A 72,089-nucleotide genomic window follows, 5' to 3' on the forward strand; every position below is an offset into this window, starting at 1 on the left:
TTCTTAGGCTTGGTTTCCAAAACTGTGAAGGGGAGGGGAGTAATACCACAGTACTCACCTCCCATCACTGTGAGGAAAGGTTATTTTTGTAAACTTTAACTTGATCATTTTGAACTCTTCACTAGAGTCTCTCACACCTTGCTTCCATTTGACATGAGATGAGCCAAACATCACCTTGTCATGTTTGAATTTTCTTTTGCTTACATTGATGTTTTTATGAGCAAGTTCATTTGAACATGGATAAATTGCCATGTGAAAAATATGGAGTTCTTTTTGGGATGAGAAAGACTTGAATGATATTGTTTTCTTTCACTGGATTTTCCTCATCACCATTAAGGCAGTAAAGCAAGTGTTTAAGTTTTTTTTTAAAAAAATCCCCATTTCAAAATCTAGTAAATGCAAAACAGATAGCTAAAAAGAAAATGTTATCTGGCTCTGAAAACCAGGAAACTTGACGATGGATTACAAGAAGTATGGATGCTGAATTTGACAAGAGAAGGCTTGGTTGGGGGAAGTGGGAGGAGGAAGGAGGAGGTATCTAAGGATACCTCCAAGGATATGAAGAGCAGCAAAGGTAAGAGAGGAAAGAGACTAGTTCTGCTCAGCTCCATAGAGCAAAATGAGCAAGAGAGGAATGCAGAAAGGAAATGGTCAATTATCAAAAAGTGAATTTGAACTTAAGGAAAACCATCATCATTTGAGCTATTTTAAGTGGAATGGATGAATTGGGAAGTTAGTGGGTTCCCTCTCACTGAATCCCTTCAATAGATATACCTCTTGTCAAGTGTACTGCTTAAGAAAGTATACTAGATGCTCACTTAGATTTCTGTTCTTGTTCAGGATGGAACAAAATAACCCTCTGTGATATCCCTCTATTCTGAGATTCTATATCTTCTATACCGTTTCTCCTTAACTTCCCCAAGAGTTCTAGATTTTCTTAGAATCATCACCCAGTATTTATTAAACAAGTATTTATTAAACACCTACTATGTGCTAGGATAGAGTGCTGGGCTTGTAATCAGGAAGACTCATCCTCCTGACTATGTGATCCTGGGCAATCACTTAATTCTGTTGGTCTCAGTTTTCTTGTCTGTAAAATGAGCTAGAAAAGGAAATGGCAAATCACTCTAGCACTTTTGCCAAGAAAACCCCAAATAGGATTTCAAAGAGCTGTGCAGAACTGAAACAATTCAAGAATATTTTTTCAGACATCAGCTCTTTCTTTATCATAAGTTCATCAGAGGAATTACTTCAATATTTTTCTCATAGTTGCTGTTGCTAGCTGTATTTGCCCTCCATCCTCTCCCCTCACTCCCATTTACACTATTCTCTCCTTTCACCTGTCCCTCCTCAAAAGTGTGTTGTATCTGACTGCCCTTTCCCACAATCTTTCTTCTATCACCTCCCACCCCTCCCACATCCCCTTTCTCCCACCCCTTTCCTCTCCAATTTTCTTCTATGGTAAGACAGATTTCTATACCCAATTGAGCCACATCTGATGAGAGTAAGACTCATTCCCTCTCACTTTCCCCCTCTTCCACTCCATTGCAAAAGCTTTCTCTTATCCCTTAATAATACTATATGTTGAGCATGGAGGATGCAAAGAAAAGTAACAAAACCATCCTTGTTCTCAAGGAACTCACAGACTAAGGGAAAACAAATATATAAATAAGATACACAGAACAAACTGGAGATCATTTCAGGTGAAGGAGAACAGGCTTGTTGCAGAAAGTCTGGGGTTAGTTGACACTTGAAGCCAGAGAATACAGTGGAGGAAGGAGTACTGCTATTTAAAGTTTTTGGAGTCTGGAGATGGAATGCTATGCAAGGCAGCTAGTTTTACCACATTTCAGAATATGGAGAGAATAAGGTAAAGGAAGATTGGAAAAGAGGAAAGAGGAAGGGCTTTAAGCAAAAGGGGATTTTATATTTGATCCTAAAGATAACAGGAATTTCTTGAATGAGTGTGTGTGTGTGTGGGGGGGGGAGCATGACAGACCTATGCTTTAAGAAGACCAATTTGACAATTGAGTTGAAAATGGGAATAGAGTGGAGATATAGGCAGTGACTGCATCACAAAGTAATTTTTGTGAAGTAATCAATAAGCACTTACTAAAGGCCTACTATGTGTCTAGCAGGGAATGCAATTTCTTATAAGGTGAGGGGAATATAGTAGTCAAGAGAAACATTAGTCTTCAAGCAATCTTATCATTAAGGCCCATTATGTTTCTAAACCCTATTTGAGAAATTATAGTCTTCCTGGCAAAGATATAGATGCAAAAGGGTTTTCAGTCAAAGAATTAACCATGATATATCTATCTCAGGAATACATAATATTCAAGTAAAAGACAATGACTTTGTTTTAAATAATCTATCCATTCCCACTTTCCCACACATGCAAGTAATACTACTATAATGAAAAGTATCAGTTTAGAAGTACAGAATTGAAATTTAGTCACCAATGCTCAGATTTTTAAATTATTGGATAATCACTAATGCTAAACTTGATATTCTAACCTTATTCCCACACTTCTTTTAAAAAATTGGTACAAACAAGCCATACAGACTGTACTGTGAAAATAGAGGTGAAATTTAAACTAATAGGATTGCCTCTCCCCCCCTCACCTCCAGGAGTTTTGGAAATAGCTCATCTATATTAACTTTCTCACTGTTAAACTTTTAAAGCATATGATCAAAATTTAAAGCTATAAAAAAATCTTCAAAACTCACATTTAAATACCTTTTTAAAGTTTAGAAAATTCATTTACATGTATTATCTTATTTTATATTCACAAAATGTGTCATAATCTTCATTTTAGAGATGAGAAAACAAGCTTAGAGAGGTTAAGTGTCTTGTCTACAGTCATACAGTTTCTGAGGTAATAATTGAACCCAAGTCTTTCTGATTTCATCCTCAGAACTTTGACTTCTCTTTTGAGGACAAAGACTTGATATAAAGGACTGCTTCTGTCATTTTTTGAGAGTTTTTTCCATATTCCCTCTTCTCCCAATTCTCTTCTTTTTTCATCTTTTCTTAGCTCTAATGGGGTGCTTTATTATGGAAGAACTCAGGGTAATATTGAAAGCCAAAGGACACTAGGTGAAGGGGGGGAAAAAGCATTGAATGAAGTTTGGGAGAGGTGTGATGGAGAATGATGGCAAAGAGGTTTGAGTGAGGCTTCAAGACTGTGAAAGTTGATAAAGGATGAGTGCTTCAATAATTCTTGGTCTTATAAAAAGGTTTTATACTGCCTTCCTGAAAAGGCTCCTCTTTAGCCAAATAAGTCATATCAGGCAAGGCAATTAGTTTTTTTTTTAATTTTATTTAAGGCAATGGTGTTAAGTGACTTGCCCGAGGTCACACAGCTAGGCAATTGTTAAGTGTCTGAGGCTGGATTTGAACTCTGGTCCTCCTGACCCCAGGGCTGGTGCTCTCTATCCACTGTACCGCCTAGCTGTCCCAAGGCAATATAGTTAAAAAAAATCACAAAAGAATTTTGGGACGCTTAAAAATTATTTTATACTCCCATTCCTGGGGAAAAGATGTAATACCCTAATTTATATCAGCACTCTCAATACAGAACATACACTTTAAAAGTTTGGCAATGAGCATAAAGCCTTATTTCTTACCTTTTGGGTAAAACTGCAATACCAGGCTCTACTGGACCTAGTTATTGTTCCCTGGATATGGATGACTGAGTAGTAGTCAGTGAATGAATGAATGAATGATTCAGCCAAGAAAAAAAGAGGGTAGGAAAGCAATATTTCTACACCCCAGTCTTCAGAATTGGCAATAAAGGGAGAGGCTTATGACAAGGTTTTTGAAAAATAGAGTTTTATTTAATCATAAGGGTGATTAAAAGGGTTAGAGGCTAAAAGCTCTTATCTACAGAACAGCAGCACTGTACGTTTCCCAAGTAAGACTATCTAAAACATCCCAATTGTGTGATGGTGTGGTTTTTCCCAGACTGGGCTCAGTTTGCAAAAAAAAGTATTATAGGATTTGGATATCCTAGAATTTATACTCAAGGGGCTAAAGCAGGGGTTCTTAACAGAGTCCATGAATGTTTTGTTTATCAACATTTTGATAACCATATTTCCAACATAACTGGTACGTTTTTAATTCTATGAATTTTATACACTTAAACATTCTTCTGGAAAGGAGTCCATATGCTTCACCAGGCTGATAAAGGGGTCCATGACACAAAAAAGGTTACAGATCCTTGGACTAAAAGATTAATATTGTTATAAACCATGAACTAGGAGATGATTTCTTTTCTGCAGCTATAGACTGTACACATGCACAGATGTCATGGCTGAATTAATACAAGAATATGCAGATCAGGGTTGATTTTGAATCATCACATCTGTTATACCAGAACACAATAGCTCCTGCTTGGCTCTGTTCTCCATCAATGCTTTCCTGAAAGTTCCCCACCCCTCAAATTCCCAGTCCTGTATGCCAGATGGCTAGTATTTTTATGATTAATTCATGTGGTAAAGGCATGAGTAAACATACAAGACACAACTTTTCTAGATGGATGGGTCCTTAAAGATCATCTAAATCATTCCTCAAAATTTACCTTTGGGGAAACTTTTTAAATTTTTCATCTAATAACTTGCTTATATGATATAGAATCCCCAAAATAGCCAGCTAATAAGATCCTCCAGGTGTGAAACAGTGTTAACTCAGCAAAAAGCTGAACAAAAACTAACATGCCATCACTGATGTTACAGGTCTGGAATGTTGCCATGTTTGAAGTAAATCTGGAAACATTCCTTTCTTTTGTGATAAAAGTGTAACATCTTAATAAAACATACAAATAAACAATTTATATTCCTAGAGATAAAAGGCATAGAGTTCAATACATATTTTGATACTGATCTTATTAGTCAATCACTAATTCAGTGTCATTATTCACAACTTATGTTCATCTGTAAACAAAGTTAATCATCTCTGAGCCAACCTGGGCTACAGGCATTCTATACACTGTGGCTATTGGGGTACCAATAGTCTGAATAAAGAGAATGAATAGCTCCAGGCACAGATTTAGCAAGAATGAAGAGTTGATTTTTCTTCAGCAAAATCCTATCTTAAAGTGAGACCCATTTCAAAAGGAGACAATGGTCCCCACTAGATCCTCTGGCCTCAATTTGGGACTTCTAAACAAAGTAGAGATGTTACTTAATACTTTGAAAAGTTTTGATAAATAGATACAAACTAAGATCAGAATGATTTAATTTATTCTAGCAATCCCTCAGTTGTGACCTTTATATACATTTATTCTCCTTCCATAAAGCCCCCAAACTTCAATGATCAGTTTCTGCTCCTTCTTGTAATAAAATCCTAGAGAGAATGGGCCTTCCTTTGAGACTGATATTGCATTTTCATCTTGCTAAAGACTCAGAGGCAAGACAATTTTTCCAAGGTCACATTACTAGTCAATGACAGTGCCATCATTAGAACTCAGATCTCCAGACTCCCTAGTTTAAGGCTCTTTCAAACAGTGGTTTCAAAAGATCTCGTTTGTGAGTTGTGCTTAGAAATTGAACATCACCTCATTAATAGAAGAATTAGGAACCAAGGAGAACACGTTTGATCATATTTTTTTGTGCATGCAAACAGGCACCATAGACAGGAATTACAAACCAAGCCAGCTAAGCTAGCATGCTTCAGATAGGAACTCTGGGTTAGAACTATTCACAGCTTTCATTATTGCTTCCTGCTATGAGTGGGATCCATGTAGCGTGAGCTAAGATCCTATACCAACACATGCATACCCCACTCACTAGACTGAGGGGATGAAGACCTAGACCTCAACACTGTTTTGATCAGGTTATTCCAAGATATAATTCTCCTCCTCTTATCTAATTCAGTTATAGGAGTGTGAGGATAGTTGCTCCTCACTCACTCTATCTGCAACTGGAGGGATAGAATCCCCTAGTGCACAGCAGAGAATAAGTTTCTTCTAAACTCTCTTCTACCTCCATGCCCTAAAATGACCCATTTTCTCTGTGATAGCTATAATATATATATATATATATATATATATATATATATTATATATATATATATATATTTCCATAAAAAAGAAATGTGAGATTCCTTATATACTAGGTATACCTAAAGATGGAAGGAAATGCTGAACTACATAATGAATTTGCAAGTGATGATATTTGAAAACTTAAATGTCTCAGAACTTAAAGTTGGTGTTCTTCCAACTTGGAGGGTTACCACAGCAATTACAATCAATCTCTGGGTACACACACACACACACACACACACACACACACACACACACACACACACATGAGATACCCCAGTGCCACAATAAGACATTCAGGCTGATTTTAGCTTCAGAATAAGATGAAGTTATTATATAGCTTCACTGATAGCTTTTCAAGTTAATCCCATTTTCAACACTCTGGTTACATATGTTCCTTCAGATTAAAACTGCTCTTCTGACTTGACATTCCTCTTGTTTAAATATTTAATGGCATTATTTTTCTCACTAGTCCTTAGAGCATTTGCTACTTCTGATTATTGAAAGACATTTAAAAAGAATTATATATATTTAATTTCCATAATGTTAACTTGACAGGTACAGTTAGTAAAGAATGGCCATGTAAATGCTTTAAAATTTTCTAAGAACAGAACAATTCTGAAGAACTAGTGGAAGATAAAAGATATAAAATAATTTTTAGAATAAACTTTGAAACATAAACCCCTGTCAATTTGATCTCTTAAGGCAGGAATCAAAGTTAAATCCAGACCATCATTGTTTTTGAATGGCCCTATAGCTAATAGTTTTTAAATTTTTGAAATAAACTTTTATTGTACTTAAAAATGTAAAAGCCATTCTTAGCTGTGGGCTGTTTTTGCCTAGAGAGTCATGGTTAGCCAACTCCTGTCAGAACAAAGGCAAGCCATTAAGGAATTTAAGAACCTTGATCAGGAGTTCTTACTCATTTGCTCAACGAGCAGCTCTTGCTATTTTGAGTCTGAACTTGAATTACTAAGGGACTTTAGCACTGTAAAATAACATGTGGTATACACTCAATTCAAGAGTCATAGGTTTCTAGTTAGGAAAAAATCCTTTAATATAGTTTAATTGTTTCATAGAACTTGGAAAGTTATAATAAACTGTTTTATCTTCTTGATCTTTCTATACCACCTGCTATACTTACATGCAGACAATTACTTTTAAGATTCACCTTTAAGGTAAGGCTTAAAATAAATTAAAAATGAAATCTAAAGTCAAATATAAATGGTTTTGGATTAGTACCAATGTTCACTTTCACTAAATGTGAATGATAGAGAATCTGACTAACTTTTATGGTGTTTGCCAACAAGTGCTCAACATGGAACATTTGGAAAGCTTTAATAGGACATTCTTCTCCCTATTTACCTAAATAATTTTAAAACATATATGTATATACATATGTATGTATATATATATATATATATATATATATAACTTTTTCAGTTATTATTTATTAGGCACATTAAACAAAAATTAAACAATAAACCTTATAGTAATACTAGAAAAGTGGCCATCTCAAGAATTTAAAATTACCCAAATTGTGAGCAGTAATTTGACATTAATGTAATGTATCCCCTGGAGTTAGCTGTCCAGAGATAATCCTTCTCATTAGGAGGCAGCAAAAGTAATTTACTCCACTTTCTTATTCTTTTTAAGATTGGTAACAAATGAAGTATATTGGTAGATTGTAATTGATATATATATATATATATGTATATATATACATATATATATATATACTTTAGCTATACAAAATTAGCCATATTGTCTAGTAAAACTTCTTATTTACTCATGCTTATGGTTGCAAAGATGCATTTTTTAAGCCTTTTGGAAAGTTGTAAATTATCCAAGTTTAATAAATAAATTGTCAAAAATTTCCAGCTCTTGTTAAGCAAATGGCCATGTAAGTGTCCTATTTTAAGACTAAGACATTAATGGGATCTTGGTTATCTCATATAAAGGTTAGTTTGACAAGAGAATAAACTTAATTCTTTATTTTCTTCTTGATATTTAAGCATTCTCAAGTCATGACCCTTAAACATCTCAAAACTAATTACTACATCTTTATGTATTTGACAAGTTTTCATCTCCATTTTCCTAAGATTAATGTTATATGGTCAAATCAATAAAGGCATTTAGAGTCAATGAGCTGTTTCTCTATTTTACCTTGCTATATTAAGAAAAGCTAATAACACATACTTAGACCCTTCTCTACCCAGAACTTCCAAGATCTGATTCTTGGATTTTAACCTATTCTGGATTTCTCCAATACCATATATATATTGACAGTCCATTAAAAAAAATAGCCACTGTAGTTCTCTTTCCTGCCTTTATTCATTGTTTAATGATTTTTACTATACCATAAGTCTAGAAAGATTTCTCTAATCTCATGGATACAGTCTATGCATGGATTCCATGCAGAAGTAGTCTTATATTTGAAGCTTAGTCTCTAAGGGTAAGACAGATCATTACATGTAAATAAAGGCAGGAGACTTCAGACTGTAATTCAAGCAGCTTCTTACCACTTGTTTTTCATGACCTAGATCAAGGATGGGGATACCTTTTCCTGCCAAGGGCCAGAACTTGAAAATAAGCCTGTTATATTTGGTCAAACATTTAATTAATTCACCCCTAAAAAGCTCCTAGATTTATTGAATTTTGAGTCCCACCTTGGTAGCACCAGACCACATGATTCTGTGGACATTATATGCCCTTTGGGCTGAAGGTTCCCTAATGCTGACCAAGACTTTCATTCTGTTGACTTTGTTCCTTCCAATCATATCTTTGAGAAAGCCCTCCATTATCACATCCTGATCAGTAGTAGCAACCTAAATTAATCCCTGCCAAAATGACAGCTGACTTCTATAAGTCTTCAGAAAAGCAGATTATTCTCACTCCCTGGAGTTTTTAAATATGTAGGGAAAAAATGATCATTCTGAGGAAATAAGCATGAATTTGAGTAGACATCACTAAAGAAAAATGGACTGAAGTAGGAATATTTTCCAGAAAGGGTGCTAACAAAATCAATAAGTTGATAGAACTCACTTTTTTGGTACTATACATAAACTTTAAAGCCAAATTCCCTACTCCTAGAATGTTACTAGGCCAAAATCACTTTCAAGAAGTATTTGGTAGGTTTTTTGGTAGTCTAACTTCTACCCTTCTCCCAATTCCACCAGTTCCATGAATTTTTTTTTAAATAAAAGCATTAAGCTAACAGGATCCAGTCCAGAACCATAAGATAATAAAGCCTATAGACTACTACATCTCCTAGTAACTAAACCATAATGCTTTGTCAAACAGACTAAGTCCAAATAATGTCACTTGAAGTTCTAATACATGAAATGTATTCCCACCTTATAGGAACTAGGCACAAGCCATTGTTAAGCTGCTTGGTTTAATTTTTTAGCACTTGGAAAAAAATTGTACAGTGGCTTGCTGAACACTCACCCTTTGCAAGCCTCCACAGAGGTCACAAAGATTTCACTCACACATACAAAATTAGTTTACAAATTTTTTTGGCAATTTCATCTTAGTAACCCGTTTTCTCCTATTGCCATTGCCCCAACCATTGGAAAAAAAAGTTTACAATAATTTACATAGAAATATTTTCAAAGTGCTTAAGAATAGTGATTGTTCTTCGGGATATTTACAGATGGCCTATACAAGTTATGTACAGGTTGTATACTATATAGCACAAGTTTCATTGCTGGAATATGGCTTTCTGTGGAAAGTGCATATTTGGCCATTGGTGGCAATACTGTCTAAAAAATTCAAGGGTTACAGATATTTGGTAACCACATCCAGAGCTGAACTAAACTGTGGACAAGAATATTTACAAAAAAGTCGAATATAAAAAAAGTCGAGTATACAAGCTTGTTCCACACAGATATGATCACATTCTTCCAGATGGTCAGAAGAAAACTGTTTTTCAGCCACTGGTTTGGTTACCCATCCAAAAAAAAAGTTTAGAACTTAGCATAGACTGAAAGTACTGTCTCTTGTCCAAGTGTTCAAGCTAGGTCATCATCTGTACTTACAACCGATATCTGAAAGGCAAGAATAAAAAAAAAGTTACTTATTGGGTATAATAATAAACCCATATATTACAGACAATATTTAGTTTGTGAAAAATTTGCTCCCTCTATTCTCCCAATGGAAAATAAAGCAGAGAAGGAAAGGTGAAACTAGTGAATACTTAAAAGTAGCCTGGAGCACCTAAGGCAAATTCTAAGCATGACCATGAAATAAAAAGTTAATTATAGTTTCTAATAGAAATGGGGCATCACCTATGTGGTGATTGACTAGTCTCAAAACAGCATATGGTAATTAGTTACGTCATGTTAGACCTCTCCATTAAGACAATTATTATGAAAGATGGATCAAATTGACATTTAATTATGTAAACATATAAATATGCATGTATTTATACACAGATGTAGGTTGAAATACTTAGAAAATGTAACTTGTTTTTGCTTCCCAAGTATACTGAGAAAATACTGTCACATGCACAAGCATTGTGTATGTATGTGTGTGTGTGTGTGTGTGTGTGTGTGCGCGCATGTGTGTATGCATGAAGGGAAGTAGAGGAAGGTGAGCTCACTTTGTGAGCTATATAGTTTGTAAGCACATTTAGGAAACAGTTTCATGTTTACTCACTGCTGGATAAGTGTGTCCAACAGAAGTACTATGTCTTCCAATATCGATCGTGAGATCTTCTTCTGTGGTTTTCAAGTAGACAGGATTGTCAAAATTCATGCTTTTCATGTTCTTATGTTGCCAGTTCCTCCACATAAAGTAACCACCAGCTGCTGCCATGGCCAAGAGCACTAGAAAGTCAGTGACAGTTTAGTAAGTGCACAGTGGGCAAGGAAATATAGATTTATGGGACATCTATGTGCTAAATTATATACACAAATGTATGTGCACATACTATAAATATATATATATGTACATTTTCACACATTTTAATTAATACACTTTATAATGTGAAGCTCATCAAGGAACATGTTCCTTGTGTGTTTATGGGAAATAGAAATATATAGTATACTGTCTTATGGGTTTACAATATGTTTTATGTATTCACATGTTCATGTGTTTAAAGTTACATAAGGCCACAAAGGCAAGTTAACAAGTTATAGAAATTAACAGTTCAGTGGCATTTCTAGTACAAAAGCACTCATTGCAGAATTATTATGAAGGGGTCCAATTTGTCTCCAATCTTTTAGAATACTCAATTTGTACTGCATTTTACACAGGCCATGTTACTTACAGACGGGAAGGATGGCCCAGGCAGCTGAAGTTCCTCCTGCAGAAGTATTTACTTCTGATATTGCTGTAGTCACATTGATTCCTACAAAAGGAAATAATGTCTATGATGCTTCTATATCAATTCAGATGATTTGAGACTTGTGTAGCCACTGAAGGTAATTCAGAAACTAATTTGAGAATTGAGAATTAAAAACAATGAGATAACTGTATCTATCATTATAAAGGAAGTATTAAAGTTTTAATATCCCAAATGTCGGTCAATAAATACTTATTAAAGCACCTCATATGCCAGGACTGTGCTAAGTGCTGGGGATATAAAGAGAGGTAACGGATGATCCTTGATTTCAAGAAGCTTATAACCTAAAGGTATCTAACCTACACTTCAATTTCGACCAACGATTTTCTTTAAAACTCTCAAGAGTCTCAAGGTATTGAATGAACCAGGGACCAGAGGCCAGGGGAATAAAAACAAAAAAAAAGAAATGTAATACATGCCTTGCCTATGGTTTTTAGTTATTATTTATCAAACATTTTAAAAAGAAGTTTTTAATATACATTATATTTATGTAAGCATTTTGCAAAGATTTACAGCCATTAGCTATTGATATGGCTATGACTGGACAATGGTAATTTCTCAGTGTGAAGAAGAATGCTTAAAAATAGATCATTCTTGATTAGTTTATCCTAATATCTTAAAATTAGAATCATTTAGAGTTATTCTTTCCAAAACTTCCAAGAACAGTCTACCAGCTAGTGATTTATGTTGCACTGGAGAGCTTTGCTCTCATTCTGTTTCATAGTTCTTCAAAATCATTATAAATCTGGTTAACTCAGGTCTTAAGATGATTTAATGTTAGACAAACAAATTATTTTTCCACTTTTTGGCATGAAGTTCAGTTTACTTCATCATGAGAAAGTCTAAGCCACACAATAACATCTAGTCATTAACTGTATGACTGTATGAACATACTTCATATTCCACTGGAAGTAACATCCTCTAAACAAAAATCCTCAGAACAACAACAATTTTTGTCTTATAGAAATTTGGCACTTTCCTCCTTGATTTTACTTATTGGTCAAGAGGTATCACTGTGACTAGGTCATAAAGAACTCTGACAAATAAAGATTTAAACAGTGTTTCCAGGCAAACTTGTCAATCTGTGGAATGGCCCAGGCATACACAATAATGCATTACTAGGTCTTCATTCAAGTAGTAAACCTATTGTCTTAATACTGTGCCATTTCTCTAACAATAGTCCACTTGAAATCTAAGCTGATTTGAGAGTTTCAAATCTTAGTTTGAGATAAGGAGATATCAACTGAGATATCAATATGGCTGTTAAGAATTTAGGTGAACAAGACCAATTCTTATTTTTATATAACTTAACCCTTTTGTTTAGAAACTTACAGATTAGAAAATATTTGTATGATTATGATTCACCATTATGGTGAGTTTAAAGAAGTTGGATATTTGAGGTTGGCTTGTGTTTCATAGCTTCACTCCCCTAATGGATCCTAATGAATATTTATATAGGACTTTTACTGTTTACAAAGTATGCAATATATATTCTCACCTGAATCTCATACTAAAAGCATCATTTATGAGTTGGTATGGGTTCTATACAAAGAAAATGTCTCTTAAATAGTTTTTTTTTAAATGAGTGAGTTTGAGTAACGAAAGTCCAGCAAATTCTCTGAAAACCTGATTATGTGAAGCTTTTTGTTGTTTTTTATAGTGCTTTTTTGGGGGGAAGGGGGGAAGAAGACAGTCATGCCAAGTATCCACTTGAGCATGAACACTAAGTTTTAATTTTTAAAGAAGGGAAAACTCACTTCTACATGCTCTTCCATCCCCTTCCAAATTGTATCCATTGGGACAGGAACAGGCATATTTTGGAGAGTGATCATTGATCTGTGGTGCTGGTAGACAAAGGTACTCACAGCCTCCATTCTCAATGTCTTCTTCACACCAGTTTTTACCTATTGGAATACAAAATAATCCTTTAAAGTTGTTAGCTTTAAGAAAATGTAGACTGAGATATAAAAATTAACTGGAACAATCTTAACAGTCATTTAGGGGTGGCTAGGTGGCGCAGTGATAGAGCACCGGCCCTGGAGTCAGGAGTACCTGAGTTCAAATGCAGCCTCAGACACTTAATAATTACCTAGCTATGTGGCATTGGGCAAGCCACTAAACCCCACTGCCTTGCAAAAAAGCAAACAAACAAAAAAGTCATTTAAGTCATGCCCTAACATCATATTAACATATGCTGTTAAATATACTCCCTGAAAAGTGCTTCAGACTTATCAAAAATTTGATTTTTAGGATGACACAAAGGCAATACATCAAGAACAGAGTACACTTGGATGCCAATAAAATTAGAGACAAACTTCTGGTCTATCTACAGTTTCAAATTATCCTAAGATTGGTGTTATGATGATCATTAAAAGACATTACTTATCTAGAAGTTACCTGCTGGTTGTACAAGTTCATGGTATACAATTATATCTTGAGCATCATTGAGGTTGTTAACCAGAGTAGCCAGTTCTGACCCTGTGAATTTGTTGGCACCATAGACTGCTTCATTTTCACCATCTATCCAATAGACACGGTCCTAGAATAGGATTTTTAAAAGTGGTATTATCTGTGGGACATGTTGCATAGAATAATTAAAATTTTAAGAGCTTGAGGATGAGTAGTATTTAATCTATGAACCTTATTCACAATGAGAACTTGACATTTTCATAAGAGTAGAGCTATATTTTCTACATCAAGCTGTGCTAAGTTTGTACTCCTGAAATAGCTATTAATTCAAGAAATGACCAACTCTTGAATTAAAATTAAAATGTGATAGTTATTTAGGATTATGTTCAATTCAATTTTGATAAAGACTAGATAAGATTAATATGGTTTTGAATTAATGTTGACTCTTATGCCAGGGTTTCAGAGGGGAAAAAGAAATAAAAATAAAGAAAAAATAATAGTCTCAAATCCAAGAAATCATACTTTCCAACCCACCACATCATTTAGAATCAGGGTAAAAAACTGAATTAACTTGTGAGTCCACATCTTTGAGCCAAGAGTTGAAATACTTTGAATCCTACCTCAAATATTGTGACAGCAAGAGGATGAGCTAAGAACTCAAGAGACTTGAGGACTATTCTACGATCTTGACCATTCAAATCCACACTGGAGAGCATGTGTAGTTTAGAATCAAGCCAATAGAGACGGCTTTTTACAAGGTCTAGGGTAGGAAAAATGAGTTACACTATTAGCTAATGCATTCAGTGTTAAAATAAGCTTTGAGTACCTGTGGTGTTTAATGTTTCTCATACCAATTATTTAAAGTTCACACAGATATATGATCTCTTCTATGCTTTTTTATAATTTCAAAGACAACAAAAAAAACTATTGTTACATGAAACAGTATTTATAATTGGAAAAGTAGAGTACAACATACTATGACAGCTATGCTACTGTTGCCAGTATTGCTAACTTTCTAAAATGTAGAATGGATGAAGGTACACAAAAGGGTCTTGAGCTTATACAACTATCAACATTGTATCCCTAAAGTGACTATGTAAAAGACTAGCAGTATACCATTAGAATTAGGGCAACTCTTCTCAGGTTTTAATTCTGGTCCAGATTTGACAGAGAACATCCTATCCTTATGAAGAAATATCTGTTTTGGTGTGCTATAACTTAGTATCTTAAATCAAAGAGTTAAACAAAAACCCAAGAGACATACCAAGTGTAATTCCATTAGGCCACTGAATGTCTACAGTCACCAGAGGCAGTCTGTCAAGTCCATTCATTCCTGCTTTTTCTATTTTAGCGGGTTCTCCCCAGTCTGACCAGTAAACAAAGCTGTAAAGAAAATGTTAACCATAAACATCACTGGTTTAGTACACTAAATTTGTGGTTCCAAGCCTATAAAAGCATTAGCTAACAGTTTTGTATATTATAAATTAGATTCATTCTTGAAAAGTTGACTGTTTAATTTCAGTAAATAATTCTCTTCTTTAATATGATTGAAGATGTGCTTATATATTTGAGCACCTAAGATACAATGAAATATAAAATTGTTTTAAAATAGTTTATAAATTGTTAACATTAATTACTTAGATATTACATTGAGCACCATCAGGGTCAATAAAAGAGATATTTGCTATATGTGATTTTCCAAAGCATGTATTCCTTTTAAAAACATTTAAATATTATGAAGATATTCCTTCTCTAATTGCTAGTTTTAAAGGGGAAAATACCCCTGAGAAAGACTTCTTTGTCCCTATTTTTTTTAGGTTTCTGAAAGGTAAATGGGGTTAAGAGGCTTGCCCAAGGCCACACAGCTAGGTAATTATTAAGTGTCTGAGGCTGGATTTGAACTCAGGTACTACTGACTCCAGGGCTGGTGCTCTATCCACTGCACCACCTAGCCACCCCTCCCTATTTCTTTCTGTGAAAAAGCTGACCTATGGAAAGAGGCAAAATAATATACCATGAAGTTGGTTTGCCACTTGTTTCCACAAGGATGGGCATTAACTCTTCAGATTGAAAGTTATACTGGTGGATAATTATATATTATTAATGCTACAAAATGCCAAGTCCTAAAACTTCTATGGGAAATTATCTTAAGAATTTACATTCTACTATTATTATAAGACTTATGCTGATACTTGCAGTTCATATATGAGACAAGGATGGATCATTAATGAGTCACGATAAATCAATCATCTTCCCCATGAGATATGCTCTAGGGATAAATTCAGACTTTCAAAGGCTGAATCATGAAGTATCAGAGGTGGACTTTCAGTTGCTGAGAATAAATAGAAGACGATTAACATCTTTTAATGAAAGGAACCAAAGTAATATGTGTTTCAAGTCATGGTTTTAAAACCAAGTTGTTAATGGGCACCTGAAATAACTATTTACTAAGAATTAATAGCACCAACTCAGATTTGTTATATGTGAGCCAAGAGTCAAGGCACATTTCCAGTCAACATTAGTTTATTAACTGCCAGCTTAGTCAACCTTTAAAGATATTGTAGGTATTTGCTATTAAACTCATGGGGAACCAATTGATCATTGGTCTCACAGATAGGTCCATGAATAGAAGAATCATGAAGATGTTGGCTGTCACCATATTTTACTTTTATATTGTAGCTTCCAAGTAGTAACTTAGTAGAGATGCCTAGAAACTAACCCAGACAGTGGATCCACAGCTATGGAGGCAGGTTCTCGCAAATCAGAATTAAATAGGATCTTCCTCTTGGTTCCATCTAAAGTAGCCACTGAAATAGTCTTGGAAGCCACATCAGTCCAGTAGATATTCTTGTAGACCCAGTCAACAGCAATGGCTGCAGGATTATAGACATTGTCGATCATTTTAACATGTCTACCAACTTTGTCACGAGCATCAATTGGGGCACTGAAACAGAATAGGGTCACATGAGATTTAAGAATTTGACAGGACAGTTATGCCTTCAGATGGTTAAAAGTTTCATACAATACCAGGTAGTATTATTATATCTTTGCCTTAATTTGACTAGATTGTGATATTGTAGTTTGGATTTTGGCATCAGAACATCTGTTGCTAAAAGCTAACATAGTTCATTGATAAACCATCTAAGACTTTCATTAGGAGGAATTTGAATCAAATTTGATGATGCAAAATGACTGAAAAGGAATTGTGGGAAAACTTGACATCATAAATACGAGATTTTATAGCATTGCTGTTGCTGTATATTTTGAGAGTGGTTAGTGAAGGTAAAAAATATAAATTAGCCTAGTATTCTGATACTAATTGGTAGTGGTATGCTGGCAAAAGTTAACACTAACTCTTCAGGGGAAAAAAGTGAATGCTCATAATTTAAAAGTAATTTGCAATATTAACACTTTCTCTATCACATGAAGTTTGGACAATCAACAAAAACATTTACCATTGGTAAGGACAATCAACAAAAACATTTACCAAATTGGTAGCCTTTGCCAATTTCTGAGGCATAAATGCTCAAACCGAAAACTTTGCTTTCAGCTCTCACAAGCCATTTTGAGCTGGTTTCAGCACATTCCTTTGATCTGTCACTTTAAAATTATCTTCCCTGATCCTATTCTTTGTGACCAAAATTGGATCCTAGTTTATAACCAAACATTATACATCATATGAATACTAAAAAAAAATTTAAAACCAACATTTTTACTTGGAGTTGTCTTACCAACAATCCCAACAGCGAAAAAACAACCCAGTTATTCTAATATGGCCAAATGACCCATGGCACAAGTTACCTGAAGATTGCTTTTTGGCTTAGATCAGCCCAAAATAACTTCTGGGCAGCTATGTCAGCATCTAGTGCTATGGTATTTCTTAGTTGCTCTACAAGTTGAATATATTCTTTCCTTTCCAGACCAATTTTTCTGATGTCCCTTCGATTAGTGAAGATTAAGCTTGGTTCCTTTCCTGAAAGCAGAAAATTAGGCTTTAGCCTCACTGTAAGAATCCCTTTTCCACAGGGCAATACTAAGTCAAAATATGACTGAAGACTTTTAAGTACCACCTTTTACTTCAGTCTTCCAGTTCCAAGTATGGTTTACCCATTAATAATGTTTGTCCTTCGTACTTAAAGAAGGCTATGACATCAGGGAGGTGACACGATGACAAGCACTTGAATTAGATTTGAGTGATGGGGATGCTATGCTAAGTTACCAACCTCACTTTCTCCTCCAGAGCCAGCTGGGTCCAGTGGCCGGATATGAATCATGACAACTAGAGATCTTCCTAGATGTGAGGCAATCAGGTTAAGTGACTTGCCCAAGGTCACAAAATTAGCAAGTGTCAAATGTCAAACTAGATTCAAACTCTCATCCTCCTGACTCCAAGGCCAGTGCTTTAACCACAGCCCCACCTTGCTGCCCCTTAGGATGAAATATAAAGCATTTTCAACTAGTCAACAACAAACCTTTAATTCTTCCTTTGATTTGAACTGAATCAAGACTTACATCAAGAAAAGCAAACACAAAAAGATACCTGGAAAAGGAATGTGACTGTTAAGGCTTCTTTGGAAACAGTCCACCATATTTGTATATGATGGGCATATTTTCATGAGTTGCCTTGGACAAAAACCAAGACCAAAATATTCTCCAGTTTACAAATTTATACTTTGCTGGCATAGCTTGGAAAAATCAGCGTCCCCTCTATTCCATGATAAAAATATCATCCTATTTTTAAAATAGATCCTTAGTCTATGACCACCCCCCCCCCCCCATTTGAAACTAACTTTCTGCTTTCAAATAAGATTGCAGTCAAAGGAAAATGTCAGGCTAAGACTTTTATTACGTTAATTGTACCTTTTGTAAGTACTTGCTTACAAAGGTAATCTATATTAAAACACTACTTCGAATTTCATTTACCTACTGCCTTGCACACTCCAGTGGCAAGATCCATTTGATAGCCACGACTACATTCACACTTGTAACCGCCTTTTAAGTTGATACAAATTTGACTGCAGATTCCAGGATTTTGGCATTCATCAATATCTAGGAGGGAAATTTAGAATTAGTCTTGCTGTTCCTACACCTTACTAGTTATACCTTGTCTTTTTCCCTTTCAAGCCCCTTGCAAAGGTAGATTTTTGGAATCTTACCACCACAAGTCTTCCTATCTATTAGTTCAAACCCAGCAGCACAGTCACATTCATAACCTATGATTAGGTCTTTGCAAATATGAGAGCATCCACCATTGTTTACTAAGCATTCATTTACATCTGGAGAGAAAAACAAACAAACAAGAATTCTTGATACCTAGTTATAAAGCAGTTAACCATTCCTCTAGGCAATTATTTAAAAAACCAAATTCTTCCTAAAGATCAGTCTGAATTTCATCAGCCAAGAATTTAAGTGACTGCTTTCAGGTAGTCATTGGAGATTTTAAGCTCCTTAAGGGCAAGGTTTTTTTTAAAAGCAAGTTAACTAGGGGTGTGGCTACAGATAAGATGTTTAAAATTAGAATGTGATAATGCTACAAGTGAAAAACAACCAAAAAATATGGGAATTGGGAAGGAAGTCTTCATTTCTCCCTACAATTTGCCCTTACAATAACATCTTATTTATAGAAATATGTATTTCTTTAATGAAAGGTTGTGTTTTTTAATGAAAGGCACATCATAGGAATTAATGGCAGCCAAGAGGCATTTCTGGCAAAGAGAGAATGGGAGGGGAAAGGAGAAGAAACCAAGAACTTGATCCCTTGCTTTATATAAGATTCATTAAAATCAGTACATAAGATCCATGAAAACCAGCTGTTGGCTAGCATAACCAAGAATATACTAACCTAATTCCTAAATGGTATCTTTACCAGACACTTGGGAAAATAGGATTCAGATCCAAATAGCAGCAATAAAAAGTAAATTGTTATAGGTTCCCCCTGAGATATTACAGGAAGGCTTGTTCCATCAAAGCTAATCAACTTTAAGTTTCTCTGCACTTAGATCTAGATCTTTAAACACTTTCACTTACTGCATTCCTTCAGGGGTTCATCACTCCAATCTTTGCAGTCTTGTTGTTGGTTGCACACTTTACTGATGTCTATGCATTCTCCACTTCTGCACTTGAATTTTCCAGGTCCAGAACATTGATTGGCTATACATGATCCAGAGTACAAACAGAAAAGAACACCCATTAGATAAGTTCCATGTGTCTTTTACCCAACTGTGAGAGAGATCAATAATGCTTACCATTTTTACAATTGATCTCATCTGTGCCATCTATACAGTCTCTGACCCCATTGCACTGTCTGCTGCCATGAATACAACTGCCATCTTCACATTCAAACTGGTCAGGCCGGCATGTTCGAGAAGCTAGGACAAGGAAAAGAAATAAAGTCTCTAGATTAGGCTACTGAAGTGGGTCCCATCAACTCTGATTTTAAGGTGGGCATGTTGAGAGCCAAGATAACAAAGAAACTACTTACGACAGTTTATTTCATCACTTCCATCTTTGCAGTCAGGGTCTCCATCACAGCGCCACTTCTTATGGATACATTCCCCTGAACCACATTGGATCTCACTGGCTGGACACTTTTCATGAGGCACAGGCTGGCGTCCACACTGTTCAAGGGACTCATCAGACTGGTCAGAACAATCAGCATCATCATCACACACCCAGCTGATGGGAATACAGGAAGAAGTACTACACTGGAACTCATGTGCACCACATGTAGGAGGAGCACAGTCCAACTCGTCACTACCATCACTACAATCATCCTGACCATTGCAGACAAAGTTTTTAGAGATGCAACGCCCACTGGAACAAGTGAATTCTTCTGGACTACAAGTTACATTCCCTAAGGAAAAGACAGAATGGTCCAATATCAACATTTAAGTAACTTTATTACCACCCCAACAAAGTTATAAATATCAAAATCAACAGTCACATCAGAATTCAGAATAATTTATATTTATGTTTATTATTATAAGTGATATTCACAATCAAGTTTCCATAGTATAGTCAATAGGAGTAAATATTAGAAAGCTTCTTGGAATAGTGGTGAAATGAGAAAAGAATTGAGGAAAGACAGAAGGATATAGATCTGTTCTCTTCAGAATAAATGCATGAATTATTATGAGCTGCCATTTTCTTTCCAAGATAAGGAAAGCATTAAGTTTTAGAATTGAGGGGTTTAACAATGAGGTACAAGTTTACTTTTGCCATGTGCCTGTAGTACCCTGCTGTTAGAAAACGTTTCTCTAAAATAATTCTTATACCCATCAGATTGTCAAGAAAAAACTGGAAAGTGGCAGTTATTTGGGGATTTGCAAGAAAACAGGCACACTAATTCACCATTGGTAAATTGTTCTAACTGGAAAGCAATTTGGAACTATGCCCCAAAGTTACTAGTTGGGCATAGCCTTTAACTCCTCAATAACATTACCAAGTCCAAGTCTACATCCCCAAAAAAGATCAAAGAAAAAGTAGAAGAACCCACATTTGTAGAAAAAATTTTAGCAGTTCTTTCTCATAGGAAAGAACTGAAAATTCATGAGATACCCATCATTTAGGGAATGGAAGAACAAACTATAGCATATAAATATAATGGAATATTATTGTGCTACAATTCATGTTTTCAGAGAAACCTGAAAAGGTCTGATGGAACTGATGCAGAGCAAAGTGAGGAGAAAAATGTATACAACATTATAACTAGAAAACAACCCTGAAAGCCTTAAGAGACAGAATATATTTGGATATGATCATTGTAAACATTTTCTCTTTTTGACTATGCATATTTTTGGTGTAAAGGCTTTCTTTTTTATTTGGAGGAGGGAAAGAAAAATGTTTAAAAATATTAAAAATAAATTATCTGCATGGTATGGCAGCTTTTGGATAGAAAAAAAGGGTTAGACATGATATTCAAACTTTTGTGATTGGGGCAAGTCACCTCACTGGGCCTCTGTTCTCTAAAATGAATGGGTTAGGCTAGATGGCCTCTGAGGTCCCTTCCAGCTCCATATCTATAAACTCAAATTAAAGGGAGCATGGTAGCAAAGAGCACTGGAATTAAGAGTGAGAAATCAATTGGTGTTTCAGCACTGAGGTTTATTATTTATATAGAGAGGCAAGTCAATTTGACCTATTAGTCTTTGTGCTATCAAAGAAGAATACTTGTACTTCTGCAGCATGGCGATAGTAATAATAAAAACACTCTGAAAAGTAAAATGTTATCTAAATATGAGCTACTTGGCCAATTTCTTATCTAATGGAGGAGATAGTAGAGAGTGGATTATTAGGCCAGGAAGCAAGTACTAACATATAATTCTCAAATTCTAGAAAACCGCCATTAGCAGAATCCAGGATTGGATTATAATCCTAAACCTAAAAAAGAAAAAAATTTTAAATTTTTTTTAAAAAGAAGCATGTTAATTATGGTTATAAGACTAGTTTATTTTGCATGAACCTAAGTCAGATAAAAATGCAAGTTTTTATAGATTATATAGATTACAGCTTTATATAGTTATAAGAAATAGGGTGGAAATCATTGCTCTTGGAAAGCGAAATCCATTTTTTTAAAAAGGGAAGCATCTGGCAGCTCTGTGATTTTTCCAACATAGGTTCAGGATGAAACATTAAACTTGACTCTAGGAATGAATGGAGAAGAAACTCATTGAACTAGGTGCAGTTGCTTTAACCCCAGAAGCCTTCTTAAATATTTTTAAAAATGATCGATATTCCTATTATTATGCCCAGAGTTTGTTTACCCACAGTAAGAATCAAAAGGCCTCTTAGATTGAGGAACTTGGATACCTAACTTAAAAGAGCCATCAAAGTTGACTAAGACAATGTTTATTTAACCTAAAGTTTCCCCTCACCTTTAACATATAGCATGTCACTACACATTTTCAGAGGCAGAAAGGTGAAAGAGGAAGAGAAGTTAGGCAAATGAATGAGAACTCATTAAAGTCTCAGGGAAAGAGAATCTGAAGAGGTTCTGGCCAGAGGCCTGGAAAAGAAGACACCATCAAAGTTAGTTTGCTTTGGTCACCTACATTAAGGAAGCAGGTTTACCACCATACTCTGTGCCAGGCAAGCAAGCTATTAGAAGTCAGAGACTGAGAATTTCCTAGAAAAGGAGAAACTAAAGCCAAGTTGGCAAATTTTAATAGTCACAATCAGGTTCAGAGAAATGGAAATTTTCATAATTGGAATAGGAAAGAAATTTTGGTTCCCCAACACTCAATTAAGCTTGACTGGGTTTGCGTCAGGAGTACAAGTGCTATGTCAATAGAGTAGACAAAGCAGTTTTCATTTCCAACTCAAGAGTGGTCCACCTCAGATCTATTTCTTTATCTCCTCTCCTCTCCTCTGACTCTAGGAGCATTGGGGATGTATTAGCTGATAGATGTAGAAACCTTCTTAATAATAAAAAGCTTTTAGAAAGGGACTGTTAAAATTGCTAATCAGAAAATCTGAGTTCTTACTCTTACACCAATAGCCAAGAGCAAGTCACTGAAGTGAGTCAAGCTGTTTCTATCACAGCTTTTTGTCCCTTCAGCAAAGAATCCTTAGGATAAGCCATTCAATGGATTCAATACTTGTATCTTCTTACCACAGTTTTCTTCATCTTCTCCACTGTCACAGTCGTTTTCACCATCACATTTCCAGGACACTGGGATACACTGAGTTGATCGAACACCACAGCTGATCTCATTTATTCGGCAGGTTCTCATATCTGTTGAGGACACATAGTCTCAAAGGAACCCCAGAACTGTGATAAGTGATACAAGGTGCTGAGGAAGATTACTCTGAGTTGCTTGGTACTGGTGATGTTCACGATTCAGCCATCTGAAGAGTATACTTATGAAACTAACTGTTCCATGTGAGGTATTGGTATCTCTTTCCAGTGCTTTTCCTTGGACCCTGATATATTTGATGACCAAACCCAAAAAGGTTTATATCAACTCTTGAAGTAATTTCTAGGTGACTATTATCTTCAAGGTCTATTCACTCAAACTTTTGGCTTCCTGTTATTTCCTTGCCTTACGTGGCAAGCAGTAGAGACTAGGATCAGGATTCAGGTTCTAAACTCAACTGTGCTTCCTACTATGACCATGAACAAGCTATTTTCTCCTCACACTTCAGATAAGTAGATCAGAAGAATAAAGTACTTTATTGATCTAAAATCAACCTCAACAATATTAGCTAGCATTTAGGTAGCACTTTGAGGTGTGTAAAGTGCTTTACAAATTTATTTTCATTAAATCTTTACAACCTAAAGGAATAGGTAAATGTAATTATCCCCTTTTTAAAGAAGAAGAAGAAATTAAGGCATGTAGTACCAAATATATGCTATACCCTATATCAGTATTCTTAATTATGGTCATTTCTTATAAATCTCTTCTGACCTCCTTTTACCTACTTACCCAAAAACTTCTCTAGCAAAGTTCTGCAGAATAATCCCAAATTTTCCCTACCTTTTCATGCAAAGAATTATGATTTTCCTTTTAGAAACATTCCCCTTCTACAAAGCTGAGGGAGGAAAGACAGGAAGAGAAGTGGGTTTTTTTGGTGGAGCAAAGGGTAAAGTGACTTACCCAAGGTCACCCAGTTGCTAAATATCAAGTGCCTGAGATGAGATTTGAACTCAGGTCCTCCTGACTCTAGGATCAGTGCTCTATCCACTAAGCCACCTAGCTGCCCCCAGATTTATTTTTTTAATTTCTACCAGAACTAAGTCAAATTTCAATTATTTGCATGTCATGTGAAAAGTATTCTCTTAACCAATGGAAGAAATTAATGTTTATATATTCAAAAATAATTTCTAGATTATATATTGCAATTGAAATGAATAGGTTTTGCTCATTTGAGTTTGTTTTCTAAACATAGCAAATGGAAAGAGTGAAAAAGGTTTTAAAATTAACAAATAATCCACAATAAGTCAATTGTATGCTTTAAAGTAACAACTCATATCATTAAGTCTTGCTTAAATAAATTAATTTTATTTCTATGTTTTTTCCTCTGACCCTGACAGATAATTTTAATTATGGTCTTTTCATTAAAGAGAAATATCAGATCTAGAGTTGTTCCCATCATATATATATATATATATATATATATATATATATATATATATATATATATGATATTTTTAAGATTACCTTTAGCAATGCTATTTTAGTTTTCACACATTTAGAAATTGTCTTGCAAGTCATATTTGCTTATCTAAAAGGATATTCATAAAGATCATGAACACAGATCAATTTCTTTTGTATATATTTTTAAGGAATGTTTACTATTTTACTCTTCACTGTGGTATTTAGAATGTTGAAAGTTTTCAGAATTAAGTACCATTTCTCTAGAGTAATCATGAACAAGAACAAGTGGGCAATTTATGCACCTAGTCAATGAGTTTTCAATGAGCTCAATGGGCTTGAGGCAGCAATAGGAATATTCAATACTACATAGAGAACTTTAGTTTAGCCAGAGGCTCACAAATTGAAATGAGAGAAAATTGGCAAATGACTTGTACTAAGATTAATCAGAGACCTATGTCAATAACTGCTTCCTGGATGATGAAGATCCTTAAGAAGGTTGTAAAAGTATGGGTTGATTTGTGAGATGGAGAAGATTAACACCAAATATTGAATCTCAGAAGCAATACTTAAATCTACCAAAGCAAAGTAGAAAGAACTTTTCTAGTCAATGAATTGAAAGGATACCATATGTTGGAAGGCATCCTTCCAGTATCAGAAGAAACTTTAGAAGCCATCTAATTTAACCCATACCTGACCAAAGTTTCCTTTAACATTCCCAATAAGGTCATCCAACCTTTGCTCGGAAGCCACAAGATGGGTCCCTTTACTTCCTGAGCCAATCCATTTTTTTTAATGCTAGGATTTCCACAAAATATTTTCCTAACATCCAGTCAAAAAACCTCTCTACATCTTGCTTTCTTAGGGCAAATTTTATTTCCTCTTACATAACAGCCTTTCAAATACTTTAAAATAGCTATAATGTACACCTTTCATCTTCATTTATAAGCTCCAATTAGTGCTCATAAGACCATTGTCACCTGGGCAAGTTAGTCAACAAGGTATCAGCACTTACTACACTGTTCTGGCCTTTCGTCAGATCCATCTTCACAGTCTGGGTCCCCATCACACTGCCATCTGTTTGGTACACACTGGCCATTATTACACACAAAGTCAGACTCAGCACATGTCTTCTTCACTACAAATAAAATTTTATATTCAGTTACAGGGTTAGTGTCAAAGTTATCCAATAGTCCATTTATTTACCAGAGTGCAAGTGGCCTCTCTGGAAAACTATCTTTTAATCTCTGTAATACTGAGGTTTCCAAGTCAACCAAATAAATCCTTAATTGCAGTTGCATATTGTTCTAAACTGATAGGTGCCAATATCCAAGGGTCGCTCTTATCTAGCAGGTGTTATTCATAACAATGTTTGACCCTGTGGAAAATTGCCACATGAAGATATTGGAAAATAAACCTCATCAGAACAGGAAAGGAGAGAAAACATCCCTAGGGAGACTCTAAATTGAGATTTTCCTAAGAGTTGGGGAATTAGAACATCTATTGCTTAAAAAAAATCAATTCACAATTGGTCACAATTCATCCCAAGATATATAGCATAGTAAATTATATAAGTTAAATTGTTTTCATATAAAAGCCAAGTCTTTGAGATGAAAGAGGTGACCACAGCAGATGAGACAATAAATTTAGTCAAGACTAAAAGTTATTTCCACATTTTCTTATGTGGAATAATAAGTTAGGTATTTTTCTATTTAAACAGTAGTTTAAAAATAATAATTTGACCCTGAAAAGCAGGAAAAATCTCAATATTTTGACAGATACTTCCCAAACACTCAAAGTATATTCCTTTAAAACTTCTTAAATTCTAAAACTGAAAAATTCTTAAAAGGATGGAAATATGCTCTAACTTTTGTATTGACTTCAATTTTATTTTCTTATTACTTATGATTTTAGTGTATATATAGTGTAGATACCACATAGATCACCAGATCAGTAAATTCAACTCAATTAGTTTGGTTTGGTTATTTTTTTAACTGCTTAGAGAAGGAAATTAAAAGTTATGCCCACTCACAAAGTATATCTATTGGGCAGTCATCTCTCATCTCACATTATGCTGGCTTTTGCTTCTCATGAGAATTATTTTGTTTAAATTCACATTGCTACAGTTTTAACTGAATTTTATAAATCATGACTTTGTCCAAATAGTTTCTAAATTCCTCTGGCTTCAGAAACTAGATAAGGTAGTTAACTATATTAACTACAGGGTTATCCTTTAGTGGAGTCAAGGAAAAACATAACGAGATGTGGTTATTCCCTAGTCAGGGTCTTCTCTTGTCTTGTTATTCCCTTCTCTCCCACCCTTAGTCTAAGAGGTAGAATTGTTGTTAAGTGGTTCTTCTCTTCTTAATACTACGGATGTACTTTTTAACTGTCTGAGGGGACATATCAGTATATAGCATTACAACAGAAATTTAGACTCTTAACAGCTCTCCACTAACTTCAGAGCTGAACTTTGACTTGGTCAGGGAAGGGAGCCCAAGTTTGAGTAAAGTTAATTCAACTGGGGGGGGGGGAGAACAATGCTATTCCTTTGTAATCAAATATCAAATGAAAAGTTTAGGAACACTATGGCCTAGGCACATTAGTGGAGTTAGAATGATCCTTGAATGATAGTATTGAGATGGTTAAGAGAGGGAAGAGTCTTTTTTAGTTTGGTTTAACAAAGATAAGGAAATGGTGGACCAAGTACTTTATTTAGAAAGGAATGACCAAGTTTCTGATCTCACCAAAAGCTCCCAGTTATAAAGGGCTATCTATACTGACCTTAAACTAATTATTTTGTAGAGGCTGTAAGTGATAGACAGTACCAAGACAGTTTTTTTTTACATCAAAACTTTATTTTAGAAATTCTATTCTAATTCAGCACTTCAAAATTGGGGTAAGAGGATATAAATATTGAAGTTTTATCATTTAACTATATGAGTTTCTCTTTTAACCCACCCTAAAGCTTGGCCCTCAAGGCTGATGTTAAGTTCTACTACTATAAGTCCTCCCATATAACTGATTTGAGGAAACCCTTCCTGCCACCTTATACATATAGGTTCAGGCAAGAAGACTTATTTTGGATACTGATCAAACTCAAACTTATATTATTCCTTTAGAGAGAGGAGACACATAATAGTTAAGCTCTTTGAATAGTAGTGACATATCTGCCACATTCTACCTACAATAGTGCTGTGTAAATATAGAAAAGACTTGCATTGTATAAATTGAGATGCTTAATGGTATGCATTCTACATGGATGAACAAAGGGACTTCAATTTTTCAGCTTTGGGTTGAATTAAGATCATTTATGATTCTAGCTCCACAAGACTGAGAAATGTAAGCTAGTGACTTGCACTTACAGGGACTGACTTTTCTTTCAGATAATGGTCTACTATAGAATAGACAGAAGTTTAATTCCTTTAAGGTACAATATAGTCAAATTGACAAATGAGAAGAAAAGTTGCTCCAAGATGGATTTCTTTGAATGGCAAGTAATTTTTTAAAATTTCACATCCCTATCCAATTACCTGTGGGCAATTGTCACAGAAACTGTGGGTAGTCACCTCACTGAAATGAAACATTAGAACAGAATTCATGTGCTTCCCCCACCCCCATTTCTTAAATAAGGAGATTAAAGGATTTGTCAAGGTCATACAAACCTGTTTCAGATACGGATAAGGTTAATATCAAGTGAATAATGTGACTGTGGAACATTACCTTAGAGCATATTGGTTAATGGGAGATGCTAATAAGGGAATAAGCAGAAGAAAAATTAGAGGAGTCTTCTCTATTCTCTCCCCCCCATTCAGTCAGTACTGATCATTCCTCTCCCAGAACTCATAAAATTTCTTATGAGAATAGAAGAATAGGAATAACAAGAACTATGATTGTTAGAAAAGCCAAGACACCATATTTAATCTGTCTCCCAGTGATGTATATTGGGCATAGATGATTAATATTTGTTAAAATGTGAAGAATTGTTATTTTTATCCATTCTGTTTATTTCCAATTCATTAACTTCTTCTATTAATCACAATATTTATAGTGGTCAAAACAAAGCTCTCTCATCTCACAAAGAAAGTGGCTACAAAATCTGGCTTTGCTCAAGAAATGAAACTTGTTACCAAGAGAGATTATGCTGACAGAAGTTAGCACAAAAAATTTTCTAGAGATACAGGACTTGATAAAAGTTTAAAGACTAATTGAGAGAAGGTTGAGGAGAGACTGTGACTTCTTCAGAGACAGAACAGTGAAGAGAGAATTGGCCTTGGAGGAGAGAATCTGAGTTTAAAAAGTCTGTCTCTGACATTACTTGTGTGACCTTCAGAAAGTCAACCTCTCTAAGTCTCATTTTCCCCAATTTTAAAATGAGTTCAACTAGGTGGCTTCTAAGTCTATAATCTATGGTTCTCTTCTAACTTTAGTTAAAGCCTACGGAGTTAGAACATTTTATTATTACATTGATTTTCTATGTATGGTAGGAACTGGGGACAAAAAGAAGTCATAGACCAGACTAGACTATTTCCCTGAACAAATTTCCTATAATAAACATTTATAAAAACTGTGGTAAAGTTAGGCAGAAAGGGCAGGAGAATATAGAACTTATATTTTTTTTTTTGTCTGAGAGGACTCAGGTCCTTTAGTTTTTAAATCAAAAGAACTAGTTTATCTTTTATTCTCTCTCTCTCTCTCTCTCAAGGCATGTTAGTTCCAACTGATTTTAACATGACTTTTAGGAATTTTATTTATTTATCATCAATAATTCAAGGAGTTTATTTTCTTAATGTAAGTTTTATGCTCAAGGAAAATTCCAAAAGATCCTTGTCTAATGACTTTAAGTGATTCCATAGAAACATAAATCAGAAAATTATTTTTCAGCAAAATACCAAGTCTCAGTGATTTGACAAGGGGGAAAGCATTCAGCAGATTCTGAGGCTACTTACCACATGAACTTTCATCACTGCCATCACTACAGTCTTCATCACCATCACACTTCCACAACATAGTAATACAGCGGCCATTACTGCATTGGAATTGAGATGACTCACATTTTGTTCTTGTCCCTAAAGTTAGAAAGACCTTAGCTAAATCAGTATTTTTTGAAAATGAAGGTAAGAAAGGACAGCTTGTTACCTTGGAACTAGAGGTGCAAGCTACCCTATGTTCTTAGAGAAGGTTTAGACTTATTTAGCAGCAGCACATCTTCAAGTACCCAGAACAACCTATCAAGTGCCATTTCTTAGCCACTAGTTTAGAAAATTAGTATTCTGAGAATCTTCCTCTCAGAGCCTCTGTTGAAAGTGGCACCTTCTTTCTAGTCCCTTAGGATCAAACTCCTACTGCCTTATTCCTTCCTTTGATATGTTACTACTTCCACAATATCTTACACTTAATCCCTTCTCTTAACCCCTAGCTAGCACCCTAATTCACATCTCATGACATCTTACATGGGCTTCTGGACCAGTCATCCAGTGCTTCCCTGATTCTTGGGCTCTTTTATCCGATTCACCTTTCACACAGCTGCTAGTCTGATCCTGGTACTACTCTGCTCAAGAAATTTCAGTGGACATTTACCATTTACCATTGCTTAGATAAAATGAAGTCCTTTCATTTGAAGTCCTTTCAATTTGGGTACCCAAATTTCTACCTAAAATTTTTTATATAATTCCTTCTTAAGGACTCTACAATCCAGCTAGACTGCATTTCATAAATCCTTATACTCTTGTGTAAGTATTTCCCTGTGCTTGGAACACTACCTAGAATTCTTCCTGTCTTTTTCTATTGTTACTGTTCTCTCCAATGGTCTGCTGGTAAATGTCTAACCTTGCATGCATGACACTTTTAAGTGTAATCTGCATTTTTAACATTTTCTATATCACTTAAGTCCAAAGAGGAAAACAGAACAGTACATCAAGCCCTAATTATGTAGCATTTACTAATTCCTGAAGTATAAATTCTCACACTGAAAATTTAACAATTGGCTCCCAGAGTCCGTTAGAGCTAGTTCCATCCCATTTTGGCTTTCTCCCACCTCAGATTGGTCAATGAAGATAAATACAAAACAATGAACATTAAGTGCCCATTATGAGCAAAGTGATAGAGATATAAAAAAAGCCAAAAAACAATCCTTGCCCTAAAGGAGCTCCATGTAACCCTAAACAAAACACAGACACAGAAATACACCGAGCAAGCTACTTTCAGGATAAATAGTAATAACAGAGAGAAGGCACTAGAATAAAATTGGGAAGTTTCCAACAGAAGGGAAATTGTAATTAAGGCCTAAAGAAAGCCAGGGAAATAAGTATACAGAATTGAGGAGCAAGAACATTCTAGGTATGGGGGGACAGGGAAAGAAAATGCCCAGAGCCAAAAGCCAGAGTGTCTTGCTAGTAGAGAACATAATAGAATTGCAAAAGGTAGGAGAGTCAGTTATGAAGGACTCTGAATTCCAGTGTATTTTGTATCTGATTCTAGACTGGAGTTTATCAAGCTGGGGAGTGACACAATCAGATCTGCTCTATAGGAGAATCATTTTAATGGCTGAATTGAGGGCTTAGAATCTAATAAAGATAAGATTTTATAGATAAAAGAACTGAGGTAGTTTTGAAGTGACTTGCCCAAGATCTCAGAGGTGACAAATAGAAGTACTAGCTCAGGTCTTTTAGCTAAATCTATCTACTATTTATCTTAGTATTTACAACTTAATTATAGCAGATTCCTCTCTCATTTTCCAAGGTCTCATATTGAGGTCATAAACACAATGCATCAAGATTCACCTTTTAGCCTTAATATACAATCTGCCAAGGACTTGCTCATTTTCTACAGCTCTTCAGAAGTACTAAAGCGGGATCAGATGGTTTAAACTTGCAAGTTTAGTAGTTGTGAAAGATTTTGGATCTAGATATAAGGACCAATATTTGACATGGTTTGTATCAGAGATATCAGACTCCAATAGAAAAGAGCTATCTTTGCACTATGTAGTGATTTAGAAATCCGAAAATTAAAATTAGCTATGTTGTATTCAATTTTTGTTTTGTCAAACATTTCTGAATTACATTTTAATCTGATTCAGGTTCATTTAGAAGTTTTTCAGCTGTAATTTGACAGCTTTGGTGTACATACACACACACACACACACACACACACACAAGGAAGTCCTTCTTGGGAAATTATTCCCACAGTGCATGTCATCTGCAAATCCTGCTGCTTTCACCCTCAAACCTTTGGGTTATTCTTGTTAGTAACTTATAGGAAGATAAAAATAATTTTAGGAAGACTCCAAATAGAGCTTTTTTTCCCCCCATAAAGTCTAATCTGTAACTGTTAAGCAGCTGGGGTACATTTGTGAGAAAAGCTAGAACAGGAACAGGCACACACTGTTACTTACATTGAAGCACCAATCAACAATAATTGGGATGCTGTTAGTAAGAGCCATTAATGCTTCTCAACACCTGAATTTTTCTTTTGGTACTTTTGAAATGTGCAAGACTTTTTTCTTACAGGACAAGTACATTGCTAGAAAATTACTCTAAATAAGTTTTTAGACAGATTATTTCTTTTTGTGGGAGGGTGGGAGAGGAGAATCATTTCTGTTATACACTCTACCTTTATAATAAAACACAGTTTAGCAAAATTAACCAATAGAGACTACACTTGGTAATACTACTGAGAATAAAAACCTTTTAAGTGTAGTATTCAAACAAGAGGGAAAGATGGTTCATTTTGTCTTCTCTAGAACTTATATCGACAGTCACAGTTAAGGCTTACTTTATTAAAGTTTCAGACTATGCCACTTAATCATCCTTTACATTTCAGCAAAATCTAATATTCCTCCACCAGATAGATTAACAGGAAAATCAATGGGTTGAGAGAAGAGAGGTCAACCAATTTAAAGAGTTAGGGTATACCCAATAAACTATACCTTTGACTACCAATCTTAATTTCAAATTCTGTTCCTAGTTGTCTGGAAATATATATCTTTTGTTCCTGTGTATTCCATTAGACTTAGCTAGAACAGGAATACACTGAGCAAAATTGGAATCCAAATGTTGGCTTGCTATATCAGATTTTTAGTCTCAGCTACTAAAAACTCACCTCCATTGGATCACTACTGGCACTTTATCAAACAGTAGGTGTTTTATAACTAAAAGCCGTTCACCCAGGAATGTCTTCTCAGAACAGATTACATAGAAAGTTGCCAGGATACTTGACCATGTGAGAAGGCACTTAGGTTGAACTGTAGATAGAGCACTATCAGGAAAAGCAGAATTCAACTCTGGTTTCAGACACTAACTGTACTGGACAAGGCAATTAATCTTCCTCAGCCTTAGTTGTGTTACATGTAAAATGAGGGTAATATAATAGCGCCTACCTCCCAGGGTTGTGAGAATAAAATGTGAATTTGTAAAGTGCATTCCAAACATTAAAGAGATATATAAAAATGTATATGATAACGAGGATGATGAAGGTGATGCTTTTTTACTTGTTAGCTTGAAATCACCAACTAGTTATTTTCAATTAAAGGTTCACTGCATTTTTTACTAATTCAGAATTGATGGAATTTTACAAGTCAAAACACAAAGTGTTCAAGGGAAAAAAACATAAAAACAAGTCAAGTTTCCTTTGAACATAGTTACTTTGCTGAGTAACTAGTAAGACAAAGTAAAAAATAGCCCTTGGTAGCTTAAAAATCCATAGGTATGATGAACCTTAAGTGATTCCCTTTCATTTAATGGATATTTAACATCTTGATATGGAAATCACACCATAATAATGATACCTAATAAAGGGAAAACAGATTTTTATCTATTATAATTTCTCCACAGATTTTTTTTTACATGTATATTATACACACTGAAACACATGTGCATCAAAGCAAGTTATCCTCTTAAAGGAGCTTCAACTGTTGGCCTTGTGAATTTTAGGGGGCACAGTAAGACTAAGTGAATCAACTCCCAGGCACTGCCATTTCCTTTTTTTTGCTTGTGAAAAATAAAACAAATATAAAAAAAGGCCTGTGTATATATCACATATATCCACACTGGATATTTCCTGTTTGGAATCAGAGATACCTGTCCTGTCCCTGTCTTCTATCAAATGACTTTTAAGCAAGTTGAAGCACTTAGAAAACAACCGTTGCTGCTCCTGGTGACACATCTTATGTTAACAGTTCACCGGATTCAAGGAGAACTATGTTGATGTGGAAGCACAATACTTGGGACTATTTCTTTCACTGAATCTTGCAAGTCATGCTTGGGAAAATTAAAGTATATCATTGAAGTCTAAATCATTAAAGTTCCATAAAAGTGAACTACATACTTTAAGAGTCCCCAAGTCTCAGATATCATTAAAACCTTCATTTACTGGGGAGCATCCAAAGTTATATATATAGACCAGTTAGCTTATATAGTCTGGACTAATTCAGTAATGATAGAAAAGACTACCTTGGTACTATTTTAAAATCAAGTATGTACCCTTATCCTAGAAATTTTATTCTGGGCTAGTTCCTTATCTAATCACTTGAGCTTTGGGTGAGAAAACAAGTACAGTCACAAATATTGAGGCTCTATCACTTTAAAAAAGGTATAAGTTTACTCTCAGATGTTGAAATTTATCTAATCTTTCTTATAGTACTCTGAGATTTCTTGGACTCTAAAAATGAATGTTTGCATTTTTTATACATTTAGACATATTATTCACAATATGTAAATCTTGAATATATATTACATGTAATATATGTAAATCATAATTATCTATAATATATTATTATATGTATTGAAAATAGGTGGTGGTACCAATATCTTAGTTGTGAGTTATAGCAATAACTAAGTATAAAGTATAAATTCCTAATTAAAGAACAGGCAAACCTAATGGGAACATCACAGCTAAGTATCAACATTTCACGTCTCCTCATTGTTTGAGCCTATTACAATTCTCTACTGGAAACATTCAATTTATTTTGGCACTTCCAAGACAGCCAAGGGCATTTATTTTAAGCCTTGTTCATTTCCCACTGCTTGCTTTCACTCCAATCTTTCTACATAGGCTGAAATATAGATTAGGAATCCTAATGCCTGAGCTAGTATGTCAAAGGACCAAAATAAGGGGTGAGGGAGAAAAAGAAGATTTGAGGAAAGGGGTGAAGTTAAGGGACAAATGCCAGGACTTAAAAACTACTTTACCTTGTAGTTCTAAGTCAGATGTTCTAGAGAGAAATAGATTGCACAAGGGTCATTTTCATACTGGTCAGTTAATGGGGAAAGGCATAGTCAATCTTATCATAAAGGTTACTTTTTCTTTCCCTTCCTAGAAAACTTCTACTTTGTTCCCATAAATCATTATTTATCAAAATAAATGCTGGATGTCTTTTGGAGGAATCTGATAGAAATTGTTAACCCCTCAGTGCTACCAAATGGAGCAGGTCTTCCTCTCAAAGTGTTTCATTTACTGACCTGGTGAATTTTAGGGGGTATAATAAGACTAAGTGGATGAGGAATCAATTCACCCTAACTCCCAGGCATTGCCTATGCTTATGAAAAGAACATTTGGACATAGTAAAGCTTCATTAAATTCAGAAGCAACTAGTTTAAAAGGCAACATTAAAAAAGTGCTATTTGCTAAGCAAAAAGGCAAATTGGCTTTTCTCATAACAGAATATAAAAGATGGGAGCGGATGGATAAAAAGTATTTAACCTACTTAAAAGAAACTGCTCACAAAGAGAACCAACTATCCTTACCTATACTTTCCCTAGGTAGGAGGGTGCTGGAGCCAATTCTAGCAGATTATTAAATTTTCAGAGTAAGCATTTACACCTGGGAAATCAACAAATGCTACAAATCAAGGCTTGATTTTTTTTTTTGGTCAATTGTTTAGACTTTAAAAAGAGAAGGAGAAAATGTTAATGCATATTAGCCTTAAAAGCATGTCATGCATAGATTTTCTTCACTTCCCCAACTGATTGTTAAATATTTACCAAATATTTACAGCATCCTAAGTCTAGTTGATCCTCTATTTAGCACTACTTTGAGCCAGATCTCTATGTTAATGAAGTCTTGGTGGGTAAATTTTGAATAAGGTAAGTTATCTCTGCTCTTTAGTGAGCCTTTCTGGTCCTGCATCACAAGAACCTGGAGAGATCAAAGCCTTATAACTATGGCTAAGAGAGAAAAGGTATGCCTTTATATCAGTCATTCATATCTTTACATTAAAGCAATTATTTATTTCCAAGTATTAATGTTTAGATACTTTTTCTATTAAACTTTGGCAGGGGTTTACTAAGTGGTGTAAAATCTGGGTTTTCTATGTAATATTATTAAAGCCTGGATGCCCTTCTAACAACAAGGATATTTTAAAATAGCATCTTAATAAGGATGCTTTAAAAAAATAGTTCAGGGGCTGCTATGTGGCACAGTGGATAGAGCATCGGCCCTGGAGTCAGGAGTACCTGAGTTCAAATCCAACCTCAGAAACTTAATGATTACAATAATTACAACTTAACCCCATTGCTTTGCAAAAACTAAAAAAAAAAAACATAGTTCAGATGAATTGCAAGGGAAGACTAGTCTAAAATATTTTAATATCATTAGTATAGACAGTGTATAGAAGTAGTTGTAGGGCACATTCCATAGAGGCAGCATGTGTTACTTCAGCTAGGAAGACCCAGGTTTGAATCATACCTCATATATAATGTGATCCCAGAAAATATATTTAATCTCTCACTGTCCCCCCAAATGCTAAGCTTGTTGCAGAACAGTTATTTATCTACATTGGTAGAGGGTATTACCTCTACCAAAGAAAATACAGGTACAAGCAAAAGAGACATAATATTATACTGTCAGGTCTTAACCTGGCATAAGTCCATAAATAGCAAACTCCATATCAACTTCCATGTCTACCTACTCCAATCCACCGTACCTTGCCCATGCTTTGTATATTAGAAGCTTAGTGGTCACTGAATGTAACTAGCATTCTAGTAGGAAAAAAAAACATTCTGATGACCTTCATTTTAATATACATTTGCTAAGGTCCTTAAATGAAGAGATTTGGTAGTCTGAGGCAGTTGTTTGAATTGAGTGCTCCAATATATATAAGCCAACTTTAAAGTCCTATGATAGTTATTAGCTTATATCTCTTTGGAGACTAAGCAGACAAAAGAAGATCTAGGAGTCAGAAGAGTTGAGTCTGAGTTACAGTGTCATTGCTAATTGTAAAATCTTAGGAAAGTCATGTAACATCTGTGAGATACCATTCCCACATTTTAGAAATAGGGATAACTGTACCATTGACTTTAGGCATGAAGATCAAATGAAATCATGTGTGTGAAATGCTTTAAAAGCCAAAAAACAGTATAAACCAAGCATACAAGTTTTCATCAGAAGAATGACTTAACTTCTACTCTTACATTTGAGGCTCACAAGTGATGAGCCTTCATTTGACTTCATCACTCAAATGAAGTAGAACATCCACACCAATCTTGAGCATATCCAACTCCAAATCCTTATATACTGCTTGCTTCAAGTTTTTTCCTTACTTCAATCCATCTTCTACATAGCTACCGGGGATTTCTTAAAGCACAGATCACATCATTGGTCTCCATCACCACTGGCTTCTTTTACATCTAGCACTTCTGTATTTAGCATTTAAAACCATTCAGTCTGGTCCCACCCTATATTTCTAACCTTGTTTTTCCCCCTTCATGTGATCTGTGATACAACAATTCTGGCCTTGCTGTTCCTTGAACAAGCTACTACCATCACCCATTTTTGAACACACACTGGTTGTCCCCTATTCATCTGCCTTCTACATTTTGTAGGTTTTTTTTTTTTTTTTTAGGTTTTTGCAAGGCAATGGGGCTGTGGCGTGCCCAAGTCCACACGTAATTATTACGTGTTTGAGGTCGCATTTGAACTCAGGTACTCCTGACTCCAGGGCTGGTGTTCGATCCATTGCACCACCTAGCCACCCCACTGTAATTCCTAATTGTAAAATCTTGGGAAAGTCATGTAACATCTGTGAGATAACATTCCCACATTTTAGGCTCATCTTGAGAAAACCTTCTACAAGAAGCTTTTCTAATCCCCTAATGATAGTGCCTGTTACTCCAAAGCCAGCAAATTACCTTATGTCATGTCCCTCCTCATAGACATAGATTGCAATTTCTCTTCATATCCTTACATCTAGCAAGTGGGGAATAAGTATTTGCTAATTACTTTTTTTTCCTTTCAAAAAGATTTAATATGTAACATATAAGAATTCTTATAAAAGCAACTGGGGATGAAAAATATTAGTGCCTGTTCTCAAGGAGTCTCTAATCTAATTGGGAGTTGGAGGGGAAAAGGAGGGGTGAGGGTAATAATGAAATTATGACAAAAGAAAGTTTTAGATTTTTAATGTACTGAAAGAAACTATTGAGATCAAAGAAGGAATGATGACAGAAAATCCATTTAAACAGAAAATCCATTTAAACCAGGACTTGAGAAGATTTTTAGTAGTCAGAAATATGGAAGCGATAGTTTATTGGTGTGGGGAAAGGTCTATGTGAAGAAAGAACAAGAATAGGGAATAGTTAATAGCTCATAGTTTGCCTAAAAATCAGAATGGCGAAAAGCAGCATGGAGTAGTATAATTAATCAGTGGACTGAGTTAAAATATTGTCTATGAACCTGTGAACCTTGGGATTCATGCTGCTTAACCATAGCCTTAGTTTCTTCATTCATAAATGAAGACTTAAAAAAATATGCTTTCATCAGTCATTTGAGGGTCATTATTAATAAAAACTGGAAGAGTTGGTAGGTATTAGATCATGAAAGACCTTAAATGCCAGGCTAAGGGGTTTGTATTTCCTCCTATAGACAATGGGGAGTCACTGGAAATTTGAGCAAGGGAGTAACATGGTCAGATAATAGCCATTAAAATCTTTGGGGTGTGTGTGTGTGTGTGTGTGTGTGTGTGTGTGTGTGTGTGTGTGTGTGTGTGTAAGAGGGAAGAGATCAGACAGACTGGCTTAGTGGCTCCAGGAAGGTTCAGGTCATTGTGGAAAGAGGGCAAGAACTTGGTGCTTTGGGGGAATTTCTCCTTTTTCCTCGAGAATCAATTTAAATTCTACTAACATATTTATACTCAGCCCCAGTCTCATTTCTTAAAAGTGTGCTAACAATTCCAGTCATTAATGACTTTTATCTCCTTTCCATCCCAGAAGTATCACCTCTCTCAACTAGAAAGCAAGTTTCAGAGAAAATTTTTAGCATTTGACTTGTATAAAGCAGTAAACATGCTAATCACATAGCACTTAGCATTGGGCTGATTACCAAAATGGTAGTCAGGAGAGTCAAAACTCAAATATTCTAGCAAATGAACTATTTTATATTATGCAGCAGAGATTTTTAACTTCTTTAGGGACTTTGATGGCTCCGTTTTTTAAATGCATAAAAGACTTAGGAATACAAAGGAAACTGATGATGCTAAAATACAGCTATCAAAATAGTAAAAAGATAAGCTCATAGACTCCTTGAAATCTATCCACAAATTTAACCCTTATTCAGGACTTGTCCCTGAAGGTCATGCTTACTATGCTTACCTTTCAGGTTGCCATCACCTGTACTCCATCCCCAGTGCATGATTAACAAGTTTAAAAGAATCACTAATTTAGAACCAGAAAGCAGAAAGGACTTTTAGAAACCAAGGAGTCCAATTCTCTTATTTCAACTATGAGAACTAGAGGAGTGAAAGATTTGTCCAAGGGGATAGTTAATAGCTCATAATTTGCCTAAAAATCACAATGGCGAAAAGCAGCATGGAGTAGTATAATTAGTCAGTGGACTGAGTTAAAATATTGCCTATGAACCTGTGAACCTTGGGGTTCATGCTGCTTAACCATAGGAAGAATTCTAAAGTCATAGTTTTTTACATTGCAACATTGATGTTTAATGCTTGTATTACTAGGGCAAAAGTAAAGAAAATGTTTAGAAGAAAGGAAACAACTTCAAGGGGCTATCCAAAAAGTCAAAAGCATAAAGATGATATTTGTAACGGGAAAAAAAAGAATAAATTCTTCCCTGTGGTTAAATTACATTGGAGACACAAAGTAAACATTCTACCATTCAGGCCAAAAGGGAATTGATTTGAAAGTTGTCTATAAGGTAACACAAAATTTCTTCCTTTATGGTACTTCATAAGTCCCTAGGAAATGGAGCTTTTTGGATGGGTTAACAACTAAGATATTTTCACTTCGGATGTGAATTTAAGACAACTAAAAGTGTATAATTTGATATTTAAATTCATCTACCATCTGGAACAATGATTCCCAAGTGTCAGTCTGCAAAACTTTTATATATCAAATAAAGCCTTACTTCTTCAAGGAACAAAACATCACCTTACTCTTCAGTGGTACCTGAAAGGCAAGAACAGTAAACATGTCCTTCTAGGATCAGGATTCCCATCTGTCTTTCATTCTAATTCATCTTTTTCAGGCTACAGTTTGCCCAGCTGTGGCTAAAGAAGGACAAGCCTATGCTACCAATTTGGTCATTAATAATTTGTAGAATAATTTGTCCCAGGAAAGTGGGCTAGGGCTATGTTTAAAAAAGAAAAACCTTTGATAAATTTTTTTTTATATTAGTTATTTCCTCTACCTAGTCTTAATTTTTAACTTGCATTGGACTTTGATGACTGGAAGAGAGGCTGATGACTTTGTGCAACTCTGCCTCACTTATGCCTCACTTCAATTCATATGCAAATCATCCTGTGATCTCAAAGGTACTCTCAGAAACCAAAGAGGAATACCACTACCCGGTTTTATAAATAAAGACAAGTCTTTTACAGAGAACACCGTATTTTGTACCTTTGACTCCCACCTATCCAAGGAAAGAAGGGATATGGATCTCTTCATTCTCACCTCTTCTTTGAAGCCAATTGAGTTGTTTATGATTGCTCAAGGTTCAGCTTCTATAAACCATATTTTTGGAATAATTTTACATTCTTCCTTCAGTATTGTGATAAGTCATTACTTTCATGACTTTTGACAACTGATTTCCTATGAAACAATCCCTAGGGATTGATGATTTTGTTTTTGAAGGGGGGGGTGTGGTGGGAAGAGGTGCTTAAAGCAGGCCTATAATTATTTCTACAGAAATTTTAAAAGTCAGTTCTTTGTCTTTGAAATGTTTAGGTTTTCTTTTTGGGTAAGCCTTCATTGCTTATTCTTTTCTTCCACTTCCTGTCCCTCAAAAAAAATGACTATTTTAGTAGTTGTAAAACTGGCATCCAGATTAAGATTACAGGAAGAACCCATAGCCCATACCACTTAGGTCACTGTGTTCCCATTCAAAGGTATTTTGACCAAATGAATTCCATAGTTTGATACATTTTTGTTCACTCCAAGAGTCCAAAGTCTCTCCAGGTAGGAATGAAGCCCAATCATTAGATAACACTATTTCTTTGTAACCACTAAGTGGAAGCTGTTAACATCCCTATAAAGCAAATAAAATTTAGCTGTGTCAAGGTTTCTAAAATAGACTCACAGAAAACTTTATTGAAAATATAATGAAACTCATTCTCTGAAGATCCAGTCTAAGTTTTAATATATTTATTATTGTGCCTAGAAACCTAATCTTTATATTCAGCATCATGAGTCTGTCACTATTTGACAGTAGCAATCTTGGGGATATCTTTTCCCTTTGTTTTGGGGGCAAAGAAGTTAAAGATGTACATATACCTTCTTCATACAAAAGATGGTTAAGTTTTGTAGGGCTCTTGTGTGGTAGCTTCAATTACTTAAGCTTCACATTTTTGTGTTTTCTTACAAAGTTTAAGAGAACAACAAAATGATCACTGAACACAGAATTTCTTAACCTAAAGTCATGGACCTTTTTTGAAAAAGTAGTTCAATCCTATGTATTTTATGTATTTGGAAATATCCTGGAAAATGGTCCATAGACTTCAGACTGCCAAAAGGGATCAAGGTACAAAAAAAGTTAAAACCATCTACAGTAGCAGTTTATAATTGGTTAGCATTATTAGGCAAACAAAACTTGTATTAAAAAAGACTCTAATAATAACTAATTTGTGGAGAACTTTAAACTTTGACAAGTGCTGTTAATTACATTTGATCATTTTATTTTTCTAACAATACTATTTAGGTTGGGGTAGCAATCATTTTTTTCTTTTACAAGATATGTCGATGATTTGTCAACGGAAAGTCAAGTTCTGCAGAGGTTTTAAAATTAAATGCAGGGTGAGCAAGGCAGGGAGAGTAGTTTAAAAAAAAAAAGACCAGGCCCAACATGTCAAACTTGCCTCCATATCCCCTCCCCCACCCCAAAGTCCATCTTAAGAAGTTTTGAAGAGATGGTAGTGGAACTTGCATCCAAGTATTTTTACAACATTTCACAGTGAAATAGTTCAAATGATTGCTTCCAAAAGTTACAAGATGCACTACACTGAAAAAATTTGATACAGTAACCAATCTCATAAGGTAGAGGAAAGGGACTTGTCATACCACTGAAAGGATACTACTTCGAACACTCTTCAGTAACCAAGATAAGAGGGGCAGTTTTGAAGCTGAAAGTTACACAGTTGTTTCTTGGTCTTTAGATTTGAAGTTGTTTCCCCTTAAAAGTCAACCCCCAATTCACACCCGGTTGATGGCCCATAGTTTTGTCCTCCAGCTTCTATGGAAACGCATCTGGGACTCTGAGTCTCAAACCTTGGGGACTGAGACAACCTCCTTCCCCTACTCCAACTCCACTGCCAAGTAAGTAGGCAATTTAGCGCCGCCTCAGTCTTTTAAAATCTCTTTGCCAGAAGCATCTTGGAGTCCTAATTTTCCATAGTTGAGGCAAAGAGATAGCATCGGTAGACCTAGGTGTGAAGAGTGGTCCATAAAACCACAGTGCCTCGGGTAGGAAACAGATCACCTTCCTCTTCTTCCTCTCACTCCAAAAGAAACCCTACCTCATAATTTCGTGCTATTTCCTTTTGCTCTATTGTTTGGAGAGAGTGCTAATTACAGTTACTAGATTTCGGACTCTCTTCCTGTCTCGAAAAGCCTAAGAAAGCCGCAGGGCGACCAGAATTAAGTCCTGCATCCTCCACTTCCCCCTCCCGGGCCATCTGTACAGAAGGCCTGAGAGCATTTTTACTGGGGGAGAGAAGAAAAGAGAAGGGAGGTGAGGATGGAGCAATGAGAGAAAGCTACCTAAAGCCCTCTGCTCCCACCCCGCATCCCTGCGAGGGACCTGCCCCAGAAGGCGACTGACTACTCGAGCTTAGCAGAAAGCACAATTCACACAGTTCCCTCCCTTCCAAGAGCGGAGACGCTCCGAACGTGCGCCGGCTCACGGCCGCTGGAGTACTACCCACTGGGCTGGGTACGACTTCGCCACCGACACCCACTCCCTCACCCCCTCGCCGGTCGGTCCTCCCCCACCCCGAGGCAGCTCCGGAGGATCCCCAAGGGGCTTTCGCACCCGACTCAGGCTGGCCTTGCCCATTACCTCCCTTCTTCCTCTTACTCCGTGGGGAGGAGAGAAAAACCATTGTTACAATTGTTCAGAAGCTCACGTTCAAGGAGTCCCCGATGGGGGTTGATCAAGGAGAATACGGTTTCTTTAGAGCTTCTTGAATTTGAGAAGAACGGAGGGGACTTTTTTTTAAAGGAAGGGGCAGTCAAAGTGGTATTTTTAAGTCAGATCGGCACCACACCACATCCCTCCTGTAGACCACCTCCTTTTCTCTCTTCCCACCCCCATGGTACTGACAGACAGAGGGGGCTCTGGGGCGCCGCCAGGGTGGGCAGGGAGAAGACAGGGGAAGGGGTGGCGAGTGGAGATGAGGGAAGGAAAAATATCACACCTAGGCTTATTTCTCCAGGGCCAGCAAACTCAGGGTGCCCCATTCTTACTTACCCTCCACAGGGCTTGGCTCTCCAGACAAACACCACATCGCCACTACGAGCCAGAGTCCCCAGAACGAGGACGTGCCCATGGTGCCTGGCTCCTGCTGCTGCTGCTCCTGGGCTGCCGCTGGTGGAGGTGGTGCCGACACCGCTCACTGGCACAAGTTAGCAACCCTTAGGAAAGGGGGAAGGGGACAGGGCCTGAGGGTTTGGGGGAGGAGGGGGGAGGGGAGGGAGAAGGTAAGGGACTTAAGAGGGAAAGTGGGGGAGGGAAGGAAAGAGGACGTCCCCCTCCCCTACAACTTGCACAATATCCCCCCCTCCCCACCAACCAACCCACCTCCCCCTCGCTGTTGCAGCTGTGCAAAACCAAGCCTGCTAAACGAAAATAACGCAGGCAATGCAGAGGAGGGGAAGGAAAGGGTGAGGGGGTGGGGAAGGGAACGGAGGAGAGAGCCGGAGCCAGGAGCCGAGCACAGCGGCGACTGTAGAGGGGGGTAAAGGGAGGGAGAAGGAGTGCGGGGGGGGGGGGGGGGAGCGGGAGGAGTGGTCAAGGAGGAGGAACGACGCCGGCAGGCTTCACCCCTCCCCCCCGCGCCGGGCTCTCTTTATACACGCCAGCCGGGTGCCTAAACCCTGTGTGTCCGTGTGCGCACGTCTGTCCGTGTGTGTGCGTGGGTGCGTGCGTGTCCGCGGCGGCTGCCGGGCCGGGCTGCTCTCCAGTCCGCTCGGGACTCACTGGGCCCGGGGGGCTCCGGTTGCCTCCTGTTGGCTCGCGCACCGCTCGCGCCTCCAGTCCCTGTGCCTGTCCTAATTTCTGACCCGGAGAACCTGCCTTCACTGCCGCTCCCGCAAGCTGCCGCGCGCTCCGGCCAGCGATTGTCGCCCCCTCCGGACTGCCCCGACGGGCGGCGGCGGCGGCCAGAGCGGCCCCCGAGCCCAACTCCAGCGGCCAGCCCTCCTGACCGCCACACTCAACACCCTCGTCGGGCTTCCAGACAGGTGACGGCTGCCTTGTACCTGCTGGCTTAGGGGTCAGCCGGCATCCCTCTACCTTCCTTTCCTTCATCATCGAGGCACTCCCCAGACCCCCACCCCACCCCCCAGAGTGCTTAGAACAAGCGGGGCAGGTAGCCTCCTAGTGTCCCCACCTTTTGGGAGCAGAAGGGAACAGTTCGTTTGGACTAATCTTGCATGGGGAAGGGGATGCCTGCTACAAAGTGGCCTTTGGAATTGCAATTTGCTAAAAATAAATGTCTTTGAGTGTTTCTGTGAGCATGTGGTTTGTTCTCTGTAAAAGAAAAAGACTAAAATAACCCAAGCTGGTGTGGAGGAAGGTAATTGCTAGCTATGCATTCTCTCATCAAGGATTTTAGTTAATTGCTAATTGCACCAAATGATAGTTGGAGGTGCTGTAATTAAAAACTTAACCTTTTATTCCGAGGGGAAGCAGATAGACTTGTGCCTTTGGTACAGTACCTTACAAACCTCTAAAAACAAAATAAGATAAAGGTAAGAGCCCTATTACAATTATTCTGCTCTTGGCCATGTTATATACTTATGTTTTCCTTTTATTCTCTCCTGATTTCCCTTAATTTTTTCTTCCATATATCTTGTCCTGCTCAGTTGTTGCTCGTATATATAGCAGTAGGGTTTTAAGAGACAGCAATAATGCAAATTTTCATAGAAAAGAAACTGTGATAGCAAGATATAATCTTTGAAAATTTAATTAAAAACAATAGTGAGATTCTTTCTAAGTGTTCTTTGAAACAATTCTAAAAATTATTTTAAATTTTTTTCTTTGTTTATTCTTTTGTTTGATATTTGGAACTTTTAAAAAACAGACATTTATTTAGTGCTGTAGTGTGACTTTTTTTTGTCATATCAGGAAGGGGATATTGTGAATGATCTACCTAACTTTCCAGCAGAGAGTGAAAGGACACACTTTAAGAATATCCGTTTGGAGATTGATAAAGATGAGAAGGTTTCTAACTTCAGAGAGCCTCACAAATTCTCACTTAAAGAAAATGTGGCTATTATTTCTTACTTCGATATGTTCAACTTTACCACTGATTTGCTAAGTAATCTTGGAAAGTCATTTTGGTTTTTGGTACTTCAGTTTTTCTCTCATGTAAATTGAAAATAATGTCCCAAACCACAAGGATGTGCTAAGGATTACCAAGATGATGGCATCAAAGTACTTCGACTTCTATGGATTATGGTAATCTATAACTAACCTGATGTATTAGACCAGATCAGAGACAGGAAAAGGTCTCTTTTTTTTTTTTTAAAAAAACATGGGAAAAGAGTGAAGACATTATACTATTGATTTTGAGTTTGACTTTGATTCCTAGCCAAATTCAAGAACACTTTTTTTTTAAAGAAATAGTGAATTAACATTTCAAAAGGGAAGCAGTGATTAGGACATTCCAATCTAGCATCATTTTCCTTTTTTTGACCAAGTTGGGTAGATAAGGGAACTGCTATAGACATAATATACTTGAGTTTCAGTAAGAAACCACAGTCTCCTGTGCTATCCTTGTGAATAAGATAGGACAGCTAAGGAGAATTAAGAACTGGATCCTTATGGGAGTGGTGCCAACTTGGAACCATTCTGGGGATTTAGCTCTTTGGCTCTGTGGAATTCACCAGTTTTATGAATGACTTAGTTGGAATGTTTATCAAATTTGTAGATGGCATGAAGCTTGGAGAGATGTTGAAGATACCAGAATACAGGATCCAAAAAGATCACGACAAACTTTTACTGATGATCAGAATCCAATAAGATGAATTTGAACTGGGTTAAATGTTGAAAATGCTATTTGTAAATTCAAAAAATTAAATAAACAAGTGCAAAATAGAGGAGACCTAGCCAGAAAACAGTTCTGGCATAAGAGATTTTTAGGAGTTGAGTGTGGTGCACCACCAGTGGCAACAGCTAAGGTGATTTTTAGACTATGTTTTCAGAAGAAGGGAGATAAGATTTGGATTTTGTTCTGGGTAGGCCACATCTAAAAGATGACTTTAAGTTCAGGATAGAACATTTTAGGAAGGATATCCCAAAGAATAAAGCTGGGGCAATTGTTGGAAACTGCAGAAAGGCATACTTAATTCAATTTAACAGACACTCATTAAGCACCTGTACTAGGGACTGAGGCTGCAAAGACAAAAGAAAAAGATACTTGTTTTCAAGGAGTTCATACTCTATCAGGATCATTTTTGTAAATTAACAATTCCAAGGTAACTTTAAAGAGAGACTGAAGACAGTAACAAATAGAGTGAACAAGGAAGATTTCCAGAGATGGTAGTAAATAAATTGAAGCTTGAGGGCAGATAAGGCATCAGAGGCATGGGGAAATAAGGATTCCAAACTTGGTGAAAAGGGGAAGACTTGTACAAGTTCATAGAGGGGGAGATGGCATGTTGAATTTGGGGAGTAACTAGCTTAGTATGCCTGGAACCTAGAGAGCTAGACTTTAAATAGAATGGATTAAATTTGGAAAGGTAAGTGGGGAGGGAAGTGATGTGCTCAAAACTGTGCTTCAGTAGAATTATTTTCCCATCTATATGTTGGATAGATTGGAAAGAAGGAGAGAATGGAAAGCAGGGAAAACAATTATAAAGTCAGGATAGTTCAAGTGAGAGGTGATAAAGGCCCCAGCTAGGGTGACTGGAAAAGTAGAAAGAAGGTGATAGATAAGAGAGATAGTCTGGTGGTAGAATTGGTACAATGTGATAATTGTTTGGATATTAGAATGAGGAAGAGAAGTGAGTCAAGGATGATGCTGAGGTAATGAATGTAGATGACTAGAATGGAGGAGTAAGTTATGAGAAAGAGAAGAGTTCCCTTTTGAACATTATTTAGAGTGGGAGGTACCCTGGGTACCACATTTGGAGTTGCCTAGCTAGCAGCTTTCAATGTGGGAATAAAATTCTGGCAAGCAATTTGGGACTGGATATATAATTGTTGGAACTGTTTTCTTGGACATAATTGAATCAATGCAAGTGGATGAGATTTCCAAAGGGAATATAGAAAAAAAAGAATTAAAAATAGGAGTATTTAAAGCTTAAAGGACAGGAGATGGATGATTAAGCAAAGAAGACTAGATGATGGAAGGCCTAGGAAAGAATGGAATCATGGAAGATAAGAAAGGAAAGTGTATAGGGAAAGAGTGACCAACAAGGACAAAAGCTTGCAGAGAGTTCAAGGAGTTTACAAACCCAGAAATGGTCATTAAATTTAACTCTTAATAGAATGCGGGTAGCATTTTGGAAGGTCAATTTCAATTGAGTAGTGGATCTAAAGTTAGATTACAAGGGCTTTTTTAGTGTGAGTAAGCAGTGAAGAAATGGAGGTAGGGAGTAGAAGTAGCTAGGAGGGTTGGAGATACACAGAAGAGAAAAGAAACAGTGAAATAACTCCTCAGAGGGAAGCTTTACAGAGAATCAATCAACAGGCCAAATGTAGAATGGATTTCCTGGAATAGTATTCTCTTCACAGAATATTTTCCAAGTAGAAGCTGGATGACCATTTGCCAGGATATTGTATAGAAGTTTCAGCTTCAGGTATGGATTGGACCAGATGACTTCTGAGATCCTGCCCAATGCATTGATTCTGAGGACATTAATCAGGATGAGTGCATTCAATTAATACATTAAGTACATAAATGATATAAAATATGAATTTGTCCCAATGTAGATGGGCATAAATGACCCGGCCTGGGAATAATAAACTCTTTGTTGCCTGACTATTTAAATGTGAGTTATTTAGCAGAATTTACTGGAGCCAATTCCTAAATGCATATTACATATTCAACCTTCTTTTCAATCCATTCCCAGAGGCTCCTGAGATGAGGAACAAATAAGTGATCTATAATTTCAGGAAGAGAAATAATGGTAAAAAATATACTATTTACATAGTGTTGATAATGAATAATCATGTCTCTAAATCCAAAATAGCCTTATCTCTACAACAATTTGCTTTCTTTTCCTTTTCAACCCTCACCATCCCCCAGCCAAAATAAAGAGAGGGTAGCTAAGGGGTGGCCCATCTTGAGTATGGGTTAGGATCTAATGAAAAATACTCTAGATAAATCTTGTCCCAAACTGATGGACATAACTTACATATATTATTTGATCAGCAAAAGCAATTTGTCTTTCTAAAAAGTTTTCTAGCACTCCATATGTAGGGAGTAATAAACTATAATGTCCAAATTAAAGTATGCTCTCTTGAAGTATATGGAAAGCTTATTGTAAGAAATAATAAGTAGACATAATTTTAATGGAATGCAGACTTTTATTACACTATGGAAGCTAAATTTCACTGGGGAAGTCCAGGGCTTCTTTGAAACAGCTGTAAGTACTGTTTCTAATGACTTTTTTGCTTCTTCCTTCCCCCTATATCCTACCTCTTACAGTCTGGATTTGAATTGTTGTGTCGAATTGTTTTGTTTTTAATTTTGGTGGTAAGGAGGAGACATTCCAGAACTGTGATTTCAGCCCTGAATGGAGTGCTTGGTGAAGAAGCCCACTCAGATCAACAACTGTTACATAAAACTCAATAATTTTAGAGAATTTTGGGGTGGGGTAAACTAATAGGTAAACTGAGTTGTCCAGGATCACACAGACAGTATTTATTAAAAATGGTAAATTCAGAATGTTCCTTTTCAGAGATCCAGTTCTCTGCTGAGCTAAGTAACTTCCATTTAAAAATTTTATTACTATATTTTGTTTTTATGTCACTTTCATTTCTATATGAATACTTGCCCCTCCTTCACTCAGAGAGCCATTCTAAAAACTAAGAATTTTAAAAAAGGGAGGTGGCAGTTCAGCAAAACTAAGCTACATATCAGTCATATCTGAACAGTATGTGCAATATTTATACATAAAATACCTGGCTATGAGATGAAAGGAAGGAAATTCATCTTATCTCTACACTTTATCTCTATACTTTATACTTTAGGTCATTATAATTAAAATTATTTTTGTTATCATAGTTTTTTTCTTTTACATTACCATCATTGTAGATGCTGTTTTCCTTGTCTTGTTACTTCACTTTGTATCAGTTGATATATTTCCTTGTGTTTATTTTCTTCATATTTACCATTGCTTATGGTGCAGTATAACATTACATTTATGTACCACAGTTTAACCATTCCCCAATTAATGGGCATGTACTTTGTTTTCTGTTTGCTGCTATTATAAAAAGTGTCACTTTAAGTATTTTATCATTTTTTTAGGGTTTTTTTTTTTACAAGGCAATGGGGTTAAGTGGCTTACCCAAGGCCACACAGCTAGGTAATTATTAAGTGTCTGAGGTTGGATTTGAACTCAGGTACTCCTGACTCTAAGGCTGGTGCTCTATTCACTGCGCCACTTAGCTGCCCCCTATTTTATTATTCTGTGTAACTCTATTTAAAGACTTTTCTCTCTATCTTTTATCTCCTTGTGGTATATTCCAAGGAGAAGGATCTCTGGATCAAAGAACATAGACATATTAATTCCCCTTTTTTAGAATAATTCAAAATTATTTTTCAGAATGGTTGGAAGCAAATATCATTTTAAAAATGAAATCAGCAGTGACATTTACTCTTTTTAGTATTAAATTTAGTATTCTCCATTCAGTTGTCATTCTGTCCTTTGCTTTCTAACATAGAGAATTCTAAGTTCTGAATGAAATTAAGTCCAGAGAATAAACTAGTATTGAAGTGAGATATTTTGAAAAACTGGAGAAAAAGGTTTATTGAACAGGTGATGATGGTGGAAGGCTCTAAAATGAGTGGAGTGTCATGGAAGATTTATGAGGTAAATATTTCTTTGGAATTTATGAGTGATAGAATTTTTTGGGAGGGGGAAGGGATGAGTTGAAAGAGCACTTGGGACTTGGTTATGTTGTCATGGGCAGATTTCATTTCTCCTTGATAAGGAAAAAATATGAATTGAGTTTTACTTGAAATGATGACTAATGTGATTTTGGTAACAAGTTACAGTAAAGGGATTTATAGACCTGAGAAATGCAGTGTAACTATGTATCAACTTAACTTTAAATGACAATATATCAAGATTGTGATCTTGGATTAGATTTAAGAACTAGTCTCTTCTATATATTATAGACATTTTGCTGCCTTTTTTTGTGAAGGGATTATTTCTCTGGGAATCAAATAATTTTATAAAATGCAGCCTTTAGGAATAATGATCGCATTAGATTATTTGGGATTAAATTATATTGTCCCCCTTTTTGGCAAAAATTAATTTATGTGAAATTTGGGACTTTTAGACTATAATGGTTTTGAAAAATTCTTATACAGATAATCTGGCATGAAGAACTGTAACTTTATGTGGCCTGTAGAGCTAATTTTCATACATACTTAATTGCTTCTATGGTATCATTGTTTACATAGATAAGAATCATCTGTAAGTTATGGGTAATGGAGCAAGTTTTTCAAGTATTTGGCTATGTCATTTGTACTTCTAAACTTCTAATTACTTTATGGAAGCAGACAGTTGACATTCCTAATATGTTCTCATTGTCTGTCTCTCTCTAAAGTGGGTAGGTAAGACTTCTTTCAGTATCCGTCAATACATTCTTCTTGAATTGGCTATCTTTTTTCCTAGGAAATTTGTAATGTACTTAACTTGTCATATTTCTTAATGTGTGTTGTATTTTATTTCAAATTTACTTCAAAGGATCTGTGATTTTCATGGCCACTCCTTCCCTGAGGCAAATCATAAGCCTTCTGTGCTTTAGCAGGTAGTTCCATGATTTAATATGATCAGGAAAAGAGTAAGAGTGTGTTTGTGTCTCTCTCTAGTGGTAAGCCTTCTGGTGATGAGACTTTCCAAATTTACTAAGTCTAATAGAAAGAGCAGTGGGCTTAGAAGCAAAACCTGGTTTCAGATCCCTTATCTCTAAGCTCAAATTCTGTGTGAGCCTAAGCAAATCACTTAACTTCACTGTTTCAGATTTCTCTTCTGTGAAATAGGTATAATAATAACACATGACCAATGTCAATAAAGGTGAGCCAGGGGCTAGTATTGAACAACAGAAATAAGATACATTTCTAAACCCATATATGAAGTCTTTCCAATTTCGTCAGCCCTGCCAGAGTTCGTTCTGCTAACATACTTTTGAAAATTGACTCTTGTCTTTATACTATAATGAGGCATTTGAGTAGATCTTTATGTAGAAACTCGCTATGACATTGTTGTCAATATACAGTTTCATATTCATAGTCTTACTGCTAGTTAGAACTATAACCATAATGCTGAGTACAGGTCAGGTCAAAGTTCATCTTTGGAATTCCTTATATGTGGGGATGTATTAGGTAAGGCTTTAGGCCCATGGCAGAAGTGGTATGTTTGTGTGTGTGTGTGTGTGTGTGTGTGTGTGTGTGTGTGTATGTTGTGTGCAGGGTAAGGAGATCTGAAGTCATTTGTTCATTTAATGGATTGTGTCAGTTTTAGGAATGTCTTTTATAGTAATAATATAGATAGATTAAGTATATGGACTTAAACTTGGAAAATTTAGGAGAAAAAAATCTTTGATCTGAAATTACAGGAGAAAAAGTTTAAACTAGTCCTTTGGACCTAAATCATTGAATCTTGGTGTTGGAAGAAATTTCAGTGATCACCTAATCCATTACATGTCCAGGCAATACCCTCTACAACCTTCCCAAGTGGTCATCCTTCTATTTAAAGACCTCTGGTGATGGAGAAATAATTACCCTATTAAGACAGACTTTTGAATGACTCTGATTATTAGGAAGTTGTTAATCTTTTCATATACAAAACTCAAATTTCTCTCTTCTCCCTTACCCTCTGCTCCCTTTCCTTTTCCCTCTTCCTCTCTTCTCTCTCTCTCTCTCTCTCTCTCTCTCTCTCTCTCTCTCTCTCTCTCTCTCTCTCTCCCCCTCTCCTCCCCTCTCCCTAAATCTAAAAAGACCCCTACTTTGGAGACAAAGAGCTGGAACAAACCTTAGAAACCATCAAGTCCAGCCTCTTCGTTTTGTAGATGAAGAAACTGAGGTACAAAGAAGTTAAAGACCTGTCTAGGGTTATACCACCAGTGTCTGAAGGAGGGCTTAAACCAAGGTTTATTTGATTCCAAGTCCACCACAAAGCACATTTCAAATGTATATCCTTTAATCAACTCTGAGTTGTTTAGAGTCTTCTTAAATACACAGGTCTCTCTTCACCGGATAGTTGGTTAAAATCCTTCTTAAGACATAGTGCTGTAATTGAACAACACACTCCAGAGGAGCTCTGAATAGGGCTTAGAATAGGACTATCACCACCCTTATTGACGATATTATATTTGGTTTGCTAGGTGTCTGAATTAAATGACTTGCTGAGTGTCACACAGCTAGTGTCAAGTGTCTGAGGCTGGATTTGAACTCAGATTCTCCTGACTCTAGGGGTGGTACTCAGTCCACTCACCACTTAGCTGTTCCATCATATTTCTATTAATGAAGTCCAAGGTTACATTAGTTTCTTTTAGTGCCACTATTGATTAATGGGATCTTGGGATTTAGAGATGGAAGGGATCAGGGAGATAATTTTTCCTAACTCCCTCATTTTACAGAATAAGAATGTTTAGAAAGATGAAATGATTTTCACAGGTCATATAACTAGTAAATGGAAAATATTATAGTTGAACCCAGGTTCTCAAACTCCAATTCTGGTATTGTTGCTGGATGTTTTCAAAGTTTACTGAAAACTTCATATTTTTTTTTCTGGAATCATGCCTTTCTCATACATTACTTGTGAGATTGGCTTTTCTTGAATCTGTGTAGGGTTTAATTTTTTATCAGTCTTAAATTTTTTCATCTTAATTTGATTTCAGCCTACTGCGCTGCCCTTTCAGGACCCTTCTGAATCTGGATTCTGTCATCCAGTTACATTAGGTATTTCATTTATCCCCTCAACCTCTAGCTTCATGTCATCCTCAGATTTGATAAGCACACCATGTATGATTTAATCTAAAAGATTGATAAATATATTGCATGCTAAAAGGCCAGTGGCAGTGGCCTTTGGTATTCCACAAGAGATGTTCTACACTGATGTTTATTAATCAACACTCCTATGGTTCAATAATTTTTTGTTTGTTTTTGTAAGGCAGTGGTTTAAATGACTTGCCTAAGGTCACACAGCTAGGTAATTATTAAGTGTCCTTAGATTTGAACTCAGCTTCTCCTGATTCCACTGCATCATCTATCTGCCTTGGTTCAATAATTTTTAATACAGTATACTATTCTCATCTAGCTCATATGCTTCCGTCTTTTTCTTAAAGATATTACAAAAGAGTTTGTCAGATGCCTAGGCAAGTCACTTAGCCTTAGTGGGTAACTCTCTAAGACTATAAGTTGCAAAAAAGCAGCACTGAGAGGAGTTTCACTGTTGTTCTATTAGAAACCAGGAGGGATGGGAAATCAGAAGACTGGAGGGATTTGCATGAACTGATGCAGAGCAAGGTGAGCAGAACCAGAAGAGTATTGTACACCATAATAGCAACATGGGGGTGATGATCAACCTTAATGGACTTGTTCATTTCATAAGTGCAACAATCAGGGACAATTTGAGGGTATCTTCAATGGAGAATATCATCTGTATCCAGAGAAAGAATTGTGGAGTTTGAACAAAGACAAAAGACTGTTATCTTTAATTTAAAAAAACTGTTGTCTTATTATGTAATCTTGCTATCTCTTACATTTTTTTTCTTAAGGATATGATTCCTCTCTCAACTTATTCAATTTAAATCAGTGTATAGCATGGAAACAATGTAAAGACTAACAGACTGCCCTCTGTGGGGGGAGGAGGGAGGGAATCGATATTTGGGGAAATATTGTAAAATTCAAAAATAAATAGATGAATTTAAAAAAGAAAAGGAGTTTCCTCACTTAAGAGTTCCCTGCTGTTATTGTTCAGTTCTGTCTGGCTCTTTGTGACTCTATGGACCATAACATACCAAGCTCTTCTGTCTTCCACTAAAGACTTTTACAAAGTCTGTCCAAGTTCATGTTCGTTGTTTTATGACACTATCCATCTCATCCTCTGCCCATCCCTGTTTCCTTTTTCCTTTAATCTTTTCCAATAACAAGATCTTTTTCAGTGAGTTATATTCTTCTTATGTATCCAAAGTATTTAGCTTTCAGTTTTTGAACTTCTAGTAAATAGCTTGAATTATTTTCTTTAAGAATTGACCAATTTGACTTCCTTGCTGTCCAAGGGACTCTCAAAAGTTTTCTCCAGCACCATAAACTGAAAGTGGCGATTCTGTGACACTCAATTTTCCTTATAGTCCACCTCTCCCAACCCTACAATGCTAATAGAGAGTTCTCTAATATCGTTATAATTTTAGATTTGTACCTCATCCTCATCCTTTTGAAAACTGTGACATTTGCCTCCTTGATTTTGTATTACTTCTCTCATTTTCCAAGATTTTTCAAATATATAGACCAAGCAGATCAGCAATCACAGTGAGAAGTTCTTTTACTACTTTATAAGTTCTTTTAGTGTTACTGTGTAAGTTAGCTCCTAGTGATATCTCTTCAAACCCAGCTGAGGTAATTGTGGAAGGGGAAGATAAGAGAGATTGAGATGCAAAATGAATAGCAAAGATGTGTCTATATTGTCATCTCTTTACAAAATGTTAAGTTTTCTTTTTTGGAAAAGGGGCCAAAAAGAAATGGAAGGGTAATGAGCCATTGAATAGTTAACGACTGGTAACCTGAAGAAACTAAAGTTGCTAGCTCTGAGAAAGAGAATTGAGACAACTGAAGAAAAAAGGAAACAATTTTGTGGAATATGAACCCTTCACCTTTTGCATAATGTTGAGAAGGGAAAGAAGATTTTCATCTCCTCCCACTCATGAGATATGATGTCTTGCAGGAGATCTATTCATCCAGAAGGAGATGCTGTATCCAACTGAGAGAAAGAACTGAGTTTGAGTCAGGAAGCAGTTTCAAGGAATATGACCCCTGGCAACAGAGAATAGAGTCAATCATAAACTCAAGAGAAAATTATCCCTGGCACTTGGGATTTGAGCTATTGAGATGAGTAGTTTCAGGTAGTCTATTTGACTGATTCACTCTATGGAGACACTCAGCAATGTGAAAATGAATACAAGAATAGACTATCTGGGTTGTGGTTTTGTTGTTTAGTCAATTAGTCATGTCCAACTCTTTGTGACCCTATTTTGGGCTTTCTTGGCAAAGAGTGGTTTTTCCATTTTCTTCTCCAGCTCATTTTACAGATAAGGAAACTGAAGCAAATGGGATTAAACAACTTGCTGGAGTCACATAGTTAGCAAATGAATGAGACCAGAATTGAACTCAGGAATATGAGTCTTCCTGATTTCAGACCCAGCACTCCATATACTGTGCCACCCAGCTGGTAGTGGTTCTCTAGGCTTGAATTTCTTTGGCTATATGTTCCTAAGCATATTCCTCTCTATATACTCTGTACAATAAGTTTTAACCCACTCTTTCCATTTTATTTGTACAAGAGGGTACTTTATCAATAATGCCTTTTGGGGGGGTTTTATTTTTTGGCAAGGTAGTGAGGTTGACTTGCCCAAAGTCACACAGGTAATTATAAGTGTCTGAGGCTGGATTTGAACTCAGGTCCCCTGACTCCTGGGCCAGTGCTCTAACTACTGCATCACTTAGCCACCCTAATAGTACCTTTTCTTTAATCTAATTGGGTCTACTGACTGATTGTTACACAGGTGAAGAATCCTTAGATTTAGTTTTAAGAGAGAGGATTCACAGAATACTTTTGAACCTGAGATAATAGTTTTTGGGGGACCCATTATGTAACTTCTGAGGGTTGAACTGGGGAAGATAGCTGTCTCCTCAGAGTTACTACACTAGTACTTGGTTACTTGAGTTTATTGAATGCAGCTAAGTGCACTCTTATCTGCTTAGTCTGTTTCAGCTTCTCTGTTGATCATTTTTGTACTATCCTTTTAGTCAGAATATCATCTTCTTTAGTAGAGAAATACTGAACAAAATGGAAGTTGAAGAATTCTGCTTTATTCGATCATTCATTTACATTATTCATAACACCTCAAATGGCAGTCCTACTTATCTTCTCTTCTTGCGGCCAACATAGCTTAAAAGTCTATTTTATTGTCTTTAGTATTTGTTACCATTTTTAGTGTCCCTGACATTCTTATAGAAGTCTTAATCTTTTATATCCATGCTCAGTTACCTTCCCTTTATTTTCATTATGTCTTTCTAAAAATGCAGTTGGCAAATCAAATCCCTCTATAGCCTTATAGGTCTCTTTTTAACTCCAACTTTTCTTCCTTAATGGAATAATTTGTACTTATGTCTTCAGAATTTCATTTTGAAGAGTACCACAAATTTCTTGAATGAATTTCCCTTATAGAGTGTTTGGTTATCAGAGTGTATATATATGTTTTCTCAGAACTGTGAAATTATGTGTTTTATGAACAAGTCCAATATTACCATATCTATTTCCATAATTTTCCTCAAGCTTTCCATAATTTTTACCTAGATAACAATTCCAATTTATTTGTCCTAATTAGTCTTAAAATGCCACATGCTCTCATCATTTTCTCTGTACTTTGAAAGATGGTAAAATATCAGAGGAAGGAATAATAGGGATAACCAATTATCTTTTTCCCTCCTCCCTTTAAATTCATTTGACTCTTATAGATATTATACTATTGTGCATTGTCAGTTAAATTTTCATTTGTATGTCTATCTTGTATTGTCTTTATAATCTCCCAATTAGACCATAAACTTCTTGAGGTCAGTTTTAGTAACTATACATTTTTGTGTCCTCCACTAATAATGCTGTGGAATAGACAAAAATACTACACATGGGTTCATTATTGTTATTATGAACATCTTCCTCATACATAACGTTTTTATAGGTTTAACTGTTTTTCAACTGCATGTGCCAAAGACCCTCAGAAAGTGAAAGCTAGTCACAACTACTATTAGGTGCATGGTTAATGACTATCTGACAGGTGGGAAGCCATATTGCCAACCTTATTTTTTAGTATTAACCAAATATTTTTTGAGTACTTAATATATGCTCAGCACCATTCTTGGTAACTGGAGTCTATGTTGGCAAAATAGCTGATATTGAAGGAGCATATATTAATTTTTTAAGGTATTTTTAGATGGAAATCAAAGCTCTGTTGACAGTTTCTGTCAAGGAAATTTCTTTTGTTTCCCTTGCCTGTAATTTGTCTTTTGCATGTCACCACTGAATTCATTTGTGAATATATTATTAATTTCTAGTATTTAGAGTATAATTGGGTTATTGTTAGTTTCTATTATTTAGAATAGAATTGGGATGTGTGTGTGTGTGTGTGTGTGTGTGTGTGTGTGTGTGTGTATCTGTGTCTGTGTTTGAGGTCACATTTGAACTCAGGCCCGCCTGACTCCAGGGCCAGTGCTCTATCCATTTGGTAATGATACTGAAGTGGTTTACCATTTCCTTCTCCAGCTCATTTTACAGATGAGGAAATGGAGGCAAACAGTTAAGTTAGTTAATATTTGTAAAATCGTTCTATTCATCATTAATAATATTTGTAAAAATACAGAATGACAGGTCAAGAATCACAGTTAAGTAGAGAGGAATTTGATTGGGAAGTGCTTTTTTAGAGGAAATAAGGTTTAAATGTAATTATTTAAGAAACCTAAGAGAGAGAGGGAAAAAAAGGCTGTTATGAAGCAAACCATGAAATTATCTATTTGCCTGAATGAATAGCAAGGAAAAGGAAGAAAACGAGCATTTAATAAGTGCCTACTGAATTTTTAAAAAAATATCTTATTTTATCTTCTTGATGATCCTGTGAGGTAGATGCTATTATTCTTCCCAGGGCAACTTGGTGGCACAATGAATAGAGCACTGATCTTGGAATCAGGAGGCTAGGAGTTCGAATCCTGCCTCAGACACTTGACTTACTAGCTGTGTGACCTTGTGCAAGTCACTTAATTCTGACTGCCTCTATCCAGGGCCATCTCCAATTGGCCTAATTCATATCTTGCCACTGGATCCAGTTGGCTATGGAGGAGAAAGTGAGACTGGTGACAGCACAACTCCCCCTCACCTCGTGGCATCACCTCCCTGATGTGGTCATCTTCAAAAATGAAGGGCAAAGGGCAGCTAGATGGCACAGCCCTGGAGTCAGGAGGGCCTGAGTTCAAATATGACCTTAGACACTTAATATTGCCTAGCTGTGTGACTTTGAGCAAGTCACTCAAACTTCATTGCCTTAAATTAAAAAAAAAGAAAAGAAAATGAAGGGCAAAACATTATTATTCTTCCCATCCTCATGCCTTATTTCTAGCCACCCAACTAGAAAGAGTCTAAGACCTGATTTGAAGTCAGGCCCCAGACCCATTGCTCAATCCATTGTGCTGCTTATTTGAACTTGGGTTCAAATCCTGACTTTGATAAGACAGGAAACCCCTGGGGCAAGTTATTTAACCTTCCTAGCACTCAGCTAATCATCCATAAAAAGATGAGATTAGAGTCACTGGACTTCAATGTTCCTTCTAGGTCAAAATCTATGATATGATGAATTTTGATTTCTCAGAGCTCTTTATCTAACAACTGTTGAACCTAACCAGAGTGTGTCTATTTCCAAAGTATTGTTGAATTTTCTCTTATCTTTTCTTTAATATATTTTACCTACTGATTTTAAAAAGTAAAATTAAAAATGTATCATTTTCCAGTATCTTTCTGCTCCCTACAGAAACATTCCCTGTAAATAAAAAAACCAGTTCAGACAAGCAGAATGACACATTGATTCTACCTTATTCTACATCTGTTAACCACAACCTCTGTGCTGATAGGTAGGAGCTATTCTTCATCAAGTCTTTTAATGTTATAGCTGGTCATTTTCTCAAGCACATTCATATTCTGTCACCTTCATATACCATAATTTGTTCAATCATTAGAATACCCATATTTCATCTAGACTTTTGCTATTACAAAATATAAAATATAAATATTTTTTGTATATATGGAATTGTTTTCATCTTTGACTTCCTAGGTGTATTTGCCCAGTCATGGTATCAATGGGTTAAAAGTAATGTATGATTTAATGATTTTTATTTTAGCATAATTATGGATGATTTTCCAGAATGCAGGGATAAATTTCAATTCTTCTAGTACTTATTATTATCTTTTGGCATTTGCCAATCAAATGGATTTGTAGTAAAATCTGAGTTGTTTTAATTTTCATTTATCATCAGTGATTTAGTGCATTCTTTCACATAGTTATTGATTGTATTTCTCTTTTGAAAACTTTTCTTTCCATATCCTTTGACCATTTATTATTAGGGAAAAGCTTTTGTTTTTATTATTTAAATTGATTACTCATATAACTTAGACATTGAACCTTTATTGGAGATTAGTTAAAAAAAATCCATCTAACCCCATTTAACAGCTTATCTTTGAGCTAGCTGCTTATTCATGAAAAAACTTTTCAATTTTATGCAAGCGAAATTATCCATTTATACGGTTACCATTTTTTTTTTTTTGCTTAGTTAAAAAATCTTCCCCAGCCCATGATTAAAGTTTCCCTCCTTTTCCCAAGTGAGTTGAATGGAGAATTAAGAACTTTGATTGTGTATTTGAAGGAAACAATGTCCTTACTAATGAAAACTTGCTTATGTTTTGGTTTATATTTGGCTTGAGAAGATATGACTCATCAGTGCTATAGACAAGGGAATAGAATCTTAAGGGCTAAAAGGAAGGAAGGTAAGGGAAAGAATCTGATAATAACTTATTTCAAAACTTTTTCCTCATACATACTTTTTTCTTTTTTTCTCTTTCAATCATTTCTCCTCAAGAGTTTCCTCATTAATAGAAATTTATCACGTTTTAGTATGATGAAAGCAATAGGATTATAGCATGACTAGGGTCTCAAAAAAAGAGCTTGATAATTCCAATATCCAATTTGTTAAACATTTGGGAAAGTTGTTTTTTTTTAAGTAAATCTTCTGTGCTTCTTTGCTGTCCTTTCTCAAGCCATTCTTGAGAAGAGTGGTTTGGATAGTAATGGCTATATGCTATCAAAAATTTACTCATCTCTCATTTCTCACTATAGAAAATTAATTGACATTCCAGGTGTTCAGTAAAATTAAATACTTGTGTCTGGGGAAGAAAATATGGGGTAACACACCAAAGCACATATTCAAGTCTTCAATAGCTAATGCTCCAATATGGAGGGTGCTAAATTGCTAGTAGTTCTTAGGGATTCCATGAAAGAAAATATTCAAGAATTTAAACAAAAGATATAGTGGATGTTTAATAAGCAATGAGAAAAAATTCTGAATTTACATGCTGCCCTTTTTCTGAAAAAAGGTCAAAGTACTTTGCAAACGTGACTTCATTAATCTCAGGGAAGAAATTCTAGAATGGCTATGAAAATAATTAATAATCCAGGAATGAACTGAAGCAGACTAGCCTTGTCACCATATTCATGGGAAATGCCACAAATGAGTGGAATTGTGTTTCATTGGCAACCAAGTTTGGATGGTGGTAAGGGACTGTTAATCCTAAATACATCTCTCTCTCTCTCTCTCTCTCTCTCTCTCTCTCTCTCTCTCTCTCTCTCTCCATATATATATATATATATATATATGTATATGTATATGTATATACTGCATGACTGCATTAGCTTTATAAAGTTTGCATTTGAATTAAATAGATGTTACAAAATAATCTTTTTTCCTAATAGTAATGAATATAGCACACCCTTTACAGGTTCAAACAAGTTATACTTAAGGTTTGTGTTTTTTCTAATAAAGGCAGCATGATGCAAAGAGAAAAATTGTAGCTTCTTCCGTAAAATGAGGGAATCAGACTAGATGACTTTTAATATCTTCATGCAGGCAACTGTTAAAACTCCCCTTGGAGGTGGTTTTCTAATACTGAAACTCATGGACTGGCTACCATGATGGTCAGATTAGATAGACAATTAATTTTTAGGAAAAAAGTGAAAGTGATATCATAGGGGCAGCTAGATGACATAATGGTTAGAGCACTGGCCCTGGAGTCAGGAGAACCTTGAATTCAAATGTGACCTCAGATATTTGGTACTTATTAGTTGGTTAAGTCACTTAATCCTATTGTCCTACAATAGCCATTACCCACAAAAAAACAAAAAAATGATATAAGAACAGTTGATACCCCCCCCTAAAAAAAGTCTGTAACACATTTTACCCTCAGTACATGCAGAGTCTAGGGTACAGTGGCTTAAATGTAGAGAGGACTTTTGTATCGAGAGTTTCTGATTTCAGTATGTTCTCTTTTCCTCTTTGTGGGAATAGTAATGAAGTTTCCTTTAAACATAGTATAAAAATATATTTTCTTCTGGACATCTTGGAGAATCTTGTAGTTAATTTTTCTTTAGTGTTAAGTTTATACTTGCCTCCTGATGTAGATATTACTGCCATCACTGTTGCTCTGGGAACTATAAGTTCCAAATATTCTAGTCCTTTAAAATATACAGTCATCTTTGGCTAAGTTGATAATCAAGTCAGAGTACATACTACTTATCCCTTATCCTGTATCTGGTCTTGGTGTTAAATATAATCCTTAAACTACTTCCCCAAAATTATTTTTTGTGGGCTTGTTTGAAATTGCTTCCAACACACACAAACACAGTTGTGAATGATTGATTTAGTGGAGATGTCTAGACAGTGTTTTACACCTAATTCATACCTGTTTCATTTGACACATATTCTTATCTGATAATGGCATCAACGTGTATTATTGTTCAGCTATTACAATCCTGGCCAACTCTTTGTGATTCTATTTGGGATTTTTTTGTGCAAAGATCCTGGAGTGGTTTGCCATTTTCTTCAGCAGCTCATTTTACAGATGAGGAAACTAAAGCAAACAGGGTCATAGAATTAGTAAATGTCTGAGGCTGGATTTGAACTCAGGAAAATGAGCCTTACTTTAGATCTGACTCTATCCACTATTCCACCAAGCTGCCCAAAGGTGTAGCATCTTATTATTTCAGCTGGGATAGTGATATTTGATTTGATTTATGCTCCACTCTTACAGATTGAGTTTGGATTCAAACCTAGGGTATGTGATTCCCAAATCCAGTGTTCTTTCCATAAAACCATGCTGTCTTTTCTTCCTACATCATTACTATTCTTTATGATTCATGTTTTTTAAAGTTTCCAATAAAGACAGCCAAAATTTCTTATTTTTGGTTTCTGTCTTCAGTTGTATCTGAGTTACGTGCAGTCAAGCTGCTTGTTCTTTTCTTTTTTTGGATCATGAATACTGCTTTCTTGACTGAATTTCCTTAAATTCCCAGAGACACTGAATAGTGACACAAATTCCAAGAAAAGGAAGCTCTGGTTTGTAACCTCTTCATTATAATTTTCTCAAAATTCAGTCAATTTCAAGTGAAATTTTGCTGGAAATTTATTGGAAATTATTATGACAAAGTGGAAGTAGGAGGTACTTGCTAGTGCAGCAAATATTCCCAGGTCCCTGTATATCATTTCAGTTGACCTCAGTGTGACAGTTGGTTTCATTGAATTTACTTCTGCCAGAATATCAGAAGCATTATTTCCTGAACCATGGAAAAATCTTTGGAAAAAAGTATCACTAACCATTTAAATATGACACAGCTACAAATCGTTTATCTTGTATCTGGATTTAATGTGAAATATAATTCTCAAAGTGTTCTATTGTTTTGCACCTTATTTTGTTCAACTATCTCAGTTTGAGGTTTTCCTCTCTCCCCCTTCCCCCACTCAAAACTGTAACATTTGTTTCCCTCTTAAAGTACCCCTTTGTTTCTCATGTTTTATATGCATGGTGGTACAGTGAGAGACTTTGCTTACTTGGAGTTAAAGAAGAGGCTGCAATATTTATTACCATTGCTTCACTCTTTTCTAATCTATAGGATACATTGCCATGAGATCAGTCTTTTTAAAACATTCAAGGCTAACCAAAACCTAGCTCCTGCCTACTTATACAACATTTTTTGTAATATTCCCCTAAGTTAACCCTCTGGTACAGCCATACGCTGACCCACTAAACCTGCCATATTTTCCAAACATGTCTTGAGTATCTGTGCCTTACTCACCAGTTGCTCTTCTCACTTTTTTTTCACTAGTATCACTATGCCTTTTCTTTCTTCATGTCCAGCTTACATCCTACATTTTCTATTTGGTTTTTCCCTACCAGTGTTGACCTGAAGTGATCATTCCTCCTTCTAATTTTGAAGCTCTTGTTTTTATAATTCATCTGACACGAATGCCTTTTATTTTTACTTTTTATGTATCTTCATATTATCATGGGAGGTAAGTGACCCCATACTCTCAGATCATGTCAAAAGAAAAGCTATGGCAGTACTGGTCAACTTATAAAGGCTTCAGCTATAAGACTAATGAACTTGTAAAAACCAGTATCATGGCCCACTGAAAGGCACTCAGGATAATGGAATGAGAATGGGGTTTGAGTCTAAGTGATAAATGCATGGTGGTACACAAGTCACTAAATGCTTTGAACTTTGGTTTTCTCATCTATTAAAAATACTTATATTACCCCCCTCTCTGGGTTATTCTAATACTTTTTAAAACCTATTATCTTTTTTAAAATATTATATTTTAAAACCTATTATATATATATATGTATGTATGTATGTATGTGTATATATATATATATATATATATATATATATATATATATATATATATATATATATAAAACCAGGAATGAATATCGTCATATAGGAATAGACTTGGGGTCTAGCCTCTTATACTTGTTCTTAAACTAAGGCTTTAAAGTTCTCTAAACTTCATTTTTCCTTTCCTATATTTACCCAGCTTACAGGACTAATAGGAATAGGTACTGAGACCTGTGATTTCATTGTTAGAGGTAACTCCTGGATAAGGACATAACCTTTGACCAATGAGAGTTGAATGTACCTTCTCTGCAACCTAGTCTTAAAGAGTTGTATAGATGACTGGAGGTTAGATGTCTTGCCTAGGGTTTCCCTGCTTGTATATATCAGAGATAAGACTTGAATTCAAGATTCCCTAGATCAAAGGGGACCAGTACTCTGTCCACTGCATCACACTGCCTCAGCAGTGATGGGAAGAACAAATGAGATAAAATACATAAAATGTCAGTTATAAATGCAAAGAAAAGAATATCACATAAGGATTAACCACTAAGTTTCTATTTTTAATGTCATTTTTGCTCTTTTTTGCCCACCAAAGTTCATGATGACTGTTTACTAAGGCAGATGGATTATTATCTTTTTCAGTTCAGGAAATATCCACATTGATAAAATCATGGACCTTGTGAAATCTGTCTCTCACCAAGCCTGAGGCATTTTGCAAGCTACTGCATTTGAAGAAAGAAGATAATTCATATCTGGTGGAGGGAATTAATGCTTGACTTCTATAAGGGCTGGGATTGGTGCAAGAGCTTCTCCAAGGGCTATGTGTGGTTCCAAACATTCTTCAGTATAGACTCCAGGGGAGAAAAAAGATTTTTTAAATCATAGACACGTTAGAGACACAGATTGCTTGGTATGTCCCTGATTGCCATCAATTAGAACATAGACACATTTCCTTTCAGATAGAAATTCAAACCAAACTAGACTAGAGCTTTGATTGCTGTAAAGATTGTCTTTATATAAAATTTTTCAGTAATTCCATAACCAAATGTTTTGGGAAGAATATAAAATAAGCCTGGCATAAATTTCTGCTTTATAATGTTTTTTTTTCCACTGAATACATCTAAATTGATTCCACAGTGGCTCTGTGATCTCATTGATGGAGATGTTAACTTAAACAATAAAAATCACTTCTCATGCTTGCATATAGACATTTAAACTGCAGATATGATTACACATTGCAAACAAATATTCATAGTGTGTCCTGCATGTCTTGGAATGTAAGCTCCCATAGGGAAGGGATTATTATGTAATATACTGTGCCAGAGTTTGGGGGACACTTGTGAGAACGAAGTATCTATTTTGAACCCATGAAAAGCAATCTGACATGCCCTGAGGCTAGATGAAAGCTAGCCAGTCCTTTATTCTTTAAATAGTTAGATATAATCAGGAACCTGGCTACAACTTCCTCTTTGACTCCTTCCCTCCCCCCCCCCCCAAAATCCACATCCTTAGTTTTGGAATTGTTTTATGGGAATAGGTATAAGAAAGACTCAAGGCTGAGACTCAGATAATCCATAAGAGCATATTATTTCCTATCTGTTCTGAAAGATAATCCTTGAATATTTTTACTAGTTCCCAAGCTTTAGAAGATCTTCTCTGTGGACAGAAGTGTATATAATTAAATAAAAATTTTATGGATACCCTTTGTTTTTGCATTGCATTTGTTTCTGGATATATTACACTTTCTCTCTCCCCTCCTCAGTGAATTTTTTTTCTTGGTAGAAAAAAAACAGAATTTGGTAAATCCTGATTTATTTCCTCAGAATATATACACAACACTGCACTCATAGCCTCTTCCTTCCATAAAAAAAGCCGGAGGGCATAGGATCATAAATTTAGAATTGGAAGGAACCTGAGAGACCATCTTAGTCCAGCCTCCTCATTTTGTAGATGAGAAAATTGCTGCCTATAAAGATTAAATAACGTAAGCAATTAAGTAGCAAAGGTGGGATTTGAACTTTGGTCCTTAGAATCCAAATTCTGTGTTCTTTCCACTGTATCATGCTGCCTCTCCTAGAGTCCAGATTACTTTTATAATTATATCAAGTTCAATTTTCTTTTATTATTATATTCTTGTGGTTATCGTATATATCATTTTAATATTAGTATTACCTGCTTTACTTTGCATCAGTTCATATGTTATTACATCTGTATCTAATTTTTTCTAATGTTTCCATTATGTTCATGACTCACAATACAAGATTATTTTTGACTTTGACATCCTTGAGGAGTAATTTACTTGATAGTGAAATTTCAAGGTCAAAGAATGTAGACATTTTTTAAGATTTTATTTATTTTTAGTTTTACAATTTTTTTCCCCCAATCTTACCTCCCTCCCCCCACCCCCTACAGAAGTCAATCTACTACTCTTTACATTGTTTCCATGGTATACATTGATCCAAATTGAATGTGATGAGAGAGAAATCATATCCTTAAGGAAGAAACATGAAATATAAGAGATAGTAGGATCAAACAATAAGATATCAGTTGTTTTTTTTCTAAATTAAAGGTAATAGTCTTTGATCTTTGTTCAAACTCCACAATTCTTTCTCTGGATACAGATGATATTCTCCATTGCAGATGGCCCCAAATTGTCCCTGATTGTTGCACTGATGGAATGAACTAGTCCATCAAGGATGATCATCAATCCCATGTTGTTGTTAGGGTGTACAGTGTGCTTCTGGTTCTGCTCATCTCACTCAGCATCAGTTCATGCAAATCCCTGCAGGCTTCCCTGAGTTCCTGTCCCTTCTGGTTTCTAATAGAACAATAGTGTTCCATGACATACATATACCACAGTTTGCTAAGCCATTCCCCAATTGAAGGACATTTACTTAATTTCCAATTCTTTGTCACCACAAACAGGGCAGCTATGAATATTTTTGTGTAAGTGATCTTTTTACCCTTTTTCACCATCTCTTCAGGGATAGACCCAGTAGTGGTATTGCTGTATCAAAGGGTATGCACATTTTTGTTGCACTTTGGGTGTAGTTCCAAATTTCTCTCCAGAAAGGTTGGATGAGTTCACAGATCCACCAACAATGTAATAGTGTCCTAGATTTCCCACAACCCTTCCAACAATGATCATTTTTCTGGTCATATTGTCCAGTCTTAGAGGTGTTAGGTGGTACCTTAGAGAAGCTTTAATTTTTGCATTTCTCTAATAAGTAATGATTTAGAGCAATTTTTCATATGACTATGGATTGCTTTGATCTCAAGTATAGACATTTTAAAAACATTTTTCCCCTGTAAAAATCTAAACTGTTTTCCAGAATAAATCAGTTCATAATATGAACAGTGTTATTAGTGTACCTGATTTTCTGTAGTTCCCCCAACATTAACTTTTGTCATTATCAGTTTTCTAGATAAAATATCAGATTTATTTTGCATTTTGTTTTAGCTATTTGAAGCAATTTTATGATATTGATAATTATAATTCTTCCAACAACTATTTCCCCCTTGAATTGGCTCTAGGTCTTAGTTTCATTGATGTAAAAGTTTTAGCATTTCATATAATCAAAATAGTCTTATTTTTCATGAACTCTTATCTTTTGTTTTAAAATTCTACCCCAATCATAATTTTAAAGGAAGGAAGGCAGAAAACAAGCTCTTATTAAGTGCCTACTATTTTCCAGGCTCTATCTCATTTGATCTTCAAAACAATTCTGTGAATTAGGTGCTATTATTATCCTCATCACTTTGAATTAGGGAACTGAGGCTGTTAGAGGATGAGTGATTTGCCCAGGATAATACAGCTAGGATGGTGAACTCAGCTCTTCTTCACTCCAGGAAGTACTCTATATGTTATGCCCTCTAGCTGTCTCTAATAAAGATTCAATCTAGCCATTTTCTTCCCTTCTTCACCTTAAATAAAATTATCTTTTATGTATAACTTGAATATCCTTTTGAAACACAATAGTATAAAGTTCTTGTCTGAATGTATTTATTTTTCAGTGATTTGTCTGGGGAGACGGGTCCTTATGTGCTTTGGCAGTCCTTACTGAAATGTGTTCTTAGGTTTATCAGTTTGTTTCATTAATCATACTTATCTAGTCTCAACCAGTGTTTTATCTTGTACTCAAGTTTTTTTTTTAATTTTTGCAGCTTTATATATAATTTGAATTCTTAAAGTAGTGGTAGTCCTAAAGTCCTACCCTTTCTGTCTCCCATAATTTCCCTTTAAATTGTAGATCTTCTGTTACTCACTTTCTTTCATTTTCTGCTTGAGTATCTAACTCTATGAAGATTGGTATAGCACAAAATTTGTTTATGAATTTAGGTAGCAGTGTCACTTTTTTTGTATTCTTATGGCTTAACCAAAATGAATAACCCTTCAATTGTTTGTCTTCCTTTGTTTATATAAAGGGCTTTATTATTGTACTTTTTCAAGTCATGAACATGCCTTGGAAGACAGATGTTTTCTGACTTTGTCGTTAACCCTGCTTTCACATTCTATCATTCCTCTAGGTTTTGTTCTTATTATGCAAAATGTTTGATTTTTATGAATTTATTGCATTTCATAGATTTATTATTTATTTATTTTACTGAGGTTATTATTTTACTCAGTTTCCTTGGGGTTTTCAAAGTAAACAATTATGATTTAAAGAAATGATGATAATTTCACTTGTGCTGACTTTTATACCTTTAATGTCTTTCTTATAATTCCAACTACTGGAGTAAGGACTCATTATTTGAGAAAAGGCAATATATAAATTGAAAAGCTCACATTTATATAGATCAACATATCTCATATCTTAGAGCAATGTATGGTACAAATGGATATGACAGATTCTTTTAAAATCACTTCATATAAACAAATCAGAATAACAAAGAAGATATTTCCTTTCATATCTTAGGACAGAGAAAGTTTATGATCAAACAAGGGATTCAGAAGGTCACAGAAGATAAAGTAGATGATTTAGATTAGATAAAATTAAAAAGTTTTGCACAAATTAAACCAGTGAAGGGAAACAAATGGGAAAAATATTTATAGCAAGTTTCTCTGATAAAGAGTTTAAAATCCAAGATATATGTGGAACTGATTCAAATTTACAAAAGAAATCATATTTACTGAGCAATAAATGATGAATCCAAGCTATCAATCATATTAAAAAACTAATAATTAGAAAAATTAAAGATGCCACTTCAAGGGCGGCTAGGTGACACAGTGGATAGAGCACCGGCCCTGGAGTCAGGAGTACCCGGGTTCAAATCCGGCCTCAGACACTTAATAATTACCTGGCTGTGTGGCCCTGGGCAAGCCACTTAACCCCATTTGCCTTGCAGACAAAACCTAAAAAAAAAAAAGATGCTACTTCATACCTATAGATGCCACTTCATGAAGAGCTGTGAAAGAACTGGACTTACAATGAACTATTTTTTTTAGGTTGTTTTTTTTTTTGTAAGGCAAACGGGGTTAAGTGGCTTGCCCAAGGCCACACAGCCAGGTAATTATTAAGTGTCTGAGGCCAGATTTGAACCCGGGTACTCCTGACTCTAGGGCCGGTGCTCTATCCACTACGCCACCTAGCTGCCCCTACAATGAACTATTGATGGAGCTGTTAGTCTCACCATTTTTGAGAGAAAAGCCAACAATTTGGAATTATTCCTCAAAAATCACTAAACCTCATCCCCTCTGACTGAGAAATGTCACTACTAGGTCAATATGCAAGAGAGATCAAAGAAAATATGAGGATTTATTATTTAAGGAAATTTTTTTTTGTGGTGGCAAGGAATTGGTTACTAAGAGTATGCCCATCATCTAGGGAAATATTTGAACTATTTATGATATATTAATATGAGCTGTTTTTGTCCTGGAAAAAATGGTAGACAATTTCATAGACAGTTGGGAAGAATTAGTTGGGAAAAATGCAGGGCAGAATCAGCAGAACATTTTATACAATAATAATGACACATTGTTACAACATTGAAAAATTTAAGGACTCATTACTGTAATAGCCAACTATGATGCCAGAGGACCAATGATTGAAGCATGTTATTGATTTCCTGACAAGAGATATGATTAATTCAAGATGCAGAAGTCAACATGGACAATGTGGAAATTTGTTTTGCTTTATTTTGTGTAGATTTATCATAAGGTTTTCATTTTTGTTCTTTTTAACTCAGGATGAATAGGTACAGAGTTGCCAAAGAAAAAGAAAAAAGGACAGAATGGAAATCCAGAAGAAATCAGAGACAAGAAAGATTGTTTTGATTGTACATTTTGAATTGATTACACACTGCAAAATGAAAGCAAGTTGTACATAATGGAGATTCTCAGTCTTTTGCACAGATCTTTCCTTTTGTTCTTCAATGTTTATGGAAATCATAATGTTTTGTGGTTTATATTTCAGAAAAATAATGTATTTCTCTTTTCTTACTGCTACCATTAGCATTTCTGAAACTATGCCAAATAATGAATAGAAAATGCATCCTTGTTTTACCCTTTTCCTTACTAGAAACTTTTCTAGTGTTTTTGCATTGCAGATAACTTTAAGTTTTTGCTTTTAGATATATACTTAAAAACAGTAAAGTGGCTTTTAGATGCCTGTGCTTTGTAGAATTTTTTTGGCACAAATAAAATTGTTTTGTGAAAAGATCTTTGAAGCAGTGATGTGGTTGGCTATTTGTTTTTAAATTAGGATTATGTTGTGTTGTTAATATTAAACTCTTTCACATTCTGGTAAAAATTCATCTTGATTGTAATGAATATTTCTTTTTGCATGTATGTAGGATTTCGATATATTTATGTTCATATCCATTAATTATGCTCATTCTAGTTCTTTTTATGCTTTTGTTTCATGTTTTAGGTATTAAAACCATATTTGCCTCACAAAAAGGAATTTGGCAGACTGGTTTCTGAATTATTAAGAATAATTTGTATGGGGCAGCTAGGTGGCACAGTGAATAGAGCACCGGCCTTGGAGTCAGGAGTACCCGGGTTCAAATTTGACCTCAGACACTTAATAATTACCTAGCTGTGTGGCCTTGGGCAAGCCACTTAACCCCATTGCCTTGAAAAAAAAGAATAATTTGTAAAGCTTAAGTGTTAATTGCTCTTTAAACATTTTATAGAGTCCATCTGTAAATCCTTCTGGATCACAGTTATTTAATTTAATTAATTAATTTATTTTATTTTATTTATTTTATTTTTCATTTTCTGAGATTGATGATTATCTCTAAACTGTATTTTATGTTGTTATTTTGGACTGTTTATATTTTTGTAAGCAATTTCCTCTAAATTTTGTGGATTTTTGAACTTATTGTTTCTAATAGATTCTGATAATTTATGTTTTAGAAATATGGTTTTTCTCTTTAAATATTGGGTTAAAGCTCTTTTTTTTTGGTTAATATTTTCCAATAATCAGCTTTTAGTTCATTATTTCTGAAGATTTAAAAAAATTTCTCCTAGTTTTTATGATTTCTTCTTTTGCATTTTTGTGCACAAGTTTTAAAAAAATTACACACAGTTTAGTCATTTATGTTGTCAGGGGTAGTTTTCCCCCCTGAAGAGCTGCTTTAACTGAATTCTTCAAAATTTTAATGTTATAACATCATTCTTTTACATAGTTATTAATTTTTCTTTTATTT

General features: G+C 35.6%; 1 protein-coding gene across 2 annotated transcripts; it reads right to left on the minus strand.

Annotated features, from left to right (window-relative positions):
• Positions 1-6,249: 6,249 nt before the first annotated feature.
• VLDLR (very low density lipoprotein receptor) lies at positions 6,250-44,281 on the minus strand. Of its 2 annotated transcripts, XM_074196504.1 has the most exons (18): positions 43,803-44,280; positions 29,843-29,962; positions 25,909-26,031; positions 23,411-23,533; positions 20,282-20,653; positions 20,046-20,168; positions 19,828-19,950; positions 18,957-19,076; positions 18,724-18,849; positions 17,602-17,773; positions 16,520-16,744; positions 15,065-15,183; positions 14,421-14,560; positions 13,789-13,930; positions 13,149-13,295; positions 11,317-11,397; positions 10,704-10,873; positions 6,250-10,093 (listed from the first exon to the last, which is right to left on the minus strand). In XM_074196504.1, the coding sequence occupies exons 1-18, from the start codon at positions 43,879-43,881 to the stop codon at positions 10,058-10,060; spliced, it is 2,541 nt and encodes an 846-aa protein (XP_074052605.1). In that variant the 5' UTR covers positions 43,882-44,280; the 3' UTR covers positions 6,250-10,057. The 2 variants fall into 2 exon arrangements, with proteins under 2 accessions (XP_074052605.1, XP_074052606.1); XM_074196505.1 differs by lacking the exon at positions 23,411-23,533 and having other exon boundaries at positions 43,803-44,281.
• Positions 44,282-72,089: the final 27,808 nt, after the last annotated feature.

Source organism: Macrotis lagotis, chromosome 8 (assembly GCF_037893015.1).
Source record: "Macrotis lagotis isolate mMagLag1 chromosome 8, bilby.v1.9.chrom.fasta, whole genome shotgun sequence".
Taxonomy (NCBI): Eukaryota; Metazoa; Chordata; class Mammalia; order Peramelemorphia; family Peramelidae; genus Macrotis; species Macrotis lagotis.

What these genes read in the sequence shown, in the direction of transcription:
- VLDLR (XM_074196504.1), bottom strand. Translation starts at nt 43,881, where the DNA reads ATGGGCACGTCCTCGTTCTGGGGACTCTGGCTCGTAGTGGCGATGTGG. An exon ending in AAGTGATGAAATAAACTGTC is followed by an intron (nt 20,169 to 20,281) that starts GTAAGTAGTTTC and finishes TCCTTGTCCTAG; the next exon opens with CTTCTCGAACATGCCGGCCT. An exon ending in GGATGGAAGAGCATGTAGAA is followed by an intron (nt 11,398 to 13,148) that starts GTGAGTTTTCCC and finishes TTCCTTTTGTAG; the next exon opens with GAATCAATGTGACTACAGCA.